The sequence below is a fragment of the Arachis hypogaea genome, chromosome 18 (assembly GCF_003086295.3).
Source record: "Arachis hypogaea cultivar Tifrunner chromosome 18, arahy.Tifrunner.gnm2.J5K5, whole genome shotgun sequence".
Lineage (NCBI taxonomy): Eukaryota > Viridiplantae > Streptophyta > Magnoliopsida > Fabales > Fabaceae > Arachis > Arachis hypogaea.
In genome coordinates this window covers 100,845,504-100,917,592 of record NC_092053.1, presented here as the reverse complement: position 1 = coordinate 100,917,592, position 72,089 = coordinate 100,845,504, and the positions used below count along the sequence as shown (strand labels likewise).

At 37.9% G+C, this 72,089-nt stretch overlaps 3 non-coding genes across 3 annotated transcripts; all 3 read right to left on the bottom strand.

Moving 5' to 3' along the window:
• Nucleotides 1-31,991: 31,991 nt before the first annotated feature.
• Nucleotides 31,992-32,095, bottom strand: LOC112774895 (small nucleolar RNA R71). The gene has a single exon (XR_003189350.1). It is a non-coding gene; the product is annotated as a small nucleolar RNA R71 (small nucleolar RNA).
• A 16,252-nt stretch (nucleotides 32,096-48,347) lies between these two features.
• LOC112774745 (small nucleolar RNA R71) lies at nucleotides 48,348-48,455 on the bottom strand. Its single transcript, XR_003189208.1, has one exon. It is a non-coding gene; the product is annotated as a small nucleolar RNA R71 (small nucleolar RNA).
• A 12,718-nt stretch (nucleotides 48,456-61,173) lies between these two features.
• LOC112774315 (small nucleolar RNA R71) lies at nucleotides 61,174-61,281 on the bottom strand. Its single transcript, XR_003188810.1, has one exon. It is a non-coding gene; the product is annotated as a small nucleolar RNA R71 (small nucleolar RNA).
• Nucleotides 61,282-72,089: the final 10,808 nt, after the last annotated feature.

The window sequence follows — 72,089 nt, the reverse complement described above, 5'->3', positions numbered from 1 at the left end:
TTGCCCATTGGTTTGTGAATGATATGGAGTGGCCACCTTGTGGCGAATTCCATACCGAACCATGGCAGAGTAAAGCTGTTTATTGCAGAAGTGAGTGCCCCCATCACTGATTAGTACTCTAGGGACACCAAACCTGCTAAAGATATGTTTCTGGAGGAACTTCAGCACTATTTTAGTATCGTTGGTGGGTGTGGCAATAGCCTCAACCCATTTTGATACATAGTCAACTGCCACCAGAATATAAGTGTTTGAGTATGATGGTGGGAAAGGTCCCATGAAGTCAATTCCCCATACGTCAAACAACTCAATTTCCAAGATTCCTTGTTGAGGCATGGCGTAACCATGAGGCAGATTGCCAGCTCTTTGGCAACTGTCACAGTTACGTACAAACTCTCGGGAATCTTTATAGAGTGTGGGCCAATAGAAGCCACATTGGAGGACCTTGGTGGCTGTTCGCTCACCTCCGAAATGGCCCCCATATTGAGATCCATGGCAATGCCATAGGATCCTCTGTGCCTCTTCTCTAGGCACACACCTACAGATTATTTCGTCTGCACATATCTTAAAGAGATAAGGTTCATCCCACAAGTAGTACTTTGCATCAGTAATTAATTTCTTCTTTTGTATCCTGTTGTACTCCTTGGGTATGAACCTTGCAGCTTTATAGTTTGCAATATCGGCAAACCATGGTGCTTCCTGAATGGCAAATAAATGCTCATCAGGAAACGTCTCAGAGATCTCAAGAAAGGGGAGGGACGTCCCTTCCACTGGCTCTATCCGGGACAGATGATTAGCCACTTGGTTCTCTGTCCCTTTTCTGTCTCTTATTTCTATATCAAACTCTTGCAGAAGTAATACCCATCTGATGAGCCTGGGTTTTGAATCCTGCTTTGTGAGTAGATATTTAAGAGCAGCATGGTCAGTGTACACAATCACTTTTGATCCTACTAAGTATGATCTGAACTTGTTAATGGCGTAAACCACTGCAAGTAATTCTTTTTCTGTGGTTGTGTAATTTTTCTGGGCATCATTTAGAACGCGACTGGCATAATAAATGACATGCAGAAGCTTGTCATGCCTCTGTCCCAATACTGCACCAATGGCATGATCACTGGCATCACACATTAGCTCAAATGGTAACGTCCAGTCTGGTGCAGAAATGACTGGTGCTGTGACCAGCTTAGATTTCAGCGTTTCAAACGCCTACAGGCACTCTGTGTCAAACACAAATGGCGTGTCAGCAGCTAGCAGATTGCTTAGAGGTTTTGTGATTTTTGAAAAATCCTTTATAAACCTCCTATAGAATCTTGCATGCCCCAGAAAGCTTCTGATTGCCTTAACATTGGCAGGTGGTGGTAATTTTTCAATTACCTCTATTTTTGCTTGATCCACCTCTATTCCCTTGTTTGAGATTTTATGCCCAAGGACAATTCCTTCAGTCACCATGAAGTGACACTTTTCCCAGTTTAAAACTAGGTTGGTCTCTTGGCATCTTTTCAGAACAAGTTTCAGGTGATCAAGACAGGAGCTGAATGAGTCTCCATATACTAAGAAGTCATCCATGAAGACTTCCAGAAATTTTTCCACCATATCAGAGAAAATAGAGAGCATGCATCTCTGGAAGGTTGCAGGTGCATTACATAACCCAAATGGCATCCTTCTATAAGCAAACACTCCAGATGGACATGTGAATGCCGTTTTTTCTTGATCCTGAGGATCCACTGCAATCTAGTTATAGCCTGAGTAGCCGTCCAAAAAGCAGTAATAATCATGACCTGCTAGTCTTTCTAGCATCTGGTCTATGAATGGTAAAGGAAAATGATCCTTTCTGGTGGCTGTATTGAGCCTTCTGTAGTCAATACACATGCGCCACCCTGTAACTGTTCTTGTAGGAACCAGTTCATTTTTTTCATTATGAATCACTGTCATGCCTCCCTTTTTTGGGACGACTTGGACAGGGCTCACCCAGGGGCTATCAGAAATAGGATAAATAATCCCAGCCTCTAGTAATTTGGTGACCTCTTTCTGCACCACTTCTTTCATGGCTAGATTTAGCCGCCTTTGTGGTTGAACCACTGGTTTAGCATTATCCTCCAATAAGATTTTGTGCATGCATCTAGCTGGGCTTATGCCCTTAAGGTCACCTATGGACCACCCAAGAGCTATCTTGTGTGTCCTTAGCACTTGAATAAGTGCTTCCTCTTCCTGTGAATTTAAAGCAGAGCTTATGATCATTGGAAAAGTGTCACCTTCTCCCAGAAATGCATATTTCAAGGATAGTGGTAATGGCTTGAGCTCGGGTTTAGGAGGTTTTTCCTCTTTCAGAAGAAATTTCAGAGGCTCCTTCATGTCCTCTGAATCCTCCGAATCAGGCTGAACATCTTTAAAGATATTTTCCAACTCTGATTCGAGACTCTCAGCCATGTTGATCTCTTCTACCAACGAGTCAATAGGATCAACTTTCATGCAGTCTGTTGATGTGTCTGGATGCTGCATGGCTTTGACAGCGTTCAACTTAAACTCATCATCATTGACTCTCAGGGTTATTTCCCCCTGTTGGACGTCAATGAGGGATCGTCCAGTTGCTAGGAAGGGTCTTCCTAGAATGAGAGTAGCACTCTTGTGCTCCTCCATTTCCAGCACAACAAAGTCAGTGGGAAAGGCGAATGGCCCATCTCTGACAATCATATCTTCAATCACGCCTGATGGGTATTTAGTAGAACCATAAGCAAGTTGGAGACATATCCGGGTTGGTTTAACTTCTTCAGTTAAGCCAAGCTTTCTGATAGTGGATGCAGGTATTAGGTTGATGCTTGCCCCAAGATCGCATAAAGCTGTCTTGGTGCAATTACCTTCTAATATGCATGGTATCAGAAAACTCCCAGGGTCTTTAAGCTTTTCAGGAAAGCTTTTCAGAATGACTGCACTGCATTCTTTAGTGAGGAGAACTCTTTCTGTTTCTCTCCAATCCTTCTTATGACTCAAGATCTCTTTCATGAACTTGGCATAAGAAGGTATTTGCTCAAGTGCTTCTGCAAATGGAATCTTTATTTCAAGAGTCCTGAGATAATCTGCAAAGCGAGCAAATTGCTTATCCTGCTCCTCTTTCCGGAGTTTTTGAGGATAAGGTATCTTGGCTTTATATTCCTCAACCTTAGTTGCTGCAGGTTTATTGCCTACAGAAGTGGTTGAAGAAGCCTTTTTAGAGGGGTTATTATCAGCATTTGTGTGTGTCTGATCCCTCACTGGCAATTGAGTTCCAGAGTTAGAAGCTGGAGTGACGTTAGACGACAGCTCCTTGTCTGTTCCTGGCGTCTGAACGCCAGAAAGGTGCCTATTTTGGGCGTTCAACGCTGGATCCTGCCCTATTTGGGCGTTCAACGCCAGATTCTTGCCCATTTCTGGCGTTGAACGCCAATCCTGCCTTGTTTCTGGCATTGAACGCCAGTTTTGGGCATGGTCTGGGCGTTCAGCGCCAGCCTTCCACCAATTTTCTGGCGTTTTAGCGCCAGAATTATTTCTCCCTGGGCTCTTACTGTCCTCAGGTGAATCTTTGGTGGGTTGCTCATTTCTTGGCTTTTTGATGCCTTGAGGTGGGGTATTTAATGTCTTCCCACTTCTTAATTGAACTGCTTGGCATTCTTCTGTTATTTGCCTTGACAGCTGCTGCTTTGTTTGCTTAAACTGTTCTTCCATATGTATATTAGCCATCCTTGTCTCTTGTAGTCTATCTTTGAATTCGGCTAACTGCTTTGTTAGGAAGTCCAATTGCTGATTGAATTCAGCAGCTTGTTCTACAGGACTGAGTTCAGCAGTTGCTGTTTTAACCTCTTTTTTCATGGAAGGGTCACTGCTTAGGTACAGATGCTGATTCCTGGCAACTGTATCAATGAGCTCTTGAGCCTCTTCAATTGTCTTTCTCATGTAGATAGATCCACCAGCTGAGTAATCTAGAGACATCTGAGCTCCTTCTGCAAGCCCATAGTAGAAGATGTCTAACTGAACCCACTCTGAAAACATTTTAGAGGGGCATTTTCTTAGCATCTCTCTGTATCTCTCCCAGGCATCATAAAGAGATTCATTATCTCCTTGTTTAAAGCCTTGGATGTCCAGCCTTAGCTGTGTCATCCATTTTGGGGAAAAGTATTGATTCAGGAATTTTTCTGTCAGCTATTTCCATGTCCTTATGCTGGCCTTAGGTTGGTTATTTAACCACCTCTTAGCTTGATCTTTCACAGCAAATGGAAACAGTAATAGTCTGTAGACATCCTGATCTATTTTCTTATTATGTACTGTGTCAGCAATTTGTAAAAACTGTGTCAGAAACTCTATAGGTTCTTCCTGTGGAAGACCGGAATACTGGCAATTTTGCTGCACCATGATAATGAGCTGAGGATTCAACTCAAAGCTACTGACTCCAATGGAGGGGTTAGCATATGACCCCAGAGTCCTCCTGGACTGTTCATTTCCACTTAGATCCATGATGGAGAAAGGGAGATGATGTAAAATAAAAAATATTTTTATTTATTTATTTATTTATTTAATTATTTCGAAAATAAAATAAATTAAAATAAAATAAATAAAAATAGGTGAAGATTTTCGAAAAAATGTGGAGAGAGAAAGTGGTTAGGAAGTTTTGAAAAAGGTTTTAAATTTTGAAATAAAAATCTGAATTTTAGAAATAGATTTCGAAAATTTGCTTTTAAAACAGAGAGAAAAGATATTTTTGAATTTAAAGAGGAGAGAGAAAACAATAAGATAGCACAAGATTTAAAATTTTTAGATCTGATGCTCCTTGTTTTCGAAAATTTTTAAGGGAAAAACACTAAGGAACACCAAACTTAAAAATTTTAAGATCAAGACACAAGGAAGAACACCAAACTTAAAATTTTTAGAAGACCAAACTAAAATTTTCGAAAAACACAGAGAAATCAACAAGAAAACACCAAACTTAAAGTTTGGCACAAAATTTAATAGAGAAATTATTATTTATGAAAAAGAAGATTTTGAAAAGAATATAAAAGACTCTAACCCAGTTACCAAGAACACAGACCAACTTTCTAGCCAAATGAGTTATGAATGTAACACTTGTTTTGAAGAAGTATATTTTTTTTTTGAAAAATCAACAAGAAAACACCAAACTTAAAGTTTGGCACAGGATTTAATAGAAAAAAATATTTTTGAAAAAGATTTTAAAAATATGATAGCCAATTACCATGAACATAAACACCACGTTCTAACTAATTGAGCTATAAATTTAAAGTGTTTTAACAAGGGATAAATAATAAAAGACTCTAAACCAAAAAAGAAAAATTTTTCCTAATCTAAGCAACAAAATAAACCGTTAGTTGTCCAAACACGAACAATCCCCGGCAACGGCGCCAAAAACTTGGTGCACAAAATTGTTACTCTCTTACAATTTCGCACACATAACCAGCAAGTGCACTGGGTCGTCCAAGTAATACCTCACGTGAGTAAGGGTCGAATCCCACAGAGATTGTTGGTTTGAAGCAATCTATGGTTATCTTGTAAATCTTAGTCAGGAAGTCAATTATGTTTATCAGTTGAATTGCGAATAAACGAGAGAGCATGAATTAAAGGTTACTTGTTATGCAGTAATGAAGAATATGTTGGAGTTTTGGAGATGCTTTGTCTTCCGAATCTCTGCTTTCCTCTGTCTTCTGATTCACGCACGCACGTCCTTTTATGGCAAGCTATATGTAGGGGTTCACCGTCGTCAATAGCTACATCCCATCCTCTCAGTGAAGAATATGCTCACATGCTCTGTCACAGCACGGCTAATCATCTATCGGTTCTCGATCATGCTGGAATAGGATTCTTCATCCTTTTGCGTCTGTCACTAACGCCCGGCACTCGCGAGTTTGAAGCTCATCACAGTCATTCAATCATTGAATCCTACTCGGAATACCACAGACAAGGTTTAGACTTTCCGGATTCTCATGAATGCCGCCATCAGTTCTAGCTTATACCACGAAGATTCTAATTAAGTGATCTAAGAGATACTCATTCAATCGGATATAGAACGGAGGTGGTTGTCAGGCACACATTCATGGTTTGAGGAAGGTGATGAGTGTCACGGATCATCACCTTCATCACAGTTAAGCGCGAATGAACATCTTAGATAGGAACAAGCGTGTTTGAATGGAAAACAGAAATACTTGCATTAATTCATCGAGACACAGCAGAGCTCCTCACCCCCAACAATGGGGTTTAGAGACTCATGCCATCAGAGAATACAAAGTTTTTATCTGAAATGTCATGAGATGTCAAAATAAGTCTCTAAAAGTTGTTTAAATATTAAACTAGTAGCCTAGGTTTACAAAAAATGAGTAAACTATGATGGACGATGCAGAGATCCACTTCTGGAGCCCACTTGGTGTGTGCTGGGCTGAGATTTAAGCAATTCACGTGCAGAGGCCATTTGTGGAGTTGAACGCCAGTTTTTGTGCCAGTTTGGGCGTTCAACTCCAGCTTTTGATCCTTTTTTGGCGCTGGACGCCAGAATTGGGCAGAGAACTGGCGTTGAACGCCAGTTTACGTCGTCTATCTTTGTGCAAAGTATGGACTATTATATATTGCTGGAAAGCCCTGATGTCTACTTTCCAACGCAATTGAAAGCATGCCATTTCAAGTTCTGTAGCTCCAGAAAATCCATTTTGAGTGTAGGGAGGTCAGAATCCAACAGCATCTGCAGTCCTTTTTCAGCCTGAATCAGATTTTTGCTCAGCTCCTTCAATTTCAGCCAGAAAAATACCTGAAATTACAGAAAAACACACAACTCATAGTAAAGTCCAGAAATATGAATTTTTCCTAAAAACTAATGAAAATAGACTAAAAAATAACTAGAACATACTCAAAACTATATGAAATTAACCCCAAAAAGCGTATAAAATATCCGCTCATCAGTTAACGTGGGAGTTAACGTGGCTTCTTGGGGATATGTGGTTGCTTCCAACGTTAGTGACAATGTTGGGTGTCACTAACGTTGTCGACCACTCTTACCTCTTCACGTTAGTTTCCACGTTATCCAAGTTAACGTGGGAGTTAACGTGGCATTGTGCACTTAGGCCAACGTTAGTGACAATGTTGAATGTCACTAACGTTTGCTTCCTTTCCCCCTTTTAGCGTTAGAGGCCACGTTAACTAAGTTAACGTGGACTCTAACGTAGCCACTTGTGAGCGTTGGCCAACGTTAGTAATAATGTTAAGTGTCACTAACGTTGGCTCAAATTCCCTTTCTTCAAAGTTAATGCCACTAACGTTGGGGCTTTCTTTCCTTCCACGTTAGTGCCCACATTAGTGTAACTAACGTAGCCACTAACGTGGCTTCTTCTCTTCTTCTTTTGGCCTGAAATCAATCAAACAAAGTACATCAAAGTCTTGCTCTTAATCATGGGATCATGCATAATCCAATTTATCATATAATTCATGCAAAATTCTCATGAAATCATGTAAAGTGCACAATGTTTGCTTGAATCAAGATGTAAGTGAATATCTACCCAAAACTAGCTTATTTCCTAAGAAAATGCATGAAACTACCTTAAAAACAGTAAAGAAAAGGTCAGTGAAACTGGCCAAAATGCACTGGCATCACAACACCAAACTTAAAGCTTGCTTGTCCCTAAGCAAGTACTGGAACAAGAGAATGATGAATGGAATGCCAAGAGAAATGAGTCATTCTTGTGGAAGTCATGTCCCTGGTTTTATGGTGGTTTCATGCATAGCAACTTAGGTTCATTCCTGGCTTTCAGACCTTTATCATGTCCTAGAATACTTACTGTGATTGCATCCCATGAGACTTTTATTCATTGATCCTTTTGTTGTCATTTTAGGGCTTATTTGTGTTCTTTAAGCTAAGTGCTCTGTAAGGGGGCGACTCTTTAAAATAAGCTTTCAGCCAACACTCCCGAACCAGTTGGTTCAAGGTGCTAGGTGTTGAAGCACCCCTAAGGACTTACTTGCTCAAGTCTCTCCCCCCATACATACACACCACAGGCATATGGTTTATTTATTTTCTTTTCTTGAGACCTTGGTGTCCAGTACCTCTTTGGGTTACTAAATGCTCTGTAGTGAGGGTTACTCTTGATAGTGGACTTTTAGCTGATAATCCCGGGTTAGTTAACCCAAGTTGCCAAGTGATAAAGCACCCCAAAGAGCTTATTCATCCAAGTAGATCCCTCACACAGGAGCACCACAGACACATGCTTCAAGATTAAAACCATTGGTGCCTAGCCTTATTGCTTACTTTTTTTTCTTTTATTCTTCCACTTTCATTGTTCTTTCCCTCTTTCTTATTAGGATCTTCTTATTTAGCTAGTCTCATGGGGTGTGTCTCAAGCATAGTATTCATGACAGATAGTTGTCTTCCCACCCTTGTGGTTGAACCAACTTAGCTAACTTATGACCACACCACAAACTCATGAACTCATTCCATAGTATGAACTCTACTCTGGTCTTTTAAAAACACTCATTCTCCTTTCATTTGATTCAAAAGGGACAAGCATACAAGTAAGCAAAGTAAGGATGCAATAATGACATTCAAACTAGAAAACACAGCCTTAATCAATAAAAAGTTTAAAAGACAGAATTGACATGCTTATTTACAGGGAACAAGAACACATACATACAAAGAACTTAGAAGACAATCATGCAATTGAATGTACTGGAAATAAGTAAGAGGAGAAAGGAACTTTACCACCTTCTAGTTCATCTTTATTGTTGTTGCCCTTCTTCTCCTACTTTTCTCCCTTCTCACACCAATTTAGACTAATTGCTTGTCTTCAAGCAGCAAATAAAACAATGGTGGTGGGGTCTATGATGGGTCATGAACGTCTTACATACTGAAATGTAAGTGATGTATGTGGTTAAGCAAGCAAAAATTAAGGGTAACACTGCAAGCCTAAGAAGCAAAGGCATTATGATTATACAAACAAGTGGGGTTGCTGGATACATTGCATAGAAAAATAAGTGGCACACCAAACTTAGTGTGACACTTTCTCTTAGAATTGATGCAAGTATCCAGAAAGATTGAAAACAGATTGTTGCAGGGCAACACCAAACTTAGAATGTGATCATATGCCAATTTTATTTGGAAAGAAGCTGAGTAAAGAACTGTTGTATTAATAACAAAAATCACCAAGAGCCAAAGCTGTCACGAACAGGGGCTTCTTGGTGAGGCATTAACACAAACAGTTAGAGAGCATAGAAAATAAAGAACTAAATCAATTACATGAATAAAGCAAAACAAAAGAAAATATCTAATCTAGGTAATCAACCAACTGGTAGTTTGTTAATCACAATTAATCCCCGGCAACGGCGCCATAAACTTGATGCACAGAAAACTTGTCTCTCAACAAATCTCCCTTTGGCAAGTATACCGAATTGTCGTCAAGTAAAACTCACAATAGAGTGAGGTCGAATCCCACAGAGATTAATGGATTAAGCAATCAATGGTTGATTAATTATCCTAGTTAGACGAATCAGATTGGAGTGATAAGCAACAAGGAATTGTAAATTGACAGAAAAGTAAAAAAAGCAATAAAGTGCAGAAAAGTAAAATGACAAAAAAAGCAAATGTAAGAACTAAAAATAAAATGAACATTGGGATCAAGAGATATTGCAATCCTCTGGATCAAGTTCATTTTCATCTCTTCCTCAATCAATGCACTCATTGATCTCCTTGGCAATCTTAATTGATTGAGTTACAATTTCTTGCAATTCAATCTCTCAAATCTTGATCAATAGCCAATTCCTTGGTCAATTGCTCATGAGAAGAGATGAAGTGTGGTCACTGATTATACCACATGCATTTCCCAAACCAGGTATTGAGAGGATTATAGTCACATATCCATCCAAACCCAATTTGGTCCAGCATGAGAAAGCGTTTCTAGCTTGATCTCTTCATTCCTCTTTCAAGGTTCAAAAGAGATCCAAGTCTAAATAGCTCCTTTTCCAAGATAACTATCCAATTGGATGAAGATCGAAAGCTTTCAAGTAAAATCAAGAGAAAAGAAAGAAGAAGAAGAATAAGAACTACACTTAATCCATTGAATCACAATAGAGCTCTCTAACCCAATGTAAAGAGTTAGTTAATCATTGCTCTACCAAAATAGAAAAGAAAGAAAGTGCAGAAGAGTAAAGATGAAGATAAAAACTGAAATTGAAAATTTAACATTCATAAATAAAAATTACAACTAAAAGAAAAACTACTACTAAGAAAAGAAAAGAAGAGAAAAGGAAGAAGAGTGGTTGAGGGGAGGGGTCCGAAGATCCACTCCCCTTGGAGTGTGCCAATTCACAGAAGTTTGAATTGGTCTTCACTCTCTCCCCCTTCCTTCAATTTCCAGAATTCTAGAATGATTTGAATGTAAAAACTAAGGCCTTTATATAGGCTCTCCTAAATTACAAAATGAAAATAAAAGCAAATTACAATATGAAAATTCCTATTCTAGATGCTTCTTGTGGTCTTGATTGGTTGACAATTGTGGGCTTGCTTGCTTGAGCTTTGAAGTGGACTTGAGAGAGAAGTGAGTTAAGTTGAGGCCCAGGTGCTAAAGTTAGTGCTAAAGTTAGCCACACTAACGCTACAAGTGTGGCGTTAGTGCTGAAGTTATTGTGGCTAACATTGCGCTTGCTGCCCAGTTGGTGTTTTTAGGGCTTAAAATATGCCTCTTTTTTGTGCTCAAATTTCATGCCCACTATAGAGTATTATATATCGTTGGAAAGCTCTGAATGTCAACTTTCTAACGCAACTAGAATCACCTCAATTGGACCTTTGTAACTCAAGTTATGCTTCTTTGAAGTGGACATGGTCGCTGGCATATATGCCAACGTTACTGGAAATGTTGATTGCCAATAACGCTAGCGATCAGGGCTTCATTATTGCCAGTTTCTGAAGCTCAAACTTAGTGTCCACCCCATACTATTATACATTTTTCGAAAGCCCTGGATGTCTACTTTCCAATGCCTTTGGAAGCGCATCATTTGGAGCTCTACAACTCGAGTTACACTTCTTGGAAGGTGAAGAGGTCAGTTGGCCTTAATACAGGTTGATACCATGTTCATCATTGCACTTTTGGGGCAGGTTTTCTCCCTCAAATTTAGTGTCAACTATGTAGTGCCATATATGCTTGGAAAGCTCTGAAATCCTACTTTCCAATGCCACTAGAATCACCTCATTTGGAGCTTTGTGGCTCAAGTTATGCGTGTTTGAAGAAGGCATAGTCAGGCTGCCAGGTGGGACTTTTGCCCACGTTAACTAAGTTAACGTGGGAGTTAACGTGGCTCTTTGTGGCTTGTGTTGGCAATGTTAGTGACAATGTTTGGTGTCACTAACGTTGTCGACAATTTCTTCTTCTTCACGTTAACTTCCACGTTAACTAGGTTAACGTGGGAGTTAACGTGGCTTCTTGGGGATATGTGGTTGCTTCCAACGTTAGTGACAATGTTGGGTGTCACTAACGTTGTCGACCACTCTTGCCTCTTCACGTTAGCTTCCACGTTAACCAAGTTAACGTGGGAGTTAACGTGGCATTGTGCACTTAGGCCAACGTTAGTGACAATGTTGAATGTCACTAACGTTTGCTTCCTTTCCCCCTTTTAACGTTAGAGGCCACGTTAACTAAGTTAACGTGGACTCTAACGTGGCCACTTGTGAGCATTGGCCAACGTTAGTGATAATGTTAAGTGTCACTAACGTTGGCTCAAATTCCCTTTCTTCAAAGTTAATACCACTAACTTTTCTCACTAACGTTGGAGCTTTCCTTCCTTCGACGTTAGTGCCCACATTAGTGTAACTAACGTAGCCACTAACGTGGCTTCTTCTCTTCTTCTTTTGGCCTGAAATCAATCAAACAAAGTACATCAAAGTCTTGCTCTTAATCATGGGATCATGCATCATCCAATTTATCATATAATTCATGCAAAATTCTCATGAAATCATGTAAAGTGCACAATGTTTGCTTGAATCAAGATGTAAGTGAATATCTACCCAAAACTAGCTTATTTCCTAAGAAAATGCATGAAACTACCTTAAAAACAGTAAAGAAAAGGTCAGTGAAACTGGCCAAAATGCCCTGGCATCAGTCCCCACCAGCCTCCTCCTCCTGCATCATATCATGTAACCATAGCCACTCCTGATCAGTAGGCCATATAATAATATCTTGTCACCCCTGCATATGCTAGTTATCAGGCACGTCCAGCACTTGTTCCTAGCAGGCGCTTGCGAGGATCCTCTGTGGAAGGCATTTACCAGAATTTCGACCGGCCTAGGATCAGAAAATGCGGCATCCGGTGACAAAACCCTATGCATCACATGGTGCCCCCAATCTAAGTACTCCGTGGATAGACTCGGATCAGCCACTCTCTGGATACTCAGGATGGAATCAACTCTGTTACCCCAATGCGGATGCCATGTCTGAAAATAAGACGGGAACCACCTATCTCTACCCCTACCGTCCTTAGCATGAAGTCAGTCTAAGTTCAGAGCCGGGTCAGGTACATGCTGTATGCCGCCGAGCTGTGGGACCACCCTATCAACTTGATGTCATTCAATTATCGTAAAATATATCATGCTGGTTGATGAATGGATTTTTGATGGTATAGAATTTCACAAATGAATTCTCGTTGCAAGTATAGTTTCTAAACCAATCACTAATCCTTTCATACAAAAAGTTGTTTGTCACTAGTACAAACCCCTAGAATTTATAAACCGAAGTATTGGACCTCGGGTCGTTCTCCCTAGGAATTGTAATGAAGTGTCTTGTTATTGGTTGTGAATTATATTTGGGGTTTTTAAGCTTTTGGACAAGAAATATAAATGGCAAAGAAAATAAACAAACAACTAACAAAGCTCTTAGCAAGATATGAGAACTAGAAGTCCTATCCTAGTTATCCTTCTCAATTGTGATGAGAATTGTTCATTGCTACCACTTAGTTAACCCTTACTAAAGAAAGGAAAGTCAAGTGGATGAATTGACTTGAGCCACAAGTCCTAGCCAACTCCCAAGGAAAGACTAGCTTTAGTGCACTCCAAACCAATTAGCAATCTCTCCAATTATCAATCAACAAAGGAATTAGATAACTCAAGTGTCACTAATTACTCTACCTAGGCCAAGAGGAACAAAATCTACACTAAAGTCCAACCAAGTATTTCATCAAACACTTGGAAGGCACAAAAGAAAAGTATAGTCAATCACAACAAGAATGAATTCTAACTACAATTGAATGTAAAGAATTAACAACAACAATCAAGGAAATCACAATTATCATGAATTACATCAAATTGCATTATTGAAAGAAAACAAAGGAACAACAATATATCCAAAACAAAATGAAGAATTACAATTATTAAAGCACACAACTAGAAAGAGGAAGAGGAGAAGATTAGGAATTGGTAAATGAAAAGTGAATCAAAGCATGAGTTAAACCTAGATCTAAGAAGAGAGATTAACCTAAACCTAATCCTAATCCTAGAGAGAAGAGCGAGCTTCTCTCTCTAGAAACTAACTACAAAGCTAAACTAAACTAATTGGTAACTAACATCTAAAGTATGAAAAGTATGAAAAGTATGAAAAGTATGAAAAGTATGTTGATTCCCCTTCAATCCTTGGCTTAAATAGCATCAGAAATGAGTTGGATTGGGCCCACAAGGCTTCTAAAATCGCTGGCCACGAGTTGCATTAAGTGGGTCATGTGCCACCATCGGTGCGTCCACGTACCGTGCGCGTGCGCGCCCCTATGCGCAATGAAACTATGGCAAATCTTATATCGTTTCGAAGCCCCGGATGTTAGCTTTCCAACGCAACTGGAACCGCATCATTTGGACCTTTGTAACTCAAGTTATGGTCGTTTAAGTGCGAAGAGGTCGGCTTGACAGCTTTCCGGTTCTTCCATTTCTTCATGAGTTCTCCAACTTTTCATGCTTTCTTTCTTCATTCCCTTGATCCAATCTTTGCCTCCTAAACCTTAAATCACTTAACAAACATATCAAGGCATCTAATAGAATCAAGGTGAATTAAATTTAGCTATTTTGAGTCCTATAAAGCATGTTTTCACATTCAAGCACAATTAAAGGAGAATATACAAAACCATGCTATTTCTTGAATAAATATGGGTAAAAGGCGATAAAATCCCCAAAAATCAATACAAAACAAACCGTCAAATTGGGGTTTGTCACTGGTGTCAAGGACGGCGTAAGGCTCCCACACAATTTGAAAATGGCAACAGAATGTAACGTTAGAACACTATGTATAAAAAGGTTAGTGAACCACTAATGAAACACCTAACCACACACAATAAACTCACATCTCGACCACCCAATCGGGCTAATACAAGGCAATACTGGATAAGCCTTTGCTCCTTCCTATCAGATGTTGGTAAGTAGGTGGCCCACCTGAGGGATAATAAGTATTAACATCAATGTTTAACGCGGGAACTAAAAGGATAATAACTTGAAACGAATAAATGATACCTAGATGCCAACAGAAAAGATCGAAGAATGTAGCAGCTAAAGCGGACTAGCCAAGTCGCTGACCTTTCTGTTGGCCACCCGATACATGCATCGATACAACCATGCCAATGCAGTTAAATCCCAACTATAATTGCCTATCTCATCAAGTTTCGCCATAAATGACAACCACCAAATATGAGCTCGCACTCTTGTCACCAAATAGTTGAGTGGATAACAGCATCATGATATATGCACATGCGTATATGCAACAACATCCTCACTCGCATCTCGTGATGTGAAGTGGGCTGTCATTTTCTTGACCTTATTCGGCGTTGGCAGCTTGCCGAATAACTCCTAAAACCATTCCCAAGCTGGTTTACCATCTTCCATAAAGTTTTCGAAGTCAGTAAGGCACCCACAAACAACCTTTCCATCCATGGACAATTCCAGCTGATACGCCATATCTTGCAACGTGATCTGCACTCTCCAAACGGTATGTAAAAAGTGTGTGTTTCAAGACGCCACCTCTCAATGAATGCGCTAACCATAGGCTCATTCAACTAGAACTAATGACTGTTCAGCCTAGTCATGTGGTACAAACTAGGCCTCTCCAAATAAAGTATGATCCTTTCACGCATAGGCATATTCTGTTGCCTCTAAACGCTGTAAATACACCTACTTGACTGCATCATGTGATAAAAATAACCACACCATAATTAAATTCTAATGTGCTTACAAACCTAAACTATAAATTATTACTAAAAATATCCTAATCCAGTGCAATAACTACGTAGTTGTTATTTATCCAATCTTTTAGAAGTGAGAATAAGAAACATAAAAGTTCTAATATTTTAAAACCTAAGATCAATAAATTACTGATAAAAAAAATACTAATCTTATTTGATTTGGAAGAACGAATCTAATGTTTTTCTCACAACATAGTAAAAGCTATCATACTTTCCTAAAAATGGAATTCAAATTTAGAATACTGAAACTTATTTGCTTCTTGTTAATTTTTAATTAATATATATTAATTTAATATTTAATTTAGTTCTCTTAAAATTGTATGTTAAATCTTTTATGAATTTAATTTTAATAAAGTTGAAAAATAAGTACGATCGCCTAGATTCAAAAATAAAACGAATACCAGTGTACTTTAGAACAAGTAATAATAAATGTGCCATTTTTGAATTTTTAAGTATAAAATTTAAATTTTAAATACTGATCTATAAATCTTAAATTCTATATTCTAATTCATATACCTTAAATATTAGAATTTATATTCTAAACTCTAATATTAAAAAAAAAACAAACTAACCTCCTCGTTGATGTCTCCGGCAACGTAGACAATGCCGTTGAGTCAGTACAAGCGATTTTCATCCACCATGGTCCCACTTGAATATGCATGCTTCAAAAAACTCAAATCCTCTTCCAACCTCTTCTTCCATCTCTCAAAAATTTTCTCTCTCTAATCAAATTCCTTCTCCAACAGATTAGAGTAGCCGTTGTTTTTTCATAAATCACTGGATCATATAGCGGTTTATGGTGTGTTGCGTTCCTTCAAAAATCGCTAAACTTGTACTTTTTTTCACATAATTCACACTATCCTAAAACGAATTATGTGCAGTTAAAAATTACTACATTCTGTAACAGTTTATATAAATATAAAAAAATTACAAATATGTCTCCTGTTATAGAAAATTACAATATGATAAATTTAAACTTCAATTATTTTATAAACGTAACTTGTTGTGAAATATATATTTTATAAATAAAAAAAATGTCATTTAGATATTTGATAGGAGAAAAAAGTATATCTTTTCTTAATTAAAATACATGCAATATATAATAAAAGAGAATTAACTCAGTTAACTATATCCCAACGAAATTTAGATCATTTCATTATTGTCGTTGATGTAAGAATTATTTGTTAGAAAATTCATAAATATTTCTTTTTAAACTGTAAAAGTGTTCAGCGATATCTTTATATTAATAGGATTATTAATAGAAATTTATCTAAATGCTTTATATATAAAATAATGTAGTATAAATAACTATACTGCCACATTTATTTATCGTATAACGCGTGGTATCTATCATGATTATACTGTTACGTATTCCAGAGATCATAGGGATAGGGGTATATTATTTTATTTGATGTGTGTCTGCTACTAATTGTTGGATCGGATTAGATTTGCAATATGGATTATTATATATAGGCATGTGTTTAATGATGTCATGGATGTTGTTTTCTTTATTTAGATATCATAATTAGATTCTTAGCATTCCATGCAAAGCAGAACAAAGTATGTATGTAGAGAATCTCATACGCATAGTATTTGTTACATCATGTGCAAGTAAGATATGGTACCAAAGTTGCCCCTGGTTTTCTTTAATTTTTGTGTATATAACGTAACACAGAATCATTGTAGGTATGTAGATATAAAAAAAATATTAAAAATATAATGCTACCATTTACAAAAAAGATTGAGACAACTAGTCACACTACTACATACTTAATTTTTACTATTATTTAAAAAATATTATTAAATTATATTAAAATATTACTTATATATATTAATAATAATTTAACAAATATTAAATATATTTTATGTTATTAAAAAAATTTACTAATATTCTTTTAAAAATTTAATAACATTTAATAAAATTGTTACAATAAATATTTTATAGTAATAATATTATGAAAAATATTACAATAGACTTTTTATAGTAACACTTAGAAAAATATCGCAATAAATATTTTTTGTAATACTTACAAAAATATTACAATAAATATATTTTTGTAGCATCTAAAAAAATATTTTTATAACACTTAAAAAAATCACAATAAGTCTTTTCAATAATACTCTAATAAATATTACTACTGATCGTTTTTGCTAACATTAAAAAAATATTACGAAAAACTTCTTTGTTAACAATAAAAAAAAAATATTACCATAAATTTTTGGTAACATTTATAGCTATAGTATTTATTTACTATTTTATATTTTGATATGTAACTATTTATTTATTTTTTCATGTATTATTAAAAAGGTATTACCACTAATAAACAAATTAATTAGATTTATTTGCTTTAACATTGTCTAAAATTACCATAGAATAATCCTAAATAAAAAAAAACAAATTAAATCATAAAAGTCAAATCTTCTCTAATGTGTCATCGTCAGTCTACTACTACATACTTAACTTTTACTAATATTTAAAAAATATTACCAAATTATATTAAAATATTACATATATATATTAGTAACATTTTGACAAATGTTAAATATACTCTATATTTCTAAAGAATTTTACTAATATTTTTTTAAAGATTTAATAATATTTAGTAAAAATATTACAATAAATCTTCTATTGTAATATTATGAGAAATGTTATAAAGATCTTTCTTAGTAACACTTAAAAAAAGGTTACTGATGAGCGGATAATTTATACGCTTTTTGGCATTGTTTTTACATAGTTTTCAGTATGATTTAATTAGTTTTTAGTATATTTTTGTTATTTTTAATTAAAATTCACATTTCTGGACTTTACTATGAGTTTGTGTTTTTCTGTGATTTTAGGTATTTTCTGGCTGAAATTGAGGGACTTGAGCAAAAATCAGATTCAGAGGTTGAAGAAGGACTGCAGATGCTGTTGGATTCTGACCTCCCTGCACTCAAAGTGGATTTTATGGAGCTACAAAACTCCAATTAGCGCGCTCTCAATTGCGTTGGAAAGTAGACATCCAGGGCTTTTCAGCAATATATAATAGTCCATACTTTGATTAAGGATAGACGACGTAAACTGGCGTTGAACGCCAGTTCCATGCTGCATTCTGGAGTCAAACGCCAGAAACAGGTTGCAAAGTGGAGTTAAACGCCAGAAATAGGTTACAAACTGGCGTTCAACTCCAAGAAAGACCTCTACACGTGTAAAGCTCAATGCTAAGCCCAAGCACACACCAAGTTGGCCCCGGAAGTGGATTTCTGCATCATTTACTCATTTCTGTAAACCCTAGTAACTAGTTTAGTATAAATAAGACTTTTTACTATCTTTGTAGGGGATCTTTGATCAGTTTTATGCTATCTTAGACTTTCATGGGGGCTGGCCATTCGGCCATGCCTGGACCATTATCACTTATGTATTTTCAACGGTAGAGTTTCTACACTCCATAGATTAAGGTGTGGAGCTCTGCTGTTCCTCATGAATTAATACAAAGTACTACTGTTTTTCTATTAAATTCAAGCTTATTCCTTCTCTAAGATATCCATTCGCACCCAAGAACATGATGAATGTGATGATTATGTGACGCTCATCATCATTCTCACCTATGAACGCGTGCCTGACAAACACTTCCATTCTACATGCAAACAAGCTAGAATGAGTATGTAAACCCCGGTTAAATTAGTAGATAATTAGTTAATAAATTATTTTTTAATAAGGAGGATTAGAAATGCAAATATTATATCAAAATAGGGTAGAGCTCATCGAAACGAGAATTTTGACACTAATTTTGAAGAAAACGGTCCAAGAATGGACCGAAAGGACCGAACCGGTTGAACCGGACCTGAACCGGGCTATCGGTCCAACCGGACCAGCCCTTTTAAGTGAACCCAAGCCTTTGTCCCCCTCATTTCAACGTGAACGAAGCTGAAAGCTTCAGAGGGAAAAGAAGAACGAGACATTCCCGTAAACCCTCACGTTAACTTCCGTACGCCGTAACTTCTCCGTTCGAGCTCCGATCGCCGCACCGTTTGCGGCCACGCGTTCACCGCGTCGAGCTCTACATTTTTACCGGAACAATTTCATAGGTAACTTGCTATTTCACTCTCAGCTTCATCTTCCCCCAATTTTCGAATTTTAAGTGGGAATATTGAATTTCTTTGATTTCTGATGTTTTAGGATCCAATTAGCTTGAGAGAAACGTTCACTCTTGCTTATGTGAAGCTTGGGTAAGGTGAGGATACGATAATTCTATTTTAATTTCATTAAATTTGAGCTTTGAGTATTAAATTGGGTATATATGTATTATGAATGTGTATTAGGTTGAAAATAAATAATTGGAGCTTGAAATTGTGAATACTGGAACTTGGAGGAAGCGGATTAGTTGAGTTTTGAGGGGCTGTTTTGGTTTTGAATAAATAGTTTTGGTCGTTACGTGGAAATCGGCTAAGGTATGGTTTAGGTTTCTTGCATTTAATATATAATGTTCTGTGAAAACTTAGGCTAGATGACCATTGGATAAGTTGGAATGCAGGTGTATGTTTAATGTTTAGTAATTTATCGATGAATATATTTGGTTGAAGTTTATTGGATAATTAGTTTTTAATTTTGGATGGTGAATGTTGTTATGTTAATTTGGAGAGAATTATGGTTGAATGTTATTGTTGATTAACTAATGATTTGGTGAATTATTGATTTGAGGTATAACTATTGTGGAGGTTGTTGTGATAATGAGGTATTTTGTGTTAAAAGCCTAGGATTTGTGAACTATGATCCTTAGTTGAATTTTGGTTGTTGGATTTGAATATTGTATGAGTTTAATTGTTGATTTGAAGTAGATTTATTGTGGTGATTGTTATGATGATGAGGAAGGGTATGTTGAATTGAAAAGAAAGCAGGTTTGGACCCGAAAAGGGTGGCAAAGTCCGAGTTTTAGAGGAGATGCTGCCGAAATTTTATAAAAAATTAGAGATTTTATTTAGATGATTATTTAAAAGAGATTTAGATTTAAAGGTTATATGGTTTGATTTTGAGTTATTAAGATAGTGAGTATGTTTTAAGTTTGAAGTTTGATTCTTAGAAAAGAATGAATTATGTTTTGAATTGAAACTATTGATGGATGGAATGGGAGGTGATATAATGAAGGATAAGGATTGAATATGTTTAATATATGATGATGAATGAGATGCAATTGGGAATGATGTGGATGTTGATGAATTATAATTGAATTATTTATATGGCTTATGAATTTGAATAATCTGAGATACGAGATTCCCTGGATTAAGTGCCGTGGCTTGCCACCACGTGTACCAGGTTGAAAACTCGATACTCTGTTGACCCTACGACGTAAGTGTGACCGGGCACTATATAAATTCCCGGGAATGTTACCCCCATTGAGCAATATTGATTATTTGAGAAAAATCTATGCATAGACTCTTGGGGATGCACGTCGGGGGACAGTCTAAGGACAATTCAGACTTGTCGGGTTGGCTGGATAACCGACAGATGAGCCTCATCAGCCATAGGACAGGCATGCATCATATGCATATTACTTGAATTACTTGCTTGTGCTCTAATTGGGTGTGCCTATCTGTATTTGCCATGCTAAATGTGTATTTGTTACCTGCGGTAGTTGTAACTTTCTTGTGTTTGCCTTTATCTGTTTATTTGTCTGTGAAAATGCATGATGGAATTGGAGGTATGGAGGAATGGCAGTATAGGACTTAGATTTAAGGTTAAGTTAAGTTAGGATTAAATATTTCTAGGAAACCACCTTTTATGGCTTCTGTGTAATACTTTAAGCTCTACAATCTGAGTGTCGGCGTTCTAGGATTGCCTCTGGCATTCCCAGGACCTTATATATTATGTGTGTGGCACCTTTACCATACTGAGAACCTCCGGTTCTCATTCCATACTATGTTGTTAATTTTCAGATGCAGGTCGAGAGGCATCTCGTTAGGCGTCTGGACTCTTGAAGCGGAGTGGTTACTGGGATATTTTGTTATGCTATGATGTATATATATGTACTTAGTTTTCTCTCCGCATGACTTATTCTTTTTGATCCTCTTAGAGGTTTATGGAGAGGCAGGATTGTGTATATGTACTTTTGGGTTTTGGATATGTAGGTATATATATGTGTAAATATTCTCCGGCCAGTCTTGACTTCGCAGGCTGAGTTAGGAGCTTGATATTTTGTATCTTTGGCACTCTATTCCTACTTCTGTTATCTTATGTTTGACAGTTACAGTTTTCTTAGCATGCAAGTTAACTCGTTCCTTGAGCGTTGCGCTTTTATCTCGCGATTTTTATTTTCCCTATCCTTCAAGGCTCCTAGCATATTATAACTCTTCTGCTATTATATGTACTTATTTTATTTTAGAGGTCGTAATACCATATCACCTTTGTTTTACGACTTAAGCGTAAAGCTTTGTGTGGTAGGGTGTTACATTATGGTATCAGAGCAGTTCGTTCCTATAGAGCCTGAAAGACGGACTGATTGTGCTTCTGTGCATTCTCTGTATCTGTGTTTATGTGCTATTAGGATATCTGATTGATATAAATGGCATAAACGTTTGTGAGCATGCATTTGGAACTTAAAGCATTAGACCTGCGATATTGAGACTGATCAACTTAATATCACTTGTTTGGTGTGTATAGGGACCAGATGTCGACTCGCGGACGCGGTCGCGGGCGAGGTAGAGGTAGGACAGGCACCGTTACTCCTGTACCCACAGGGACTGATCCAGTAGACTTTATGGCTGCCTTGGGAAATATGGCTGCAGCTATGCAGGCAACAGCTGAGGCACTGGGTAATCAGATAAATCAGGGTAATCATGGGAACAATAATGATGAGGACGGTCCTATGACACTTGCTACATTTCTGAAAGTTCGCCCTCCGACTTTTAGGGGAACCTCAAATCCCACTGACGCAGATAATTGGATTCAGGCTATGGAAAGGGCGTTACAGGCACAACAGGTTCCTGAAGAGCAATGGGTTGAATTTGGGACTTATCAGTTGCAAGGTGAAGCTCAGTATTGGTGGCAGGGAACACGACGTATCCTGCAGCCTGATGGTGCTGCGATTCTTTGGGAGGTTTTCCGGACAGAGTTCTATAAGAAATACTTTCCTAATTCAGCTAGAAATGCCAAGGAACTTGAATTAATGCAGTTAAAGCAGGGACAAATGACTGTTGCTGAGTATACCAGCAAATTTGAGGAGTTATGTCGCTTTTCTCGTATCTGTCAAGGTGCACCTGAAAATTTTGCTGAATGGAAGTGTATTAAATATGAGGGAGGTCTTCGGAGCGATATTCTGAGCTTCGTTGCCCCAATGGAGATCAGGGTGTTTTCTGAATTAGTGAATAAGAGTAGGGTGGCTGAGGATTGTGTGAGGAAGGCGGCAGCAGAGAAAGGGAGTTTGAGGATGCCTTTTCAGAGGCCTTCAGGGAGGAACTTTGCTCCGAGAGGTAGGAATTTCAAACGTGGAGGTTTTGTTTCACAGCAGACTCAGGGTCAAGGTAATTACAGAAGGCCGAATACCAATGCTAGTCAAGGAAAAAGGTTTGGGAAGCAGCCACAGCAAGATCTGAATTGTCAGAAGTGCGGAAAGTATCATCCTGGAGTTCCGTGCAGACTAGGACTTGGAGTGTGCTATTCCTGTGGACAGCCCGGGCATATAGCCAGTAATTGCCCTGAGAAGAAGAAGTATGAGACTGGTAGGGTGCAGCAGCCGGGGAGAGTATACACCACTTCTACCATTGGTGCTGAGGGATCTGAGACACTGATTAGAGGTAATTGTGAAATGGCTGGTAAAATCTTAAATGCTTTATTTGATTCAGGAGCAAGTCATTCATTTATTGCATTTGAAAAGGCCCATGAATTAAGATTGAGAATGGTGGTTCTAGGTTATGATTTGAAAGTATATAATGCTACTCATGAAGCTATGGTGACTAGGATAGAATGTCCACAAGTTCCTTTTCGAGTGCAACAGCGTGAATTTGTGCATGATTTGATTTGTTTGCCTATGACTGGTCTTGATCTCATTTTGGGATTGGATTGGTTATCCAAGAATCATGTTTTGCTTGATTGTTCTGAGAAGTCAGTACAGTTTATGCCAGAAGGGTCAGAAGCACCGGTTGTGGTGAATAGTTACTATTTGAACTCTATGATAGTAAACTGTTCTGGAACCGAATGTCAGGGTATTATGTTATTAACTGCGGGAGTATCAGGTGATGAGCAGAGTTTAGAGCAAATTCCGGTTGTATGTGAATTTTCAGATGTGTTTCCGGATGATATTAATGAATTCCCACCTAACCGAGAGGTTGAATTTGCAATTGAGTTGGTACCTGGATCCGGTCCAATTTCAATTACTCCTTATAGGATGTCGCCTTTAGAAATGGCTGAACTGAAAGCTCAGCTGGAAGATCTGTTGGGTAAGCATTTTATCCGACCAAGTGTTTCTCCGTGGGGAGCGCCAGTGTTACTGGTAAAGAAGAAGGATGGGAGTATGCGGCTGTGTGTCGATTATCGGCAATTAAATAAGATTACTGTGAAGAATAAATATCCGTTGCCTAGAATCGATGATCTAATGGATCAGTTACAGGGTGCCGGTGTATTTTCTAAGATTGATTTGCGATCCGGATATCATCAGATAAGGGTTAGAGACGAGGATATTCCGAAAACTGCTTTTAGAACCCGTTATGGTCATTATGAGTATACAGTGATGTCTTTCGGGTTAACTAATGCCCCGGCAGTATTTATGGATTATATGAACAGGATTTTTCGACCGTATCTGGACAAGTTTGTTATTGTCTTCATTGATGACATTCTTGTTTATTCTAAGACTGAAGAGGAACATGCTGATCATTTGCGAACTGTGCTGCAAATTCTGAGAGACAGGAAGTTATATGCTAAGCTATCTAAATGTGAGTTCTGGAAGAGTGAAGTGAAGTTTCTCGGCCACGTGGTGAGTAAGCAGGGGATAGCTGTGGATCCTGCTAAGGTGGAAGCAGTGATGAATTGGGAGCGACCAACTTCAGTGACAGAGATCAGGAGTTTCTTAGGTTTGGCGGGGTATTATCGCAGATTCATTAAGGGATTTTCACAGCTTGCCTTACCTTTAACTAAGTTGACTAGGAAGGATACACCTTTTATCTGGACTCCGGAATGTGAAGAGAGTTTCCAGGCATTGAAGCACAGGTTGACTACTGCACCTGTATTGGTATTACCTGAACCAAGTGAATCGTTTGAAGTGTTTTGTGATGCATCTCTGAAAGGGTTGGGGTGTGTTTTGATGCAGCACCAGAATGTTGTAGCATACGCCTCACGGCAGTTAAGGCCGCATGAGATGAACTACCCGACACATGATTTAGAACTTGCTGCTGTTGTGTTTGCTTTAAAGATTTGGAGGCACTACCTCTATGGCGTTAAGTTTCATGTTTTCTCAGACCATAAGAGTTTGAAGTATCTTTTTGAGCAGAAAGAGTTGAATATGCGTCAGAGGAGGTGGATGGAGCTTCTGAAAGATTATGATTTTGAATTGAATTATCATCCAGGAAAAGCGAACGTTGTGGCGGACGCTTTGAGTCGGAAGTCTTTATATGCAGCTTGGATGATGCTACGGGAGGAAGAGTTACTGAAGGCATTTCAAGGTTTGAATTTGGGAGTTAGAGAAGAGTCTGGAATCTTGTGTTTGAGTCAGTTACAGATTTCAAGTGATTTTAAATCAGAACTTCTAAAGGCTCATCAAGATAGTGAAGCGTTACGTAAGGTATTACCAGCAGTCGAACAGGAGAAACAGTGGAGAGTGTCAGAAGGTCATGATGGTTTATGGAGATTCAAGAACCGGATTATTGTGCCAGATATTGGAGACATGCGACAGAGAATCTTAAAGGAAGCTCATAAAAGCGGGTTTTCAATTCACCCAGGGAGCACTAAAATGTATCAAGATCTGAAAGCGATGTTCTGGTGGCCAGGTATGAAGAATGATGTGGCATTGTATGTATCTAAATGTTTAACGTGTCAGAAGGTTAAGATTGAGCATCAGAGACCATTAGGGACCCTTCAGCCTTTGGAGATTCCACAATGGAAATGGGAGAGTATCGCAATGGATTTTGTAATAGGTTTGCCTAGAACCCGATCTGGTTGTGACGCTATTTGGGTGGTTGTAGATCGACTAACAAAATCAGCTCACTTTCTTCCTATCCGAATAAGTTGCACAATGGAGGAATTGGCTCGAATGTATATCAAAGAGATTGTCAGGTTGCATGGTGTGCCTTCTACTATCATATCTGACAGAGATCCTCGTTTCACATCAAGGTTCTGGGGAGCTTTTCAGCGTGCATTTGGGACTCAGTTAAGCTTGAGTACTGCGTATCACCCTCAGACAGATGGTCAGTCAGAAAGAACTATTCAGACCTTGGAAGATATGCTAAGAGCTTGTGTTTTGGACCAACCGGCGAGCTGGGACCGGTATATGCCATTAGTAGAGTTTGCTTATAATAATAGCTATCAAGCGAGCATCGGAATGGCTCCATATGAGGCTCTGTATGGCAGGAAATGTCAATCTCCATTGTGTTGGTATGAAACTGGAGAAAGGAGTTTATTAGGGCCTGAGATGATAGCCGAAACGACTGAGCAGATAAAGAAGATTCGTAGTCGAATGCTTATAGCCCAAAGCCGCCAAAAGAGCTATGCTGACCAGAGGCGAAAGCCTTTGGAGTTCGAAGAAGGAGAACATGTCTTTTTGAAAGTTACACCAACCACTGGAGTGGGAAGAGCTATTAAGACCAAGAAACTGAATCCTCGTTATATTGGACCGTTTGAGATTCTGAAGAGAATTGGACCAGTGGCTTATAGAATTGCCTTACCGCCGTACCTTTCGAATTTGCACGATGTGTTCCATGTGTCACAGCTTCGGAAGTATAATCCTGATGCAAGTCATGTTCTAGAACCAGAACCAATTCAAGTGAGAGAAGATCTAACACTCCCAGTAATTCCGGTGAGGATTGATGACACCAGTGTTAAACGATTACGAGGAAGGGAAGTATCATTGGTAAAAGTAGCTTGGAGACGAGCTGGTATCGAGGAACATACCTGGGAACTCGAATCAGATATGCGAAAGGACTATCCACATCTCTTTTCAGGTAACTATATTTGAATTTTGAGGGCAAAATTCTTTATTAGGTGGGTAGAATGTAAACCCCGGTTAAATTAGTAGATAATTAGTTAATAAATTATTTTTTAATAAGGAGGATTAGAAATGCAAATATTATATCAAAATAGGGTAGAGCTCATCGAAACGAGAATTTTGACACTAATTTTGAAGAAAACGGTCCAAGAATGGACCGAAAGGACCGAACCGGTTGAACCGGACCTGAACCGGGCTATCGGTCCAACCGGACCAGCCCTTTTAAGTGAACCCAAGCCTTTGTCCCCCTCATTTCAACGTGAACGAAGCTGAAAGCTTCAGAGGGAAAAGAAGAACGAGACATTCCCGTAAACCCTCACGTTAACTTCCGTACGCCGTAACTTCTCCGTTCGAGCTCCGATCGCCGCACCGTTTGCGGCCACGCGTTCACCGCGTCGAGCTCTACATTTTTACCGGAACAATTTCATAGGTAACTTGCTATTTCACTCTCAGCTTCATCTTCCCCCAATTTTCGAATTTTAAGTGGGAATATTGAATTTCTTTGATTTCTGATGTTTTAGGATCCAATTAGCTTGAGAGAAACGTTCACTCTTGCTTATGTGAAGCTTGGGTAAGGTGAGGATACGATAATTCTATTTTAATTTCATTAAATTTGAGCTTTGAGTATTAAATTGGGTATATATGTATTATGAATGTGTATTAGGTTGAAAATAAATAATTGGAGCTTGAAATTGTGAATACTGGAACTTGGAGGAAGCGGATTAGTTGAGTTTTGAGGGGCTGTTTTGGTTTTGAATAAATAGTTTTGGTCGTTACGTGGAAATCGGCTAAGGTATGGTTTAGGTTTCTTGCATTTAATATATAATGTTCTGTGAAAACTTAGGCTAGATGACCATTGGATAAGTTGGAATGCAGGTGTATGTTTAATGTTTAGTAATTTATCGATGAATATATTTGGTTGAAGTTTATTGGATAATTAGTTTTTAATTTTGGATGGTGAATGTTGTTATGTTAATTTGGAGAGAATTATGGTTGAATGTTATTGTTGATTAACTAATGATTTGGTGAATTATTGATTTGAGGTATAACTATTGTGGAGGTTGTTGTGATAATGAGGTATTTTGTGTTAAAAGCCTAGGATTTGTGAACTATGATCCTTAGTTGAATTTTGGTTGTTGGATTTGAATATTGTATGAGTTTAATTGTTGATTTGAAGTAGATTTATTGTGGTGATTGTTATGATGATGAGGAAGGGTATGTTGAATTGAAAAGAAAGCAGGTTTGGACCCGAAAAGGGTGGCAAAGTCCGAGTTTTAGAGGAGATGCTGCCGAAATTTTATAAAAAATTAGAGATTTTATTTAGATGATTATTTAAAAGAGATTTAGATTTAAAGGTTATATGGTTTGATTTTGAGTTATTAAGATAGTGAGTATGTTTTAAGTTTGAAGTTTGATTCTTAGAAAAGAATGAATTATGTTTTGAATTGAAACTATTGATGGATGGAATGGGAGGTGATATAATGAAGGATAAGGATTGAATATGTTTAATATATGATGATGAATGAGATGCAATTGGGAATGATGTGGATGTTGATGAATTATAATTGAATTATTTATATGGCTTATGAATTTGAATAATCTGAGATACGAGATTCCCTGGATTAAGTGCCGTGGCTTGCCACCACGTGTACCAGGTTGAAAACTCGATACTCTGTTGACCCTACGACGTAAGTGTGACCGGGCACTATATAAATTCCCGGGAATGTTACCCCCATTGAGCAATATTGATTATTTGAGAAAAATCTATGCATAGACTCTTGGGGATGCACGTCGGGGGACAGTCTAAGGACAATTCAGACTTGTCGGGTTGGCTGGATAACCGACAGATGAGCCTCATCAGCCATAGGACAGGCATGCATCATATGCATATTACTTGAATTACTTGCTTGTGCTCTAATTGGGTGTGCCTATCTGTATTTGCCATGCTAAATGTGTATTTGTTACCTGCGGTAGTTGTAACTTTCTTGTGTTTGCCTTTATCTGTTTATTTGTCTGTGAAAATGCATGATGGAATTGGAGGTATGGAGGAATGGCAGTATAGGACTTAGATTTAAGGTTAAGTTAAGTTAGGATTAAATATTTCTAGGAAACCACCTTTTATGGCTTCTGTGTAATACTTTAAGCTCTACAATCTGAGTGTCGGCGTTCTAGGATTGCCTCTGGCATTCCCAGGACCTTATATATTATGTGTGTGGCACCTTTACCATACTGAGAACCTCCGGTTCTCATTCCATACTATGTTGTTAATTTTCAGATGCAGGTCGAGAGGCATCTCGTTAGGCGTCTGGACTCTTGAAGCGGAGTGGTTACTGGGATATTTTGTTATGCTATGATGTATATATATGTACTTAGTTTTCTCTCCGCATGACTTATTCTTTTTGATCCTCTTAGAGGTTTATGGAGAGGCAGGATTGTGTATATGTACTTTTGGGTTTTGGATATGTAGGTATATATATGTGTAAATATTCTCCGGCCAGTCTTGACTTCGCAGGCTGAGTTAGGAGCTTGATATTTTGTATCTTTGGCACTCTATTCCTACTTCTGTTATCTTATGTTTGACAGTTACAGTTTTCTTAGCATGCAAGTTAACTCGTTCCTTGAGCGTTGCGCTTTTATCTCGCGATTTTTATTTTCCCTATCCTTCAAGGCTCCTAGCATATTATAACTCTTCTGCTATTATATGTACTTATTTTATTTTAGAGGTCGTAATACCATATCACCTTTGTTTTACGACTTAAGCGTAAAGCTTTGTGTGGTAGGGTGTTACAGAGTATCTCTTAGATATCTAATACAGAGGACCGAGTCCGAGATATTAGAATCTTCGTGGTATAAGTTAGAACCCAAGGATGGCCATTCTTGAGATCCAGAAAGTCTAAACCTTGTCTGTGGTATTCCGAGTAGGATCTGGGAAGGGATGGCTGTGACGAGCTTCAAACTCGCGAGTGCTGGGCGTAGTGACAGACGCAAAAGGATAGTAAATCCTATTCCAGTATGATCGAGAACCGACAGATGATTAGCCATGCAGTGACAGCGCATTGGACCATTTTCACAGAGAGGATAGATGTAGCCATTGACAACGGTGATGCCCTACATAAAGCTTGCCATGGAAAGGAGTAGGAATGGTTGGATGAAGATAGCAGGAAAGCAGAGGTTCAGAGGAACGAAAGCACCTCTATACGCTTATCTGAAACTCTCACTAATGAATTACATAAGTATCTCTATCCTATTTTAATTATCTTTTAGTACACTATAATCTCTTAATACATTTGAATCCGCCTGACTGAGATTTACAAGGTGACCATAGCTTGCTTCAAGCCAACAATCTCCGTGGGATCGACCCTTACTCACGTAAGGTTTATTACTTGGACGACCCAATGCACTTGCTGGTTAGTTGTGCGAAGTTGTGACAAAGAACTAAGATCATGAACGTGCGTATAAAGTTTTCAGCACCATTACCAAGGAATGGAACCGTCACGATTTCTGCGCACCAAGTTTTTGGCGCCGTTGCCGGGGATTGTTCGAGTTTGGACAACTGACCGTTCATCCTGTTGCTCAGATTAGGTAATTTTATTTTAATTTTAAGCTTTTTATTTCCTATTTTAGAAAAAAAAATATTTTCTTTTTCGTTTTTCCCAATTAATTTTCGAAAAATACAAAAAATTTTACAAAATCATAAAATCAAAAATATTTTTTGTGTTTCTTGCTTGAGTCTAGAGTCAACTTTTAAGTTTGGTGTCAATTGCATCTTTTTAATTTTCTAAAAATTATTTTCGAAAATTTCATGCATTACATTCTTCATGATCTTCAAGTTGTTCTTGGCCAGTCTTCTTGTTTGATCTTCATATTTTCTTGTTTTGTGTCTTTTCTTGTTTTTCATATGCATTTTCAATTTGTTAATGTCTAAAGAATAAAAATTTTTAAGTTTGGTGTCTTTCATGTTTTCTTTTCCTGAAAATTTTTCAAAAATAAGTTCTTGGTGTTCATCTTGACATTCAAAGTGTTCTTGGTATTCATCTTGACATTCATAGTGTTCTTGCATGAATCACATGTTTTGATCCAAAATTTTCATGCATTGAGTCTTTGGGTTGTTTTTCTCTTTCATCATTAAAAATTCAAAAAATCAAAAAAATATCTTTCCCTTTTTCACTCATAATTTTCGAAAATTTGATTTGATTTAGTCAAAAAATTTTAAAATTTAGTTATTTCTTATGAGTCAAATCAAATTTTCAATTTAAAAATCTTATCTTTTTCAAATCTTTTTCAAAAATAAAATCTTTTTCATTTTTCTTTCATAATTTTCAAAACTTCCAAAATGATTTTCAAAAATCTTTTTCTTATTTTGTTTCATAATTTCAAAATCTTTACTAACAATTAATGTGATTGATTCAAAAATATTAAGTTTGTTACTTACCTAGTAAGAAAAGTTCAATCTTTAAACTCTAGAATCATATCTTTTTAGTTTCTTGTTCGTCAAGTAATCAACTTTAATTTTCAAAATCAAATCTTTTTAAATTTCTTTTTCAAATCTTTTTCAATCAATCTTATCTTTTTATTTCAATCACATCTTTTTCAAAATTTGATTTCAAAATTTTTTTTACTTCTTATCTTTTTCAAAATTTGATTTTCAAATCTTTTTCAATTAACCACTTAACTTTTTGTTTAATTCTTATCTTTTTCAAAACTGCCTAACTAACTCTCTACCTTTAATTTTCGAAAACCCCTTCCTCCTTTTTCAAAATTTCATTTTAATTAACTAATTGTTTTTAATTTTAATTTAATTCAATTTCAATTTTAATTTTCAAATTTTCAATTTAATTTTAAATATTATTTTTTTATTTTATTTAAATTTTCGAATTCTACTCTCTCTCATCTCCTTCTAATTATTTATTTATTTATTTATTAACACTTCTTTTCATCTCAAAATCCGAACCCTCTCTTCCTCTTGGTGTTCGAATTTCTCTTCTTTTCTTCTTATCTTCTTCTACTCACATAAAGGAATCTCTATACTGTGACATAGAGGATTCCATATTTTCTTTTGTGTTATCTTCTTTTTCATATGAGCAGGAACAAGGATAAGAACATTCTTGTTGAAGCTGATCCTGAACTTGAAAAGACTCTGAAGAGGAAGCTAAGGGAAGCCAAAGCACAACTCTCTGGAGAAAATCTGACAGAAATTTTTGAAAAAGAAGAAAACATGGCCGAAAATAACAACAATGCAAGGAAGATGCTTGGTGACTTTACTGCACCTAATTCCAATTTACATAGAAGGAGCATCTCAATTCCTGCCATTGGAGCAAACAACTTTGAGTTAAACCTCAATTAGTTTCTCTGATGCAACAGAACTGCAAGTTTCATGGACTTCCATCTGAAGATCCTTTTCAGTTCTTAACTGAATTCTTACAGATCTGTGATACTGTTAAGACCAATGGGGTTGATCCCGAGGTCTACAGGCTTATGCTTTTCCCATTTGCTGTAAGAGACAGAGCTAGGATTTAGTTGGACTCTCAACCTAAAGACAGCCTGAACTCTTGGGATAAGCTGGTCACGACTTTCTTAGCCAAGTTCTTTCCTCCTCAAAAGCTTAGCAAGCTTAGAGTGGATGTTCAAACCTTTAGACAAAAGGAAGGTGAATCCCTCTATGAAGCTTGGGAGAGATACAAGGAACTGACCAAAAGGTGTCCTTCTGACATGTTTTCAGAATGGACCATCCTAGATACCTTCTATGATGGTCTGTCTGAACTATCTAAGATGTCATTGGACCATTCTGCAGGTGGATCCATTTACCTAAAGAAAACGCCTACAGAAGCTCAAGAACTCATTGACATGGTTGCAAATAACCAGTTCATGTACACTTCTGAAAGGAATCCTGTGAATAATGGGACGCCTATGAGAAAGGGAGTTCTTGAAATTTATACTCTGAATGCCATATTGGCTCAGAATAAAATATTGACTCAGCAAGTCAATATGATCTCTCAAAGTCTAAATGGATTGAAGGAATCATCCAACAGTACTAAAGAGGCATCTTCTGAAGAAGAATCTTATGATCCTGAGAACCCTGCAATAGCAGAGGTGAATTACATGGGTGAACCCTATGGAAACACCTATAATCCCTCATGGAGAAATCATCCAAATTTCTTATGGAAGGATCAACAAAAGCCTCAACAAGGATTTAACAATGGTGGAAGAAACAGGTTTAGCAATAGCAAGCCTTTTCCATCATCCACTCAACAACAGACAGAGAGCTCTGAGCAGAATCCATCTAGCTTAGCAAATATAGTCTCTGATCTATCTAAGGCCACTGTAAGTTTCAGGAATGAGAAACGGTCCTCCATTAGGACTTTGGAGGCACAAGTGGGCCAGCTGAGTAAAAGAGTCACTGAAACTCCTCCTAGTACTCTCCCAAGCAATACAGAAGAGAATCCAAAAAGAGAGTGCAAAGCCATTGATTTAACCATCATGGCCGAACCTACAAGGGAGGAGGAGGACGTAAATCCCAGTGAGAAAGACCTCCTGGGACGTCCAGTGATCAACAAGGATTTTTCCTTTGAGGAACCAAAGGAATCTGAGGCTCATCTAGAGACCATAGAGATTCCATTAAACCTTCTTCTGCCATTCATGAGCTCTGATGAGTATTCTTCTTCTGAAGAGAATGAAGATGTCACTGAAGAGCAAGTTGCCAAGTACCTTGGTGCAATCATGAAGCTAAATGCCAAATTATTTATTAATGAGACTTGGGAAGATGAACCTCCCTTGCTCATCAATGAACTAAGTGATCTGGATCAACTGAGATTGCCTCAGAAGAAATAGGATCCTGAAAAGTTCTTAATACCTTGTACCATAGGCACCATGACCTTTGAGAAGGCTCTATGTGACCTTGGATCAGGGATAAACCTCATGCCACTCTCTTTAATGGAGAAACTGGGAATCTTTGAGGTACAAGCTGCCAGAATCTCATTAGAGATGGCAGACAACTCAAGAAAACAGGCTTATGGACAAGTAGAGGACGTGTTAGTAAAGGTTGAAGGCCTTTACATCCCTGCTGATTTCATTATTCTGGATACTGGGAAGGATGAGGATGAATCCATCATCCTTGGAAGACCCTTCCTAGCCACAGCAAGTGCTGTGATTGATGTGGACAGAGGAGAATTGATCCTTCAACTGAATGAGGACAACCTTGTGTTTAAAACTCAAGGATCTCCTTCTGTAACCATTGAGAGGAAACATGAAAAGCTTCTCTCAATGCAGAGTCAACCAAAGCCCCCACAGTCAAACTCTAAGTTTGGTGTTGAGAGGTTCCAACCTTACTCTAAACATCTGTGAGGCTCTATGAGAGCTCACTGTCAAGCTATTGACATTAAAGAAGCGCTTGTTGGGAGGCAACCCAATGTTATTTAATAAATTTTATTTTATTTTCTCTTTGTTATTTTATGTTTTCTTTAGGTTGATGATCATGTGGAGTCACAAAAACTACTGAAAAATCAGAAACAGAATGAAAAACAGCATTGAAAACAACACACCCTGGAGGAAGAGCTTACTGGCGTTTAAACGCTAGTAAGGAGCATCTGGCTGGCGTTTAACGCCAGAACAGAGCATGAAACTGGCGTTAAATGCCAGAAAGAAGCAGCAATATGGCGTTTAAACGCCAGGATTACACCCAGAGGAAAGCTGGCGTTAAACGCCAGAAAAAAGCATGGAGCTGGCGTTTAACGCCAGAAACAAGCATGGAAGTGGCGTTAAACGCCAGAATTGCATGTATAGGGCATTTTACACGTCTAAAGGGTACAGGGATAAAAAATCCTTGATACCTCAGGATCTGTGGACCCCACAGGATCCCCACCTAACCCTATTCTCTCCTTTTCACACCTTTTCATAACTCTCTTCCCCAAATACCCTTCACCAATCACTTCAATCACTCTTTCCCATCACCCCCTCACCACTCACATCCATCTTCTCTTCCCCATAAACCCCACCTACCTTCAAATTCAAAATATTTTCCCTCCCAAACCCAACTCTAAATGGCCAAACCCTAAATCCCTCCCCACTTCTATATAAACCCCTCATTCCTTCTTCTATTTCACACAACACAACCCTCTCTTCTTCCACTTGGCCGAAACCTACTCTCTCTCCCTCTCCTCCATTTCTCTTCTTCTTCTACTTTTTTCTTTTTTCTTTTGCTTGGGAACGAGCAAACATTTTAAGTTTGGTGTGGTAAAAGCATTGCTTTTTATTTTTGCATAACCATTTATGGCACCTAAGGCCAGAGAAACCTCTAGAAAGAGGAAAGGGAAGGCAATTGCTTCCACCTCTGAGTCATGGGAGATGGAGAGATTCATCTCAAAGGTCCATCAAGACCACTTCTATGAAGTTGTAGCCAAGAAGAAAGTGATCCCTGAGGTTCCTTTCAAGCTCAAAAGGAATGAGTATCCGAAGATCCGACTTGAGATCCAAAGAAGAGGTTGGGAAGTTCTCACCAACCCCATTCAACAAGTCAGGATCCTAATGGTTCAAGAGTTCTATGCAAACGCATGGATCACAAGGAACCATGATCAAAGTGTGAACCCAAATCCAAAGCATTGGCTTACCATGGTTTGGGGGAAATACTTAGATTTCAGTTCGGAAAATGTAAGGCTGGCGTTCAACTTGCCAATGATGGAAGAGAACGCACGCCCCTACACAAGAAGGGTCAACTTTGATCAAAGGTTAGACCAAGTCCTCATAGACATATGTGAGGAAGGAGCTCAATGGAAAATTGACTCAAGAGGCAAGCCGGTTCAACTAAGAAGGCATGACCTCAAACCAGTGGCTAGGGGATGGCTAGAGTTCATTCAACGCTCAATCATTCCTACTAGTAATCGGTCTGAAGTTACTATAGACCGGGCCATCATGATCTATAGTATCATGATTGGAGAGGAGGTGGAAGTTCATGAGATTATACCTCAAGAACTTTACAAGGTGGCTGACAAGTCGTCCACTTGGGCAAGGTTAGCCTTTCCTCACCTCATATGCCACCTCTGCAATTTAGCTGGAATTGACATAGAGGGAGACATCCTCATTGAAGAGGATAAGCCCATCACTAAGAAAAGGATGGAGAAAATAAGAGATCATGGACCTCAACATGAGCATGAGGAGATTCCTCACCATGAAATCCCTGAGATGCCTCAGGGGATGCACTTTCCTCCACAGAATTATTGGGAACAAATCAACACTTCCCTAGGAGAATTAAGTTTCAACATGGGACAACTAAGGGTGGAGCACCAAGAGCACTCCATCATCCTCCATGAAATTAGAGAAGATCAAAGAGCTATGAGGGAGGAGCAAGGACGATAAGGAAGAGACATAGAGGAGCTCAAGAGCACCATTGGTTCTTCAAGAAGAGGAAGACGCCACCCTCACTAAGGTGGACTCATTCCTTAATCTCCTTGTTTATTTGTTTTCCTGTTTTTCAATTTTTGAGCTTTATGTTTATTTATATTTGTGTCTTATTACATGATCATTAGTGTCTAAGTGTATATGCCTTAAAGCTATGAATATGAATCCACCACCTCTCTTGAATGAAAACTATTTTAATTACAAAAGAACAAGAAGTACATGGTTTCGAATTCATCCTTGAAACTAGTTTAATTATTTTGATGTGGTGGTAACACTTTTTGTTTTCTGAATGAATGCTTGAACAGTGCATATGTCTTTTGAAGTTGTTGTTTATGAATGTTAAATATGTTGGCTCTTGAAAGAATGATGAAAAGGAGACATGTTATTTGATAATCTAAAAAATAATAAAAATGATTCTTGAAGCAAGAAAAAGCAGTGAATACAAAAGCTTGCGAAAAAAAAAAAAGAAAAAGAAAAAATAGCGAAAAAAAAGAGAAAAAGAAAAAGCAAGCAGAAAAAGCCAAAAGCTCTTAAAACCAAAAGGCAAGAGCAAAAATCCAATAGCCCTTAAAACCAAAAGGCAAGGGTAATAAAAAGGATCCAAGGCTTTGAGCATCAGTGGATAGGAGGGCCTAAAGGAATAAAATCCTGGCCTAAGTGTAACACCCTAACTACCAAAGCTCACACTTCCGGCTGCGCGACTCTGATAGCTCGGACATTACGACAACACTTATAATATTTAATACTAAAATATGAGCCTGTTTAAAACTTTAAACCGCAATACCGCTCCCAAAGATACTTACGTTCGATAACGTACATCCATAAATACCATACAACTTACAACAACTCATAAAGAGTACATCCATATATATACACATATATATATATAAATAATATTACAAGCATTAGACAATACAATTCCTATCCCTCTTACAAAATATCTCAAGATAAAGGCGAGGTTACAATAAACCATAATCTAAAGCAATACAGAGCATTTCAACAACTAAATAAACTCTTCGTGACTTCTGTGCCATATCCTGAAAGGGGAAAAATGTAGGGGGGGTGAGAACATCATCCTCGAAAGGGTTCTCAGTAGAGGATTTTTGGGAATTACTGTAATAGGATATGTGAAGATAAGCCGTACCAGTGATTAATAACCTTCTTATGCCTCTTTTCAAAAACAACAGTTTTCAATAAAAGTAAAGTCGAAAATCCTTTCTGAAAGAGGAACCATTCAATTCTCAAAAACTCAAAAGCCTTTCAAAAAGGTTTACCATGCTGAACCAAATTAGCATTTCACACTTTTTCAAATCAGAAACACAAAACCGAAACCAATCATCGGTCCATCTCAATTCAACCACGGTCCTAGGCCCAAACAATCCAACCAACAACCAATCACCACAATCCAACAGGGTCCCAGATGCAAACACAGATAGGAAGTTCAAGCACAAACAAATAGTTATTACAGGTAGAACAGTTAGCAATTAATCACATAGGCAAACCAAGTATAATATGCACACCCAACCAATGTCACATAAATGCATATGATGCATGCCTGTCCCTAATGGCTGATGATATCATCCGTCGGTCACCAAGCCAACCCGACGTGTTCGGTAGCTAACTCAGGCACAGTCTCTCTGTTGCGCATTAATATCATTAGAAGGAATATGTGCCCTGTCACCATTAGAGGGTATCTGCGCCCTGTCGCCATTAGAGGGTATCTGCGCCCTGTCGCCATTAGAGGGTATCTGCGCCCTGTCGCCATTAGAGGGTATCGGTGCCCTGTCACCCTTACAACCAGAGAGAAAACACAAACATATTCACATACAACATTCATCTCAGCCATCCGACTCACGGTTCAATCCAGAACCAGCCAATTTATCAATAAATACAGCCCTTCGGCTTAAACTCGTAATTCATAATCAGCCATACGGCCCACAACTCATTCGGTAATCAGCCATAGTTCAATAGCATATACAGCCTTTCCGGCTTATAACAAAATAGCACTTCCACCATTCAACATTATCAAATTCATCAATCGGTATTTAAGCCATAAATCACTTTTCTCAATTCATTCACTTTGAAATCAAGTTTCAACTATTTTCAGCCTTGGCTTTAAAGATCTCATTACTCAAATTATCTCAAGCTCATAAGCCACTTTTACTCAAGGAAAGTTCCCTTTTTAAAACAAGCCACTCTCGGCTTCCTCTTTCCAAAACTTCCAAAACCATGGAAAGTTAAAGATTCCCTTTGAAACATTCAAAACCACCCATCCAACAATGGGATTTTTGTAACAAAAGTTCCTTGGCAAGGTCCCAAGTCCTTAGGGGAGAATAGCATAACTCATTTCGCCAAATTCATTTAAAATCATTAAAACCTTGGCTTTCCAATTTGAGTAATAAAATAGGATCTAAACCAAACCGAGTCACGTAATCATTTACTTCTTTCAAGCCGTTTCCTTTACTTAGGAAAAACCAAATTCAATCCCCCATGATAATTTCTAAGGCGTTTCAACTGTTTAAAATTGTTTTAGTCTTGCAAGAATTCGGAATTCAAAGAGTACTTAAAACCTTTCTCAAAACATTTCAAAATGAAACTTGTCAATAGACATTTAGGTTCTTTCAACGTCATTGAAACTCCTCTAATTGAAACCCTCAAGTCAAATTCAAAGGCATTGCCCTTGTCACATTTAAAACAGATTTAAAACATAAGTTTCATCTAAATAACTTTCTCCTGAAAGAGATACAATGCCTTTCTTAAGAAGCAAGACTAAATCACAATTTCCTCTTTAATAATTCATTTCAAAAGCATGAATCATCCTTTTCTTGATAATTCAAATAAAATAGTAACTCATCATTTTTCCAAACAACATTTCAATAAAGACTTGGATTTTATAGAAATTCCGGCAGCATCTCCCCTAAAACTTGGACTTTGCCACCCGGTTCGGGTCCCAACAAAACCATTCCACAATCCTTTTCCAACAGCCCAAAATCCAAAATCAATTCAAAGGCAAGCCAAAATCCAACAGTCAATCTCAATACTATATTTCAAGAAAACCGTTTCAAAATCAAATCATTATCAGCCGAATAAACTCATTTCTAAAGTTTCAAGGAAACGGTTTAGTAACAACCATGTATCAAAAACCAGATCATTTAAAGCAAGCCAGGTTGAATTCAAGGGTGGATTCTATTTTTCACATTCTCAAGAAAATTAACTCAAACCAATTCTCAACGGATTAAACGCGATCTCAAAGCTTTAAAAGAATCAACTTGAAAAGCATTCCATTTCACAAAACCACACAATTCAACCAACAGACGTTCATAATCAACCAAGGCAAATCAAACCATACATAAGGCCGATACAATCACCAAATACACATTCTCTCACATCAGTATCCATATGTAATAATTCCAACATATAAGAATATAGTTTTTGGAAAGCGCCCCTACCTCAAAACGCAATTTCATAACCCAAACGCCTCACAGAGTCCTTTCCGCCTCAACCCGAACTGACGGCAACCAAAACCTCAGCTCCCAGCCACTTTTGCAATAACCATAGCAACACTAATCGTAACATATAATAATCAGGACCCGACTCCACGTTACCAAAATTCATATTCATTAACCAAACACAACGAAATACTAACGCGAGGCTTTCCGAAACATACTTACTTACCAAAACGAAGAAGGAACGGCTGAACCGAACAGCGGCGGTCTCTGAACCGGTTCGGCGGCAGCCCGGTAGCCACCTCAAACGACAGCGGCGACCGGACTCTGGCGTTGGTAACTGAAACCCACATACAGAGGCGATAAAGCTTCCGGAATCTTAAACGAATGAAAACCAAGTTCAAAGCCCTTACCGGTAGAGTTTTCCAGCGATGGCAGAAGTAGCCAGAAGCTCCGGCGGTGGCTCCGGTGGCCTCAGAACTCCGGCGATAGTATCAGAAGCGCCAGCTAAGCACCGCGGAGCAGCAGGTTGGTGGTGGCAGAGGTAGGTGGTAGTGAAAGGCAGTGCCGAAGGTAGGCTTCTCCTCCATCGCGTTCTGGCCCTCCGGCGATGTGGTGTACGGCGCCGGCATGCAGGGCGATGGCAACGACCCCCATTCACGGCAGCGACGGTGACAGCGGCGGCTTCAACCTCCCGCGCGCGTCCTTTCTGCTTTGTCTGTGGCTATGGGTCGTGCTCCCTTCAGTTCGCAGGTCTGCCTCCGACGCAGCGCAAGGATGATCGGCGACGGCACGAGCTCCTCGCGCGACAAATCGGCGGCAACTTTACGGTCGGCGGCGACGCGGTTAGGCCGCAGCAGCAACGCGCGGTGGCTTCTGCAGTAGCTCCTCGCGAGCGCTCTCCCCTCTCTCCTCCATCGAGGGTGACAACGACGGCACTAGCGGCGAGGAAGACGATCGGCACGGTGATGGCTCGGCGGCTACGTCGCCCTCCTCCCCTCTCGGATATGTTCTTCGCTCTCTCATCCTCTCCGGTACAACACGGCGGCGCGGCGGCAGTGACGCCCGCCGGCGCCGTCCTTCATCTCTCCTCAGATCGGTAGTCCCTTTCCCCTTCTCTCCGTTTTCTGCTTCTGCCTCTTTCCTTTCATGGAAGAAGAAGAATGAAATCGTGTGTGCTACTGTTAGAAGGGAGGGATGCAGCAGTTGTGAGGAAACCGGGTCATGGGTTAGGGTTTCATTTTCAAAAATTAGGGTTAGGGTTACTTTTGTAATTTCAAATAAAAATAGGGATATTATAGTAATTAGAAATAAATTCTAATCCATTAATAATAATGTATAAAAATACTATTTACTCATCAATTTCATAAATTATTTTCAATAAAATGTCCCCACCAAATAATTAGAAATAATATACTTATTTTCTTCATTTTCCAAAACAGTAATATCAATATTCTAACATATTAATTATTTAGTCCAAAATCATATAAAAATCCTTTTTATTTCACAACTACCAACTATATGATTTAAATATAGAAAATAATCTAATAATTGTAAAATTGGATAATAACCATAACTTATCTCAAATTCAATAAATCAAAACTTGCCTTAATTATCTTTAATAAAATAATTTCTGAAAATTAAGGCTATAAATAACTATATGATTTGAGACTTGATCATAAAAAGACTTTTCAAAGATTCTGGGTCTTACACTAAGCGGCTAAACCAAGCTGTCCCTAACCATGTGCTTGTGGCGTGAAGGTGTCAAGTGAAAACTTGAGACTGAGCGGTTAAAGTCAAGATCCAAATCAAAAAGAAGAGTGTGCTTAAGAACCCTGGACACCTCTAATTGGGGATTTTAGCAAAGCTGAGTCACAATCTGAAAAGGTTCACCCAGTTATGTGTCTGTGGCATTTATGTATCCGGTGGTAATACTGGAAAACAAAGTGCTTAGGGCCACGGCCAAGACTCATAAAGTAGCTGTGTTCAAGAATCAACATACTGAAACAGGAGAATCAATAACACTATCTGAATTCTAAGTTCCTATAGATGCCAATCATTCCGAACTTCAATGGATAAAGTGAGATGCCAAAACTATTCAAGAGGCAAAAAGATACAAGTCCCGCTCATTTAATTGGAGCTATGTTTCATTGATAGTTTGGAATTTATAGTATATCCTCTTCTTTTTATCCTATTTGATTTTCAGTTGCTTGGGGACAAGCAACAATTTAAGTTTGGTGTTGTGATGAGCGGATAATTTATACGCTTTTTGGCATTGTTTTTACATAGTTTTCAGTATGATTTAATTATGTTCTAACTCAATTCTAACTTAATTTCAACTTATCCCTTCAATTTTCTGCCTTTCTCTAATCCTCCAAAATTCTGGTGGGACTGCCCTCGTCACTCCTCTGCCAGACATGGGCCCCCTCAGCTACACAGACAAATAATGCAGACAAAAAAAAAACACAAATAGAATGTAGTTACAACAAGAAAATTATATAGCAAGAAAGCAAAGATATACAAATAGGCAAACCCAAGTAATGCAAATTCAAACAAGACAAATCGATGCATATGATGCATGCCTTTCCTATTGGTCATCAGCTCATGTATTGGTTATATCGCCAGAACTTGACACATTCGGCAGCTAACTTGGATATCGTCTCTCTGACATGCCTCCACATTCTTAAGATATAGTGTCTGTCACACTCTCGGGATATAGTGCCCGGCACACTCAAGGGATATAGTGCCCGTCGCATTTCCTGGGATAAAGTGTTCCCACACTCTTGGGATATAGTGCCCGACACGCTCTTGGGATATAGTGCCCGCCACACTCATGGGATATAGTGCCCGACTCACTTTCCAGGGTAAAGTGCTCCCACACTCTTGGGATATAGCGCCCGCCACGCTCTTGGGATATAGTGCCTGTCACACTTTACAGACAGAGAGAAAACATACATATTCACATTATCAATCATTCCTCAATCATGTCTCATAATCACATTCATTCATTCATATCTGTTTTAATATTTCGAACTTCCTCAATTAATCAATCATAGCCACAGTCACTGTCTACCAGGGATATAGTGCCCAATACACTCTTGGGATATAGTTCCTGTCACACTCTCCAATAACACTCACTATTTATCATTACCACCCTTATACCCTCTCTTGTACATTCACAATTTTATCAATTCATATCTCAATTCAATCTCAAGTTCATTATTTATCATTATCATAACATAACTCTCTAGTTTAACAGAACTATGAAATGTGAGATATAATCTTTAGAATTTGAACATAATAATACCATGTTTGATTTACCAGGTTCGATTTGTAGCACCCTACCACACAGAGTCTTATACTTAAGTCATTAAATAGAGGTAGTGAGGTATTACGACATCTAAAAGTGAAATTATACATATAGTATAAGTGAAAAAGGGGTTTATCTAGGAGCCTTTTTAAGAAAAGTTAAAAACAAGGCGTTAAATAGAAACATGCATTGTTTAACGCCTTGTTTTTAACTTTTCTTAAATAGGCTCCTAGATAAACCCATTTTTCACTTATACTATATATATAATTTCACTTTTAGAGGTTGTAATACCTCACCACCTCTGTTTTATGACTTAAGCATAAGACTTTGTGTGGTAGGTGTTACAAATCGAACCTGAAAAATCAAACATGGTATTTATTATGTTCAAATTCTAAAGATTATATCTCACATTTCATAGTTCTGTTAAACTAGAGAGTTATGTTATCCTATATGAATGTGCATTAGTTAATATCAACCGCTCTAAACTCTGAAGCTTTGATCAACTTAATTAGTGAAAGAAATAAAGAATGAGGCCTCATTTTTTGTATAAGTTTTTGTTATGTTGACACTCACTATAGGAAATGTACCTTTTTTTGGATATGTCCAGTTGATTTGACACAATGCAAACCATAATACTTTGTCACATTGTATTTTGATAGGTTCAAAAATGAGTGTAGCAGGCAGGAAGCATTCTCAAGAGAGCCTGTAACGAAATCCGGCATAACAATATCAGATAACATCATGCTTTCCTGGCATGTTTTATAAGAAATTAATTGAAAGTATACCATGACAAGATTGAACTCATTTTTACTTCAGCTTTCTTCATTGTCTTAGTCATGTAGCGGTCGTCATTCGTCAAGTAAAAGAGGCTTCCACTTTTTCTAGGGGAGCAAAGTTCGCGAAGAGCTTCATTTCCGCATATGGATAACATGTAATCAACTGGATCCACCTTGAATAGCTTCCTAAGAGCCTTGAGATTAGAGTGAGATGCACAAGTTAGTATAAATCAAGAGTATTCTTTATTCCAAAATTACACTTTTGTTGAAGAACTGTACAATGTGGATAAATAACTTTGTGGCAACAACAAATTAAGAGAGCTGACCTAAAAACTACTGGACAGTAATCCTTCTACTTAAATTTGGGTGATGGATGCAGTGGCGTGTACTTGGATCCTTCAGGTGGAAATCTTGTCCACACTTTCTCCTTTGGATCAAAAGCTGAAGGCTTCAGATCAAGTGATGTTGATGGAGCAGGTCTTGCAACAGAATGCCTATGAAATAACCCAAAGAAAATCAGGCAACAGTTAAAACACAGTAATCAAATAGTTCAAAAGTCATACAAATAATCTAATTGATGTACCTTATTCCTAGTTGTAAATTAAGCATGAGCTCATAATTTTTGGCTTTAACTTTCTGTTAATCTTTCTTGTCCACCATTTTTGCTGCTCTAAATTAGACCTCACTTAGACACTTACTGGCATCATCCAAGAAAATGATTTCCACTTCAATATACCCTCTTTTTTATATATTTTTTGGTCAATTTTGTCCAACACAAATGTATTTTAACCAAACAGAAAAAATAAGTTATGTGCAATATCAAATTAGCAGTATTAGTAGTCCCAATAAGGGATCCAGAATGATGAGCGGATAATTTATACGCTTTTTGGCATTGTTTTTAGTATGTTTTTAGTAGGATCTAGTTACTTTTAGGGATGTTTTCATTAGTTTTTATGTTAAATTCACATTTCTGGACTTTACTATGAGTTTGTGTGTTTTTCTGTGATTTCAGGTATTTTCTGGCTGAAATTGAGGGACTTGAGCAGAAATCAGATTCAAAGGTTGAAGAAGGACTGCTGATGCTGTTGGATTCTGACCTCCATGCACTCAAAATGGATTTTCTGGAGCTACAGAACTCAAAATGGCGCACTTCCAATTGCGTTGAAAAGTGGACATCCAGGGCTTTCCAGAAATATAATAGTCTATACTTTGGCCAAAAATAGACGACGCAAAATGGCATTCAACGCCAGCTCTCTGCCCAATTCTGGCGTCCAGCGCCAGAAAAGGATCCAAAACCAGAGTTGAACGCCCAAACTGGCACAAAAGCTGGCGTTCAACTCCAAGAAGGACCTCTACACATGCAACACTCAAGCTCAGCCCAAGCACACACCAAGTGGGCCCCGGAAGTGGATTTATGCATCAATTACTTACTTCTATAAACCCTAGTAGCTAGTTTATTATAAATAGGACCTTTTACTATTGTATTAGACATCTTTGGTCTCAGTTTTAATCCATTGTTCATCTTAGGAGACTATTGATCACGTTTTAGGGGGCTGGCCATCTCGGCCATGCCTGGACCTTTCACTTATGTATTTTTAACGGTAGAGTTTCTACACTCCATAGATTAAGGTGTGGAGCTCTGCTGTTCCTCAAAGATTAATGCAAAGTACTACTGTTTTCTATTCAATTCATCTTATTTCGCTTCTAAGATATTCATTCGCTCTTCAACCTGAATGTGATGAACGTGACAATCATCATCATTCCCTATGAACGTATGCCTGACAACCACTCCCATTCTACCTTCGACTGAATGAGTATCTCTTAGATCTCCTAATCAGAATCTTCGTGGTGTAAGCTAGAATGATGGCGGCATTCAAGAGAATCTGGAAGGTCTAAACCTTGTCTGTGGTATTCCGAGTAGGATTCAATGATTGAATGACTGTGACGAGCTCCAAACTCGCGATTGCTGGGCGTAGTGACAAACGCAAAAGGATAGTAAATCCTATTCCAGCATGATCGAGAACCGACAGATGAATAGCCGTGCCGTGACACGGTGCGTTGACCATTTTCACTGAGAGGATAAGATGAAGCCATTGACAAGGGTGATGCCTCCAGACGATTAGCCGTGCCGTGACAGGGCATTTGGATCATTTTCCCGAGAGAAGACCGAAAGTAGCCATTGACAATGGTGATGTATCACATAAAGCCAGCCATGGAAATGAGTAAGACTGATTGGATGAAGATAGCAGGAAAGCAGAGGTTCAGAGGAACGAAAAGCATCTCCATTCGCTTATCTGAAATTCCTGCCAATGATTTACATAAGTACCTCTATCCCTATTCTATTATTTATTTTCGAAAACCCATTACTATTTTATATCCACCTGACTGAGATTTACAAGGTGACCATAGCTTGCTTCATACCAACAATCTCCGTGGGATTCGACCCTTACTCACGTAAGGTATTACTTGGACGACCCAGTGCACTTGCTGGTTAGTTGTGCGAAGTTGTGAACCATGGTATTGGCATCATGTTTTTGGCGCCATTACCAGGGAAAGAAAGAGCGATGAATTTTACATAATTAAAGTGTAATCACAATTTCTGCGCACCAAGTTTTTGGCGCCGTTGCCGGGGATTGTTTGAGTTTGGACAACTGACGATTCATCTTGTTGCTCAGATTAGGTAATTTTTTTGTTTTATTTTTCAAAAAAAATGTTTTCAAAATTCTTTCAAAAAATTTTTTCTTGTGTTTTCGAAAAAAATTTTATTCAAAATTTTTAAAGAATGAATTCTAGTGTTTCATGAAGCATGTGAAGCCTGGCTGGCTGTAAAGCCATGTCTAAATTCTTTTGGACTGAGGCTTGCAATTTGTTATCAAGAGCAAGCTAGTTGTTGTTAATCCACCTGCTGCTGTTCCTGATTTACATGCTGTAGCTTGGCTGGCCATTGGCCATGTCTAGTGTTTTGGACCGGAGCTTTCATTGAAAGCTTGGCTGGCTAGCGAGCCATGTCTAATTCCTGGACTGAAGCTTTAGACTAAGAATGCAAGATTCCTGGAATTCATATTAAAAATTTTGGAATCCTTATTTTTCTTTTTCATAATAATTTTCGAAAAAAAAATACAAAAAAATTAGAAAATCATAAAAATCAAAAATATTTTTTGTGTTTCTTGTTTGAGTCTTGAGTCATATCATAAGTTTGGTGTCACTTGCATATGCATCTTGCATTTTTCGAAAATTCATGCATTCATAGTGTTCATCATGATCTTCAAGTTGTTCTTGGTAAGTCTTCTTATTTGATCTTGATCATTTCATGTTTTGTGTCTTTTCTTGTTTTTCATATGCATTCTTGAATTCTTAGTGTCTAAGCATTAAAGAATTCTAAGTTTGGTGTCTTGCATGTTTTCTTTGCATTAAAAATTTTTCAAAAATGTGTTCTTGATGTTCATCATGATCTTCATAGTGTTCTTGGTGTTCATCTTGACATTCATAGCATTCTTGCATGCATCACATGTTTTGATCTAAAATTCTCATGCATTGCATCATTTTTCTTGTTTTTCTCTCTCATCATTAAAAAAATTAAAAAATTAAAAAAATATCTTCCCATTTTTCTCTTAAAATTTCGAAAATTTGGATTGACTTTTTCAAAAATTTTTAAAATTTAGTTGTTTTTATGAGTCAAATCAAATTTTCAATTTAAAAATCTCATCTTTTTCAAAATCTTTTTCAAAAATCAAATCTTTTTCAAATTTATTTTATTTTCGAAAATTCCAAAAATATTTTTCAAAAATCTTTTTCTTATTTTTATATCAAATTTTCGAAAATAACAATAACAATTAATGTTCTGATTCAAAAATTTCAAGTTTGTTACTTCCTTGTTAAGAAAGATTCAAACTTTAAGTTCTAGAATCATATCTTGTGATTTCTTGTGAATCAAGTCATTAATTGTGATTTTAAAAATTCAAATCTTTTTCAAAAACTAATTTCTATCATATCTTTTCAAAAATATCTTCTTATCTTATCCTTTTCAAAAATTTGATTTCAAAATATCTTTTCTAACTTCCTAACTTCTTATCTTTTCAAAATTTGTTTTAACTAACTAACTAACTTTTTGTTTGTTTCTTATCTTTTTCAAAACCACCTAACTAACTCTCTCTCTAATTTTCGAAAATATCTTCCCTCTTTTTCAAAAATCTCTTTTTAATTAACTAATTATTTTAATTTTTAAATCTTAATTTTCGAAAATTACTAACATTTTTCAAAAACTATTTTCAAAAATCACTAACTCTTTTTCAAAAATTATTTTCGAAAATTCCTTCTCTCTCATCCCCTTCTATTTATTTATTCATCTACTAACATCTCTTCCTCACACCACCAAAAATCTGAACCCTCTCTTTCTCTGAGTTCAGATTTTTTCTTCTTTTCTTCTACTAACACAAGGACCTCTATACTGTGGTATAAAGGATCCATATTATTATTATTTTTTTTTCTGTGCCCTCTTCTTTGTCATATGAGCAAGAGCAAGGACAATAATATTCTTGTTGATGCAGATCCAGAACCTGAAAGGACTCTGAAGAGAAAACTAAGAGAAGCTAAAATACAACAATCCAGAGATAACCTTTCAGAAATTTTCGAACAGGAAGAGGAGATGGCAGCCGAAAATAATAATAATGCAACGAGAATGCTTGGTGACTTTACTGCACCTAATTCCAATTTACATGGAAGAAGCATCTCCATTCCTGCCATTGGAGCAAACAACTTTGAGCTGAAACCTCAATTAGTTTCTCTGATGCAGCAGAACTGCAAGTTTCATGGACTTCCATCTGAAGATCCTTTTCAGTTCTTAACTGAATTCTTGCAGATATGTGATACTGTTAAGACTAATGGAGAAGATCCTGAAGTCTACAGGCTCATGCTTTTCCCTTTTGCTGTAAGAGACAGAGCTAGAGTGTGGTTGGACTCTCAACCCAGAGATAGCCTGAACTCTTGGGATAAGCTGGTCAAGGCTTTCTTAGCCAAGTTCTTTCCTCCTCAAAAGCTGAGCAAGCTTAGAGTGGATGTTCAAACCTTCAGACAGAAAGAAGGTGAATCCCTCTATGAAGCTTGGGAGAGATACAAAGGACTGACCAAAAAGTGTCCTTCTGACATGCTTTCAGAATGGACCATCCTGGATATATTCTATGATGGTCTGTCTGAGTTATCTAAGATGTCATTGGATACCTCTGCAGGTGGATCCATTCACCTGAAGAAAACGCCTGCAGAAGCTCAAGAACTCATTGACATGGTTGCAAATAACCAGTTCATGTACACTTCTGAAAGGAATCCTGTGAATAATGGGACGCCTATGAAGAAGGGAGTTCTTGAGGTTGATACTCTGAATGCCATATTGGCTCAGAACAAAATATTGACTCAGCAAGTCAATATGATTTCTCAGAGTCTGAATGGAATGCAAGCTGCATCCAACAGTACTCAAGAGGCATCTTCTGAAGAAGAAGCTTATGATCCTGAGAACCCTGCAATAGCAGAGGTGAATTACTTAGGTGAACCTTATGGAAACACCTATAACTCATCATGGAAAAATCATCCAAATTTCTCATGGAAGGATCAAAAGCCTCAACAAGGCTTTAATAATGGTGGAAGAAACAAGTTTAACAATAATAAACCTTTTTCATCATCCACTCAGCAACAGACAGAGAACTCTGAACAAAATACTTCTAATTTAGCAAACTTAGTCTCTGATCTATCTAAGGCCACTGTAAGTTTCATGAATGAAACAAGGTCTTCTATTAGAAATTTGGAAGCACAAGTGGGCCAGCTGAGTAAGAAGATCACTAAAATCCCTCCTAGTACTCTCTCAAGTAATACAGAAGAAAATCCAAAAGGAGAGTGCAAGGCCATTGACATAACCAAAATGGCCGAACCCAATGAGGGAGAGGAGGACGTGAATCCCAAGGAGGAAGACCTCCTGGGACGTCCAGTGGTCAATAAGGAGCTTCCCTCTAAGGAACCAAAGGACTCTGAGGCTCATCTAGAGACCATAGAGATTCCATTGAACCTCCTTATGCCATTCATGAGCTCTGATGAGTTTTCCTCTTCTGAAGAGAATGAGGATGTTACTGAAGAGCAAACTGCCAAGTTTCTTGGTGCAATCATGAAGCTAAATGCCAAATTATTTGGCATTGATACTTGGGAAATTGAACCTCCCTTGTTCATCAATGAACTAAGTGATCTGGATCAACTGACATTGCCTCATAAGAGACAGGATCCTGGAAAGTTCATAATACCTTGTACTATAGGCACCATGACCTTTAAGGCTCTGTGTGACCTTGGTTCAGGAATAAACCTCATGCCCCTCTCTGTAATAGAGAAACTGGGAATCTATGGGGTGCAAGCTGCTAAAATCTCATTAGAGATGGCAGACAATTCAAGAAAACAGGCTTATGGACAAGTAGAGGATGTGTTAGTAAAGGTTGAAGGCCTTTACATCCCTGCTGATTTCATAGTCCTGGATACTAGAAAGGAAGAGGATGAATCCATCATCCTAGGAAGGCCTTTCCTAGCCACAGCAAGAGCTGTGATTGATGTGGACAGAGGAGAATTGATCCTTCAATTAAATAAGGACAACCTTGTGTTTACAACTCAAAGATCTCTCTCTGCATCCATGGAGAGGAAGCAGAAAAAACTTCTCTCAAAGCAGAGTCAACCAAAGCCCCCACAGTCAAACTCTAAGTTTGGTGTTGGGAGGCCACAACCAAACTCTAAGTTTGGTGTTGAACTCCCACATCCAAACTCTAAGTTTGGTGTTGGAGAGTCTCAACAATGCTCTGAACATCTGTGAGGCTCCATGAGAGCCCACTGTCAAGCTATTGACATTAAAGAAGCGCTTGTTGGGAGGCAACCCAATGTTTATTTATCAAATTTTGTTTTTGTTTTTCATGTTTTCTTAGGTTCATGATCATGTGGAGTCACAAAATAAAGAGAAAAATTGAAAACGGAATAAAAAATAGCAGAAGAAAAATCACACCCTGGAGGAAGCATCTACCTAGCGTTCAACGCTAGAACAGAGCATGGTTCTGGCGCTGAACGCCCAAAATGGGCAGTGTCTGGGCGCTGAACGCCCAAAATGGGCACCAACCTGGCGCTGAACGCCCAGAGTTGTGTGCAAGGGCATTTTGCATGCCTAAATTGGTGCAGGGATGTAAATTCCTTGACACCTCAAGATCTGTGGACCTCACAGGATCATCTCAGGATCTGTGGACCCCACAGGATCATCTCAGGATCTGTGGACCCCACAGGATCCCCACCTACCTCCACTCACTTCTTCTCACCCCTCTTTCACACAATCCCATTAACACTCTTCCCCAAAACCCTTCACCAATCACCTCAATCTCTCTTCCCCATCACCTCTTCACCACTCACATCCATCCACTCTTCCCCATAAACCTACCTCATAAACTCCACCTACCTTCAAAATTCAAAACCAATTTCCCACCCAAACCCACCCATATGGCCGAAACCTTTCCCCCCCTCCCTTCCCTATATAAAGCCCTTCATTCTTCATCAAATTCACACAACACACCCCTCTACACCCTTCTTGGCCGAAACACTTCCCACTCTCCCTCTCCTCAATTTCTTCTTCTTCTTCATCTATTATTTCTTTTATTGCTCGAGGGCGAGCAATATTCTAAGTTTGGTGTGGTAAAAGCATAAGCTTTTTGTTTTTCCATTACCATTGATGGCACCTAAGACCGGAGAATCCTCTAGAAAGGGGAAAGGGAAGACAAAAGCTTCCACATCCGAGTCATGGGAGATGGAAAGATTCATCTACAAAGCCCATCAAGACCACTTCTATGATGTTGTGGCCAAGAAGAAGGTGATCCCTGAGGTCCCTTTCAAACTCAAAAGAAATGAGTATCCGGAGATCCGACATGAAATTCAAAGAAGAGGTTGGAAAGTTCTAACAAATCCCATCCAACAAGTCGGCATCCTAATGGTTCAAGAGTTCTATGCCAATGCATGGATCACCAAGAACCATGATCAAAGTAAGAACCTGGATCCAAAGAACTATGTTACAATGGTTCGGGGGAAATACTTGGATTTTAGTCCGGAAAATGTGAGGTTGGCGTTCAACTTGCCAAACATGGAAGAGAACGCACGCCCCTACACAAGGAGAGTCAACTTTGATCAAAGGTTAGACCAAGTCCTTATGGACATATGTGTAGAAGGAGCTCAATGGAAGATTGACTCCAAAGGCAAGCCGGTTCAACTAAGAAGATTGGACCTCAAGCCTGTAGCTAGAGGATGGTTGGAGTTCATTCAATGCTCAATCATTCCCACTAGCAACCGGTCTGAAGTTACTATAGACCGGGCCATCATGATCCATAGCATCATGATTGGAGAAGAGGTGGAAGTTCATGAGATTATACCTCAAGAACTCTACAAGGTGGCTGACAAGTCCTCCACTATGGCAAGGTTAGCCTTTCCTCACCTCATTTGCCACCTATGCAATTCGGCTGGGATTGACATAGAGGGAGATATCCTCATCAAAGAGGACAAGCCCATCACTAAGAAAAAGATGGAGCAAGCAAGAGAGCCCATTCATGGAGCTCAAAAGGCGTATGAAGCTCATCACCATGAGATCCCGGAGATGCCTCAAATGCACTTTCCTCCACAAAACTATTAGGAGCAAATCAACACCTCCCTAGGAGAATTAAGTTCCAATATGGGACAACTAAGGGTGGAACATCAAGAGCACTCCATCATGCTTCATGAAATAAGAGAAGATCAAAAAGCAATGAGGGAGGAGCAACAAAGACAAGGAAGAGACATAGAAGAGCTCAAGGACATCATTGGTTCCTCAAGAAGGAAACGCCACCATAACTAAGGTGGATTCATTCCTTGTTCTTATTTCTTCTGTTTTTCGTTTTCTATATTATGTGCTTATCTATGTTTGTGTCTTCATTACATGATCATTAGTAGTTAGTAACTTTGTCTTAAAGTTATGAATGTCCTATGAATCCATCACCTCTCTTAAATGAAAAATGTTTTAATTCAAAAGAACAAGAAGTACATGAGTTTCGAATTTATCCTTGAACTTAGTTTAATTATATTGATGTGGTGACAATGCTTCTTGTTTTCTGAATGAATGCTTGAACAGTGCATATGTCTTTTGAAGTTGTTGTTTAAGAATTTTAAATATGTTGGCTCTTGAAAGAATGATGACTAGGAGACATGTTATTTGATAATTTGAAAAATCATAAAAATGATTCTTGAAGCAAGAAAAAGCAGCAAAGAACAAAGCTTGCAGAAAAAAAAAATAGGCGAAAAAAAATAGAAAGAAAAAGAAAAAGCAAGCAGAAAAAGCCAAAAGCTCTTAAAACCAAGAGGCAAGAGCAAAAAGCCAATAACCCTTAAAACTAAAAGGCAAGGGCAAAGAAAAAGGATCCCAAGGCTTTGAGCATCAGTGGATAGGAGGGCCTAAAGGAATAAAATCCTGGTCTAAGCGGCTAAACCAAGCTGTCCCTAACCATGTGCTTGTGGCGTGTAGGTGTCAAGTGAAAACTTGAGATTGAGCGGTTAAAGTCAAGGTCCAAAGCAAAAAAAGAGTGTGCTTAAGAACCCTGGACACCTCTAATTGGGGACTTTAGCAAAGCTGAGTCACAATCTGAAAAGGTTCACCCAATTATGTGTCTGTGGCATTTATGTATCCGGTGGTAATATTGGAAAACAAAGTGCTTAAGGCCACGACCAAGACTCATAAAATAGCTGTGTTCAAGAATCATCATACTGAACTAGGAGAATCAATAACATTATCTGAACTCTAAGTTCCTATAGATGCCAATCATTCTAAACCTCAATGGATAAAGTGAGATGCCAAAACTATTCAAGAGGCAAAAAGCTATAAGTCCCGCTCATTTGATTGGAGCTATGTTTCATTGATAGTTTGGAATTTATTGTATATTCTCTTCTTTTTATCCTATTTGATTTTCAGTTGCTTGGGGACAAGCAACAATTTAAGTTTGGTGTTGTGATGAGCGGATAATTTATACACTTTTTGGCATTGTTTTTAGTATGTTTTTAGTATGATCTAGTTACTTTTAGGGATGTTTTCATTAGTTTTTATGTTAAATTCACATTTCTGGACTTTACTATGAGTTTGTGTGTTTTTCTGTGATTTCAGGTATTTTTTGGCTGAAATTGAGGGACTTGAGCAGAAATCAGATTCAGAGGTTGAAGAAGGACTGCTGATGCTGTTGGATTCTGACCTCCCTGCACTCAAAATATATTTTCTGGAGCTACAGAACTCAAAATGGTGCGCTTCCAATTGCGTTGGAAAGTAGACATCCAGGGCTTTCCAGAAATATATAATAATCCATACTTTGGCCAAGAATAGACGACACAAACTGGCGTTCAACGCCAGCTCTCTGCCCAATTCTGGCGTCCAGCGCCAGAAAAGGATCCAAAACCAAAGTTGAACGCCCAAACTGGCAAAAAAGCTGGCGTTCAACTCCAAGAAGGACCTCTACATGTGCAACACTCAAGCTCAGCCCAAGCACACACCAAGTGGGCCCCGGAAGTGGATATATGCATCAATTACTTACTTCTGTAAACCCTAGTAGCTAGTCTATTATAAATAGGACCTTTTACTATTGTATTAGACATCTTTGGTCTCAGTTTTAATCCATTGTTCATCTTAGGAGACTATTGATCACGTTTTAGGGGGCTGGCCATCTCGGCCATGCCTGGACCTTTCACTTATGTATTTTTAACGGTAGAGTTTCTACACTCCATAGATTAAGGTGTGGAGCTCTGCTGTTCCTCAAAGATTAATGCAAAGTACTACTGTTTTCTATTCAATTCATCTTATTTCGCTTCTAAGATATTCATTCGCTCTTCAACCTGAATGTGATGAACGTGACAATCATCATCATTCCCTATGAACGCGTGCCTAACAACCACTCCCGTTCTACCTTCGACTGAATGAGTATCTCTTAGATCTCCTAATCGGAATCTTCGTGGTGTAAGCTAGAATGATGGCGGCATTCAAGAGAATCCGGAAGGTGTAAACCTTGTCTGTGGTATTCCGAGTAAGATTCAATGATTGAATGACTGTGACAAGCTCCAAACTCGCGATTGCTGGGCATAGTGACAGACGCAAAAGGATAGTAAATCCTATTCCAGCATGATCGAGAACCGACAGATGAATAGCCGTGCCATGACAGGGTGCGTTGACCATTTTCACTGAGAGGATAAGATGAAGCCATTGACAAGGGTGATGCCTCCAGACGATTAGCCGTGCCGTGACAGGGCATTTGGATAATTTTCCCGAGAGAAGACCGAAAGTAGCCATTGACAATGGTGATGTATCACATAAAGCCAGCCATGGAAAGGAGTAAGACTGATTGGATGAAGATAGCAGGAAAGCAGAGGTTCAGAGGAACGAAAAGCATCTCCATTCGCTTATCTGAAATTCCTGCCAATGATTTACATAAGTACCTCTATCCCTATTCTATTATTTATTTTCGAAAACCCATTACTATTTTATATCCACCTGACTGAGATTTACAAGGTGACCATAGCTTGCTTCATACCAACAATCTCCGTGGGATTCGACCCTTACTCGCGTAAGGTATTACTTGGATGACCCAGTGCACTTGCTGGTTAGTTGTGCGAAGTTGTGAACCATGGTATTGGCATCATGTTTTTGGCGCCATTACCAGGGAAAGAAAGAGCGATGAATTTTACATAATTAAAGTGTAATCACAATTTCTGCGCACCACAGAACTTCTTATTAATTCCTACAACAGATACAGCTGATGAAAACCCTAAATCAACTAATAATTATAAATCAAATTAATTATTAAGTAAAGATTAAAGAAGATTGAAGGTGCAAGAAGCTAACTGAACAAGAGAATTGGAATTCACCAGACCGTGGGATGAGCAAAGGATGGAACTGGCGAGAAGACGACGGGGTAGCGAGAAGACGATGGCGCAAGCAACAACTCAGGTGACGAGAGGATAAACCAAAGGCTAGACAACGTGAGGTAGAGTGACAGTGAAAACACACGATTGTGGCTCCGATTTACGAATTGTGAGATCGATGAGGCGGAGCGAGAGATCGGAGAGGCGGAACAAGAGATGATTGAGGAAGAGCAAGAGGTGGTTTCACATCATGAGAGTTAGAGTGAGAACGATTGTGAGCGGTTTTTGCGAGGTGGTTTCACCACATAAGGGTTTCGATTTTGAGAGCTATCTGAGAATAGGTAACGATTTTTGTAAGTTTTTTAAAAATTTAATGGAATTTGCTAACGTTTGAATATGAATGTTGCCTAAAATTTAATTTCATGATAATTACTAACATTTTAATAAATGTTAACAAATAAATATTACTAAATGTCTAAAATGTAGTAGTGATCAATATTAACGACTTAAACAAACAAATTAAAACATAAAATCTAAATCTTTCTTAGTTTGTCATCTCAATAATATCCAAATTCACGAGGCATAGTCTACTTTATTTATTTAACAAACCTGTAACAAACAATCATATGTTATCCTCAAACAAAAAGGTAAGCCTTTTAGAAATCAAACTAATTAATCACATTGTTCTAAAACTATTCTTTCTTATCACTCTCATTGACCACCAAATCCGAAAGACTCAAAGAATCCATAATCAATAGTATTTTTCACGCAAGGGAAAGGGGGTAAGAACATCAACACCATCACTTGTAGAGGCAGACAACTTCTTTCTCTTCTTATTTTTCTTCTTTTTTTTTTTTTTGCTTCTTCTTTTCGACACTATCAGATAATGCTTTAGGAGTTGTTTCATCATCATCAGCAGTAGAAGGTTCAGCTTCATTGCAATTTTTCTCGGTGTTCTTTTCATTTTATTCCACAAAGTTCATCATAAAAAGCTAAAAAAGAAGTTACAAATTAGTAGAATGTATGATCACATTGCAATTCAAGAAAATGTCCAATTAATTATGGAGGTAGACAACACAATTTTATCAATTTCATGTTAGATATGAACAACTTTTAATAGTACTATAAATGATAAAATTATTGGCATGACATGGTTCTGTTGTAAACTTTTGAGAGAATTAGAACACGATAAAAGTAAGTTAAGGAATAAATCAAATTTTTTACAGGTACAGTGTTAGAAGCTATCAGTGTATTGTGATGAAGGTACCACCAAAAGCCATTTTATCAAACTAGCTAGTGTGATGTCTAGCCACCAAATTGCAGAACCATTCCCTTGATCCAAATAATTTTTAGACATAGATAGAATCTCAAAGTGTCCCTGCATGCAAATTAAAGGAAATCGTGTAAATAAATGGAATATAAGAGAAGAAAATGAAAGAATGACTCACATGAACAAGTGCGCATAAGTTTTTGTTTGTGCATCATATATATGAAATACATTTGAGTTTAGTCTACAAAATTTGGCTTTTGATATATGACCAGAGGTAGAAATTATACAACTAGAGTGATCGCTTGCTTCCCAAAGCTTCAATACCTTTGCGGCCACATCTTGCACCAAATTAAAAAAAAACTAATTCTTGATTCATAATTAACATGTGTAATATAATAGAAATCTTAAAAGTGTGTATGATGTTACCTCTCTAGGATACACAGTCAACTCAAAAGGAACAGGCCTTCCCTGTAACAATCTATCATACAGAGCTTTACACCTAGGACGTAAATCAGAGGTGGCGAGGCGCTACGATCTCTAAAAGTAAAATACATACATATATAACAAGGATAATATATCTAGGCACCTTGAAATAAAAGGGGTACAATTAAAAGAAAACTGATGAGCGGATAATTTATACGCTTTTTGGCACTATTTTTAGTATGTTTTTAGTAGAATCTGGTTACTTTTAGGGATGTTTTCATTAGTTTTTATGTTAAATTCACATTTCTGGACTTTACTATGAGTTTGTGTATTTTTCTGTGATTTCAGGTATTTTCTGGCTGAAATTGAGGGACTTGAGCAAAAATCAGATTCAGAGGTAGAAGAAGGACTGCTGATGCTGTTGGATTCTGACCTCCCTACACTCAAAGTGGATTTTCTGGAGCTACAAAACTCAAAAAGGTGCGCTTCTAATTGCGTTGGAAGGTAGACATCCAGGGCTTTCCAGCAATATATAATAGTTTATACTTTGGCCGAGTTTAGACGATGTAAAAGGGCGTTGAACGCCAGTTCTACGCTGCTGTCTGGAGTTAAACGCCAGAAACAAGTCACAAACCAGAGTTGAACGCCAGAAATACGTTACAACCTGGCGTTCAACTCCAGAAAGAGCCTCTGCACGTGTAACATTCAAGCTCAGTCCAAGCACACACCAAGTGGGCCCCGGAAGTGGATTTATGCATCAATTACTTACTTCTGTAAACCCTAGTGACTAGTTTAGTATAAATAGAACTTTTTATCATTGTATTCGCAGTCTTGGTTACTCCGGTTCCCCTCTAGGGCCGAGACCAATGAACTCCATTATCACTTATGTATTTTCAACGGTAGAGTTTCTACACTCCATAGATTAAGGTGTGGAGCTCTGCTGTTCCTCAAAGATTAATGCAAAGTACTACTGTTTTTCTATTCAATTCAACTTGTTCCGCTTCTAAGATATTCATTCGCACTTCAACCTGAATGTGATGAACGTGACAATCATCATCATTCCCTATGAATGCGTGCCTGACAACCACTTCCGTTCTACCTTTGATTGAATGAGTATCTCTTAGATCTCTTAATCAGAATCTTCGTGGTGTAAGCTAGATTGATGGCGGCATTCATGAGAATCCAGAAAGTCTAAACCTTGTCTGTGGTATTCCGAGTAGGATTCAGGGATTGAATGACTGTGACGAGCTTCAAACTCGCGAGTGCTGGGCGTAGTGACAGACGCAAAAGGAGGGTGAATCCTATTCCAGCATGATCCAGAACCTCAGATGATTAGCCGTGCTGTGACAGAGCATTTGGACCATTTTCACAAGAGGATGGGATGTAGCCATTGACAACGGTGATGCCCTTACATAAAGCCAGCCATGGAAAGGAGTAAGACTGATTGGGTGAAGACAGTAGGAAAGCAGAGATTCAGAGGGATGAAAGCATCTCTATACGCTTATCTGAAATTCTCACCAATGAATTACATAAGTGTTTCTATCCTTATTTTCTATCTATTTATCATTTATGTCCGAAAAATCCATAACTATTTGATATCTGCCTGACTGAGATTTACAAGGTGACCATAGCTTGCTTCATACCAACAATCTCCGTGGGATCGACCCTTACTCACGTAAGGTTTATTACTTGGACGACCCAGTGCACTTGCTGGTTAGTTGTATCGAAGTTGTGATAAAAAGTTGAGATTATAATTGAGCGTACCATGTTGATGGCGCCATTGATGATCACAATTTCGTGCAACAAGTTTTTGGCGCCGTTGCCGGGGATTGTTCGAGTTTGGACAACTGACGGTTCATCTTGTTGCTCAGATTAGATAATTTTCTTTTTGTTTTATTTTCAAAAATTTTTCAAAAACCTTTGAAAAATTTCTCCTTTGTTTTCGAAAAAAAAATGTTTTCAAAAAAAAAATATATTTTTCTTCAGAATTTTTAAGAATGAATTCTAGTGTTTCATGAAGCATGTTGAAGCCTGGCTGGCTGTAAAGCCATGTCTAAATTCTTTTGGACTGGGGTTTCAACTTACCATCACAAAAGAAGAGATTCTCACACACTTAGTTGCTGTATACATGAGAGGTATCTATGTTTGCTGAAGCTTGGCTGGCCATTGGCCATGTCTAGTGTTTTGGACTGGAGCTTTCATTGAAAGCTTGGCTGGCTAGTGAGCCATGTCTAATTCCTGGACTGAAGCTTTAGACTAACAATGCAAGATTCCTGGAATTCATATTAAAAATTTTGGAATCCTTATTTTCCTTTTTCAAAATAATTTTCGAAAAATCCAAAAAAATCATAAAATCATAAAAATCAAAAAATATTTTGTATTTTTTGTTTGAGTCTTGAGTCAGATTTCAAGTTTGGTGTCAATTGCATGTTCATCTTGCATTTTTCGAAAAATTCATGCATTCATGGTGTTCTTCATGATCTTCAAGTTGTTCTTGGTAAGTCTTCTTGTTTGATCTTGATGTTTTCTTGTTTTGCATCTTTTCTTATTTTTCATGTGCATTTTTGCATTCAAAGTGTCTAAACATGAAAGATTTCTAAGTTTGGTGTCTTGCATGTTTTCTTTGCATATAAAAATTTTCAAAAATAAGTCTTGATGTTCATCATGACATTCATAGTGTTCTTGGTGTTCATCTTGACATTCATAGCATTCTTGCATGCATTCATTGTTTTGATCCAAAATTTTCATGCATTGCATCATTTTCATGTTTTTCTCTCTCATCATTAAAAATTCAAAAATAAAAAAATATCTCTCCCTTTTTCACTCATAAATTTTGAAAATTTGAGTTGACTTTTTCAAAAATTTTTAAAATTCAATTGTTTCTTATGAGTCAAATCAAATTTTCAATTTAAAAATCTTATCTTTTTCAAAATCTTTTTCAAAAATCAAATCTTTTTCATTTTCTTAGTTATTTTCGAAAATTTTAAAAATATTTTTCAAAAATCTTTCTCTTACTTTTATCTCATAATTTTCGAAAATATCATCATCAATTAATGTTTTGATTCAAAAATTTCAAGTTTGTTACTTACTTGTTAAGAAAGATTCAAACTTTGAGTTCTAGAATCATATCTTGTGATTTCTTGTGAATCAAGTCATTAATTGTGATTTTAAAAAAATCAAATCTTTTTTCAAAACTAATTTCAATCATATCTTTTCAAAAATATCTTCTTATCTCATCTTTTTCAAAGTTTGATTTTAAAATATCTTCTCTAACCTCCTATCTCCTTATCTTTTCAAAATTGATTTTCAAATTTGTTTCAACTAACTAACTAACTTTTTGTTTGTTTCTTATCTTTTTCAAAACTACCTAACTAACTCTCTCTCTAATTTTCGAAAATATCTTCCCTCTTTTTCAAAATTTCTTTTTAATTAACTAATTATTTTAATTTTTGATTTTAATTTTCGAAAATTACTAACCTTTTTCAAAAACTATTTTCGAAAATCACTAACTCTTTTTCAAAAATTATTTTCGAAAATTCTCCTTCTCTCATCTCCTTCTATTTATTTATTCATCTACTAACACTTCATCTCACCTAAATTCGAACCCCCTCTTCCATCTGTGTTCGAATTTCTTCTTCTTCTTTTCTTATACTCACACTGGGACCTCTATACTGTGGTAAAAAGGACCCCTATTATTATTTTTTTGTTCTCTCTTTTTCATATGAGCAGGAGCAAGGACAAGAACATTTTTGTTGAAGCAGATCCAGAACCTGAAAGGACTCTGAAAAGGAAACTAAGAGAAGCTAAATTACAACAATCCAGCAAGCACCTTTCAGAAATTTTCGAACAAGAAGAGGAGATGGCAGCCGAAAATAATAATAATGCAAGGAGGATGCTTGGTGACTTTACTGCACCTAATTCCAATTTACATGGAAGAAGCATCTCCATTCCTGCTATTGGAGCAAACAATTTTGAGCTGAAACCTCAGCTAGTTTCTCTGATGCAGCAGAACTGCAAGTTTCATGGACTTCCATCTGAAGATCCTTTTCAGTTCTTAACTGAATTCTTGCAGATCTGTGATACTGTTAAGACTAATGGAGTAGATCCTGAAGTCTACAGGCTCATGCTTTTCCCTTTTGCTGTAAGAGACAGAGCTAGAGTGTGGTTGGACTCTCAACCCAAAGACAGCCTGAACTCTTGGGATAAGCTGGTCACGGCTTTCTTAGCCAAGTTCTTTCCTCCTCAAAAGTTGAGCAAGCTTAGAGTGGATGTTCAAACCTTCAGACAGAAAGAAGGTGAATCCCTCTATGAAGCTTGGGAAAGATACAAGCAGCTGACCAAAAAGTGTCCTTCTGACATGCTTTCAGAATGGACCATCTGGATATATTCTATGATGGTTTATCTGAGCTATCAAAGATGTCATTGGATACTTCTGCAGGTGGATCCATTCACCTAAAGAAAATGCCTGCAGAAGCTCAAGAACTCATTGACACGGTTGCTAATAACCAGTTCATGTACACTTCTGAGAGGAATCCTATGAGTAATGGGACGCCTATGAAGAAGGGAGTTCTTGAAATTGATACTCTGAATGCCATATTGGCTCAGAATAAAATATTGACTCAGCAAGTCAATATGATTTCTCAGAGTCTGAATGGAATGCAAGCTGCATCCAACAGTACTCAAGAGGCATCTTCTGAAGAAGAAGCTTATGATCCTGAAAACCCTGCAATAGCAGAGGTAAATTATATGGGTGAACCTTATGGAAACACATATAATCCATCATGGAGAAATCACCCAAATCTCTCATGGAATGATCAAAAGCCTCAACAAGGCTTTAATAATGGTGGAAGATATAGGTTTAACAATAGCAAACCTTTTCCATCATCCACTCAGCAACAGACAGAGAACTCTGAACAAAACACATCTAATTTAGCAAACTTAGTCTCTGATCTATCTAAGGCCACTGTAAGTTTCATGAATGAAACAAGGTCATCCATTAGTAATTTGGAGGCACAAGTGGGCCAGCTGAGTAAAAGGATCACTGAAATCCCTCCTAGTACTCTCCCAAGCAATACAGAAGAGAATCCAAAAGGAGAGTGCAAGGCCATTGAATTAATTACCATGGCCGAACCTATAAGGGAAGGAGAGGACGTGAACCCCAAGGAGGAAGACCTCCTGGGACGTCTAGTGATCAATAAGGAGTTTTCCTCTGAGGAACCAAAGGAATCTGAGACTCATCTAGAGACCATAGAGATTCCATTGAACCTCCTTATGCCATTCATGAGCTCTGATGAGTATTCCTCTTCTGAAGAGAATGAGGATGTTACTGAAGAGCAAGTTACCAAGTACCTTGGTGCAATCATGAAGCTGAATGCCAAATTATTTGGTATTGAGACTTGGGAAGATGAACCTCCCTTGTTCGCCAATGAACTAAGTGATCTGGATCAACTGACATTGCCTCAGAAGAAACAGGATCCTGGAAAGTTCATAATACCTTGTACCATAGGCAACATGATCTTTGAAAAGGCTCTGTGTGACCTTGGTTCAGGAATAAACCTTATGCCTCTCTCTGTAATAGAGAAACTGGGAATCTATGGGGTGCAAGCTGCTAAAATCTCATTAGAGATGGCAGACAATTCAAGAAAACAGGCTTATGGACAAGTAGAGGACGTGTTAGTAAAGGTTGAAGGCCTTTACATCCCTGCTGACTTCATAGTCCTAGATACTGAGAAGGATAAGGATGAATTCATCATCCTTAGAAGACCCTTCCTAGCCACAGCAAGAGCTGTGATTGATGTGGACAGAGGAGAATTAGTCCTTCAATTGAATAAGGACTCCCTTGAGTTTAAAACTCAAGGACATCCTTCTGTAAACATGGAGAGGAAGCATAAAAAGCTTCTCTCAAAGCAGAGTCAACCAGAGCCCCCACAGTCAAACTCTAAGTTTGGTGTTGAACTTCCATATCCCAACTCTAAGTTTGGTGTTGGGAAGTCTCAACAAAGCTCTGCACATCTGTGAGGCTCCATGAGAGCCCACTATCAAGCTATTGACATTAAAGAAGCGCTTGTTGGGAAGCAACCCAATGTTTAATTATCTAATTTTATTGTTATTTCATGTTTTATTAGGTTCATGATCATGTGGAATCACAAAATAAATATAAAAATTGAAAACGGAATCAAAAACAGCAGAAGAAAAATCACACCCTGGAGGAAGACCTTACTGGCGTTTGAACGCTAGTAAGAAGCATCTGGCTGGCATTCAACGCCAGAACAAAGCATGGTTCTGGCGCTGAACGCCCAAAATGGGCAGCATCTGGGCGTTTGAACGCCAAAATTGCATCCCTGGAGAAGAGCTGGCGCTGAACGCCCAGAACAACCATGGTTCTGGTGTTCAACGCCAGAAATAGGCAACAAATGGGCGTTCAACGCCCAGAACAAGCACCAATCTGGCGCTGAACACCCAGAGTTGTGTGCAAGGGCATTTTGCATGCCTAATTTGGTGCAAGGTTGTAAATCCTTAAACACCTCAGGATCTGTGGACCCCACAGGATCCCCACCTACCTCCACTCACTTCTTCTCACCCCTCTTTCACACAATCCCATAAACACTCTTCCCCAAAACTCTTTACTAATCACCTCAATCTCTCTTCCCTATCACCACTTCACCACTCACATCCATCCACTCTTCCCATAAACCTACCTCATAAACTCCACTTCAAAATTCAAAATCAATTTCCCACCCAAAACCCACCCTTATGGCCGAACCTTACCCCCCTCCCTTCCCTATATATAGCCCTCCATTCTTCCTCATTTTCACACAACACAACCCTCTCTTCTCTTCTTGGCCGAATACACCACTCCCTCTTCTCCTCCATATTTTCTTCTTCTTCTTCATCTATTCTTTCTTCTCTTGCTCGAGGGCGAGCAAAATTCTAAGTTTGGTGTGGTAAAAGCATAAGCTTTTTGTTTTTCCATTACCATTGATGGCACCTAAGACCGGAGAATCCTCTAGAAAAGGGAAAGGGAAGACAAAAGCTTCCACCTCCGAGTCATGGGAGATGGAAAGATTCATCTCCAAAGCTCATCAAGACCACTTCTATGATGTTGTGGCCAAGAAGAAGGTGATCCCTGAGGTCCCTTTCAAGCTCAAGAAGAATGAGTATCCGGAGATCCGACATGAAATCCAAAGAAAAGGTTGGGAAGTTCTAACAAAACCCATCCAACAAGTTGGCATCCTAATGGTTCAAGAGTTCTATGCCAATGCATGGATCACTAGGAACCATGATCAAAGTAAGAACCCGGATCCAAAGAATTATGTCACCATGGTTCGGGGGAAATACTTAGATTTTAGTCTGGAAAATGTGAGGTTGGCGTTTGACTTGCCTATGATGCAAGGAGATGCACGCCCCTACACTAGAAGGGTCAACTTTAATCAAAGGTTGGACCAAGTCCTCATGGACATATGTGTGGAAGGAGCTCAATGGAAGATTGACTCCAAAGGCAAGCCGGTTCAACTAAGAAGACTGGACCTCAAGCCTGTAGCTAGAGGATGGTTAGAGTTCATACAACGCTCCATCATCCCCACCAGCAACCGATCCGAAGTTACTGTGGATTGGGCCATCATGATTCATAGCATCATGATTGGAGAGGAAGTAGAAGTTCATGAAGTCATCTCCCTTGAACTCTACAAAATAGCCGAAAAGTCCTCCCCCATGGCAAGGCTAGCTTTTCCTCATCTTATTTGCCATCTATGTTACTCAGCTGGAGCTTTCATAGAAGGAGACATTCCCATTGAGGAAGAAAAGCCCATCACTAAGAAAAGGATGGAGCAAGCAAGAGAGCCCATTCATGGAGCTCAAGAGGCGCATGAAGCTCATCACCATGAGATCCCGGAGATGCCTCAAATGCATTTTCCTCCACAAAACTATTGGGAGCAAATCAACACCTCCCTAGGAGAATTAAGTTCCAACATGGGACAATTAAGGGTGGAACATCAAGAGCACTCCATCATCCTTCATGAAATAAGAGAAGATCAAAAAGCAACGAGGGAGGAGCAACAAAGACAAGGAAGAGACATAGAAGAGCTCAAGGACATCATAGGATCCTCATGAAGGAAACGCCACCATCACTAAGGTGGACTCACTCCTTGTTCTTACTTTCTCTATTTTTCGTTTTCTATGTTAAGTGCTTATCCATGTTTGTGTCTTCATTACATGATCATTAGTAGTTAGTAACTATGTCTTAAAGTTATGAATGTCCTATGAATCCATCACCTCTCTTAAATGAAAACTATTTTAATTCAAAAGAACAAGAAATACATGAGTTTCGAATTTATCCTTGAACTTAGTTTAATTATATTGATGTGGTGACAATGCTTCTTGTTTTCTGAATGAATGCTTAAACAGTGCATATGTCTTTTGAAGTTGTTGTTTAAGAATGTTAAATATGTTGGCTCTTAAAAGAATGATGACAAGGAGACATGTTATTTGATAATCTGAAAAATCATAAAAATGATTCTTGAAGCAAGAAAAAGCAGCAAAGAACAAAGCTTGCAGAAAAAAAAAAGAAAAAAAATATAGGCGAAAAAAAAAATTTAGAACGAAAAAGAAAAAGCAAGCAGAAAAAGCCAAAAGCTCTTAAAACCAAGAGGCAAGAGCAAAAAGCCAGTAACCCTTAAAACCAAAAGGCAAGGGTAAGAAAAAGGATCCCAAGGCTTTGAGCATCAGTGGATAGGAGGGCCTAAAGGAATAAAATCCTGGCCTAAGCGGCTAAACCAAGCTGTCCCTAACCATGTGCTTGTGGTGTGAAGGTGTCAAGTGAAAACTTGAGACTGAGCGGTTAAAGTCAAGGTCCAAAGTAAAAGGAGAGTGTGCTTAAGAACCCTGGACACCTCTAATTGGGGACTTTAGCAAAGCTGAGTTACAATCTGAAAAGGTTCACCCAATTATGTGTCTGTGGCATTTATGTATCCGGTGGTAATACTGGAAAACAAAGTGCTTAGGGCCACGGCCAAGACTCATAAAATAGCTGTGTTCAAGAATCATCATACTGAACTAGGAGAATCAATAACACTATCTAAACTCTGAGTTCCCATAGATGCCAATCATTCTGAACTTCAATGGATAAAGTGAGATGCCAAAACTATTCAAGAGGCAAAAAGCTACAAGTCCCGCTCATTTAATTAGAGCTATGTTTCATTGATAGTTTGTAATTTATAGTATATTCTCTTCTTTTTATCCTATTTGATTTTCAGTTGCTTGGGGACAAGCAACAATTTAAGTTTGGTGTTGTGATGAGCGGATAATTTATACGTTTTTTGGCACTGTTTTTAGTATGTTTTTAGTAGAATATGGTTACTTTTAGAGATGTTTTCATTAGTTTTTATGTTAAATTCACATTTCTAGACTTTATTATGAGTTTGTGTGTTTTTCTGTGATTTCGGGTATTTTCTGGCTGAAATTGAGGGACTTGAGCAAAAATCAGATTCAGAGGTAGAAGAAGGACTGCTGATGTTGTTGGATTCTGACCTTCCTACACTCAAAGTGGATTTTCTGGAGCTACAGAACTCAAAAAGGTGTGCTTCCAATTGCGTTGGAAAGTAGACATCCAGGGATTTCCAGCAATGTATAATAGTCCATACTTTGGTCGAGTTTAGACGACGTAAAAGGGCGTTAAACACCAGTTCTATGCTGCTGTCTGGAGTTAAACGCCAGAAACAAGTCACAAACCAGAGTTGAACGCCAGAAATACGTTACAACCTGGCGTTCAACTCCAGAAAGAGCCTCTGCACATGTAACATTCAAGCTCAGCCCAAGCACACACCAAGTGGGTCCCAGAAGTGGATTTATGCATCAATTACTTACTTCTGTAAACCCTAGTGACTAGTTTAGTATAAATAGAACTTTTTATCATTGTATTCGCAATCTTGGTTACTCCGGTTCCCCTCTGGGGCCGAGACCAATGAACTCCATTATCACTTATGTATTTTCAATGGTAGAGTTTCTACACTCCATAGATTAAGGTGTGGAGCTCTGCTGTTCCTCAAAGATTAATGTAAAGTACTATTGTTTTTCTATTCAATTCAACTTGTTCCGCTTCTAAGATATTCATTCGCACTTCAACCTGAATGTGATGAACGTGACAATCATCATCATTTTCTATGAACGCGTGCCTGACAACCACTTCCGTTCTACCTTTGATTGAATGAGTATCTCTTAGATCTCTTAATCAGAATCTTCGTGGTGTAAGCTAGATTGATGGCGGCATTCATGAGAATCCAGAAAGTCTAAACCTTGTCTGTGGTATTCCGAGTAGGATTTAGGGATTGAATGACTGTGACGAGCTTCAAACTCGCGAGTGCTGGGCGTAGTGACAGACGCAAAAGGAGGGTGAATCCTATTCCAGCATGATCGAGAACCTCAGATGATTAGCCGTACTGTGACAGAGCATTTGGACCATTTTCACAAGAGGATGGGATGTAGCCATTGACAATGGTGATGCCCTTACATAAAGCCAGCCATGGAAAGGAGTAAGACTGATTGGGTGAAGACAGCAGGAAAGCAGAGATTCAGAGGGCCGAAAGCATCTCTATACGCTTATCTGAAATTCTCACCAATGAATTACATAAGTGTTTCTATCCTTATTTTCTATCTATTTATCATTTATGTTCGAAAACTCCATAACTATTTGATATCCACCTGACTGAGATTTACAAGGTGACCATAGCTTGCTTCCTACCAACAATCTCTGTGGGATCGACCTTACTCACGTAAGGTTTATTACTTGGACGACCCAGTGCACTTGCTGGTTAGTTGTATCGAAGTTGTGATAGAAAGTTGAGATTACAATTGAGCGTACCATGTTGATGGCGCCATTGATGATCACAATTTCGTGCACCAAAAACCGAAGATGCATTGCTCATGAAAAATTATAAGACAGAAAGCTTATACAGAAAATCAAAAGACAAATATATACAGAGTTCCAACGGATAATTATAACCAAGCTCTAGACTCAACCTGCGAAGCAAAGACTAGCCAGAGTATACATATACATATATACAATCCAAAAAATAAAGGTTTAGAGAAGTATTATAAGATCTCTGAATATTTCAAAAAGATCCTTGAATTGAAAAGAAAAAGAAAAAGAGAGAAAGGATAAAGCAAGAAAGAAAAAAGTATGAAGAGATCAAAAGAGATTCAAAGAATAATAAAGCTCTGAGCATCAATAGCTAGAGCCCAGTTATGTTCATGTGGTGTTTATTTTCCAATGAGAGGCTTAAGTAATTAGATCCGAGGGGTGCTTTATCACCCGGTAACTTAGGCCAACTGGCTCGAGATTATCAGTCAAAAGCCCACTATCAAGAGCCACCTTAAGATGAAGCACTTAAGGTTAACAATTGAAATATCTCTCTCGGTAAAAAAGTAAGAATTAAAGTAATTTAAGGATCAACCAAAAATTAAGAAAAGGAATCTCATACTACCATTCAAACTTAAGCTTTTGAGAAGTCATCGCTCCCAAGACTTCAAGACTCATTAAGAAAGAAAAGTCTGTTTGTGATCACAAGGCTATTAAACCCCATTGTTAATAAGGACATGAATTTTCAAGGGCATTCAATTCTTCTTCATTAGATCCAATTCATTTTCTTTTCCTTTTTTCTTGAGGAGAAGCAAAGTTTTAAGGTTGTTATTGTGATGCGTTCACATTTTAGTACTTTTTCTTACCTTAACTTCTTGTTTTCTTAGATTTAATCATAGGTTCTTCTTCTTCTAATCTTATCCTTTTTAATTATAATTTGCTACTAACATATTTTTTAAGTATTTTTTAAAGAAACACAGAATTAGGATAAGAAAATCAAGTAGCCAAGAAAGTACAATCAAAAGGGAAGGCATAGGGCAAGGCATGCAATCAAAGTATATAAGGATCAAAGCTATGCAAATCATGCAGCACAGTAAGCATGCCACACCACTAGGGGGCATGCAACGCCCCTTAAGCAAGCAAGCATGGCATGCCATGCCAAGATAAAGGCGTGAAACACCCTAGAAAAGAAGCAAAGCTGGCGTGCCATGGCAAGGAGGGCATGCAACGCACCCTGGAGGTTAAGGCAGGGGCGCTCCATGCCATGCAGGGTGTAAAACCTGGTTAAATAGCAATTATGACTGAAGAAGGTTAAGAAATTAAAATTCATAATTTCGAGAAGTAAAAATAATTAGAATAAAATTAAAACACTAATCTTAAAGATTTTGCCCCAAAATTGGCCCAACGGGCTAAAACGAGTGAACTAGGCCTAAGTTGAGTCCAAGCTCACATATATATAACACTCTAACCAGTTTCAGCACAGTTCCCACTGAGAGTGAGGGAGGCACGGATAGGAGAAGAAGAGAGTGAGAAATCCTAACTTCCTTGATCTTCAATCCCTCATAACTTTGTTTCCGAAGTTTCGATCGCTGCACTGTTTGTGGCCACGCGAAGCCCGTCTCCTCCTCTTCATTTCTATCTAAAAACTTTGGTAAGAATCTCCCTCACTAAATTGCAATTTCATTTTTCTCATGAGAATCACATTTTTGGCTTGTCTGTTCATGAAACTTGGTGATTCTTGTGTTTAGGTGGAGCTCTATCTTGAACTCTAGCAAGGTTTCATCACCAATTTTAGTGGATAAAGGTAAGAGCTACTTTTTTCATGTGTTCATGACGTTTTATAAAGCTCTAGTGATTGAATATTGTGTATGTTATGTGAAAATAATGTAGATTGGTATTAGAGGCATTAAGTTGATCATTGGTGGTGCTTGATCTTGGTGGAGGTGAACTTGGAGCCTAAACTTGGTCAAATTCAAGAATTAAAGGTTTGATCTTGGCTTCCTAGAGGTACGGTTTAAGTTTCATTTAAATACCATGTAATGTGATATGAAGTCCTAGGCTAGATGCCCCTAGGAATAAGCTTGACTTGTGTAATTGGGTGGAATTAAATTTTTGTAATTGGTGAATTGTTGAATTTGATTTTGGATGGTGATTGTATGTTTATGTTTTATAAGTTAAATTGATGAATGTTAGGTTGGAGGCCGTGAATTTTGGGCCTGAGGCCATGAAAGGTAAGCTTGGTAAATTGATGGAATGAATTGAATGTTTATGCATGAAATTCAAGGTGTGAAAATGATGATTCAGAATTATAATGTGTAAATTAAATAGGATTGAATTTGATGGATAGTAAAGGAGTGAATTGAGATAGTTGGGAGGTATTATATTGATGTAGAAAACTGATGTGGTTTGTGAACCTCTTGGAAATTAGTAAATTCTGTTTTTGGATAAAAACTAGTTTTTGGCCAACTTTAGCAGACTGTAATTCGGTCCTTGGAGTTGAAAATTCAGCAAAATTAAATTTTTATAAAAATTTAATCAATGATCTTTCCAACGGTTCAAGCATGGTTGAAAAATGAGTTTTGTATAAAAAATTATGAAAGTTCAAAATTTGGGTTGAAAAATTGAATTTCTGCAACATATAAGCTTTTTGAAAATTTGGCAGTCATGCGTATATGCCAGTGTCATGCAACGCGGATAAACGGTTCTGTCCAGTACTCTCGTGTACACGAGTGTGGTCTGCGTACGTGATAAACCACAATTTTATGGTAAATTTTGGGTCGAAATGAGTGGATTTTATCAAGGTTTAATTACTTTGTTGGTTTCTATAGTTTTGCAAAATTTTTAATTAGGTCCTTATAATTTTTTTCTTTTTAATTGAGTCCTTGCACTAAATTTTTTTTTAATTGAGTCCCTATACTTTTTTTTCCTTTTATTTGGGTCCCTGCACCATTTTTTTTAGTTGGGTCCCTATACAATTAAACCAATTACTGTTAAGAGGGAGCTAATTGAGAAAAAAAATTGGTGCAGGGACCAAATCAAAAGGAAAAAAAGTATAGGGACCTAATTGAAAATTTCACGAAACTATAGGGACCAATAGAGTAATTAAACCTTTTATCAACCTATCTTGTATATTTATTCACTGAAAAAGCATAGTTTTGTGAATTTCTCCTAATTGTACTTAATGATTAAAAACATACTTTTTAGACTCTTAAATTACTAAATTTAATTCACTTTAATTTCATTGGATGCCTTAATATGTTTGTTGAGTGATTTTAGGATTAGAAGGCAAATATGGCTTGAAGAAGTGGAGAAAAAACATGTAAAAGTGGAGAATTCATGAAGAAATGGAGTTTGGAGTTCTTCATGGTCATGTGTACGCATGTCTTATGTGTACGCATGAATTTCAAGTTGCGTGTACGCATTCCTTGCGCGTACGCGTATGCATGGCAGATGCGTACGCATGACTGTCAACACGTAATTTACTTAAGTAAACACATGAGTCGCGATTTTAGGGCTTTTCTAGGTCTAATCTAACTCATTTCTCAAGTATTTGAAGCTATTCTCAAGGAGGATAAGTGGGAAACCATTAATATAATTGAGGTCATGTTTTAGGTTAGAATTCTAGAGAGAGGTGCTCTCTCTTCTCTCTAGAAATTAGGATTTTAGATTTAGTTTTTCCCTTAGTTTAGGTTTTTAATTCTTGTTTTGATTTAGTTTTCTTGACTTTTTATTGTTCTAGCATCTTAATTCTTGTAGTTTTACTTGCTATTTTCTTTATTTTGTTACTCTCATTTTTATGAACTCTTGTTAAATTTTGATTTCTTTTAAAACAATTTATATTTTCATGCTTATTGTTTCTCTTTTTAATTATTGTTATTGCTTTCTTGCATTTTGTAGTTTGAGATTTTATTATTCTTGCAATTTTATCATATTTTACTTTTATGCCTTTCAAGTGTTTGTGAAAATGATTCTCTTAGTTTTAGGGTAGATTTTTACACTCGTAGCTTGGTATTGAGTATTTGAGGTGACTTTAAGGTACTAATGTCCGAATTGATTGTTAATTTGGAGATTTTAATTAATCTTGTTTTCATAAACGAGTAAGACCTATAGATTGAGATTGGTTAAGTCCGGTTGACTTATCTCATCACCATTTAGATGTTGACTAATTGAGTTTGCTCTTTTGGACTAATTAGTGATTTCACAATTAAATAGAAAATAGATATAAAGTTCAATGGTTATTAACTTATTATTTGGCCAAATAATAAACTTTTTTTGGTCTAATTATTGTCTGCATAAATAATAAGTATTGGTTTATTTTT